Source organism: Uloborus diversus, chromosome 6 (genome assembly GCF_026930045.1).
Source record: "Uloborus diversus isolate 005 chromosome 6, Udiv.v.3.1, whole genome shotgun sequence".
NCBI classification, from domain to species: domain Eukaryota; kingdom Metazoa; phylum Arthropoda; class Arachnida; order Araneae; family Uloboridae; genus Uloborus; species Uloborus diversus.
In genome coordinates this window covers 121,991,654-122,063,742 of record NC_072736.1, presented here as the reverse complement: position 1 = coordinate 122,063,742, position 72,089 = coordinate 121,991,654, and the positions used below count along the sequence as shown (strand labels likewise).

The following is a 72,089-nucleotide window of genomic DNA, read 5'->3' as shown; positions in this document are numbered from 1 at the left end:
GTTTTTTTTTTCTTTCTTACCGACACCCATTTCTATTCCAGTAAAAATATGTTCCAGTAAGATATATAAATTACTGGCAAACACTTTTAACTTACTTAATTTCATTTAAAAAAATTAAAAAATACATTATAACGATTTAATATTTTGTATTATTATTTGATATTATGCATCTTATCAAACAAGATCATTTATTTCTATGATAAATTTTCAATTCCCATTAATGTGAGTCAGTGGGAATCAAATGGATGTAACTTTGTAAGTGGGTGTTTTAAAGTTTTGAGGAAAATACGTTTAAATTTCAGGTCCTAGGTAGGCTTGCCTTAAACTTAGTTCTAAGTCATGCTGTACGGTGTCACCAGTACCATCTCTTGCCCCACTACAAGGGAGAGATTATCCTACCATTTTTACTAATTATCTTCAAATTTTTATTTTCAGCACTTACATCCCTTTGCTTTTCACTGCCTCAATTGTAGGCAATGTATTCAAGGATATTTTAGATAAATTAGCTCATTAACATAAGGGGAATACAAAAAAAGTAAAAAAGTCTTAAAACAGAGTCTAATCATAGTAATTTATTTCCTTTTCTTTCCGCATATCTATCCTATTATAAGGAAAGAAGACATGTTTCTTTGTTGTAGAATGATTTGATAATGCTTTATGTTTGATTCAGGATGACAGAGATTAATTACTTTCGACAAACGCATCATTACAAAAAATAATTACGCTCCTAGAAAAACTGAACTTTTCAGTTTTTTAGTTTTAAAACTTTTAATCTGCATTTTCTACACTGAAAAAGGATTTGGGCGTGAGGAAGCTATAAGAGCTTGTATTGAGTTATATCATAGTATTATTACAACTCAACTGGAATGTTCGTATCATTAAAAAGGCGAGTCAAACCTGTAGCATATAGATAACGGCGACATCATAGATTAACGAAAACTAACGATTGAGCATGGCGAATAAAAATGAAATTGTATATTTCAATGATATAAGGGCATTACATTAGGAGGGATCATTCTTCCGACGCTTCAGTTTCAAAAAAAAAAAAAAAATGCACTATACCGCTATGTGGACGAAAGACGCGTAAAACTAAAACCTTCTAACTGTGCATTAGCTGTGTTTGATTGATGATTTGATCGGTTATTTTGATCGATGAAAGGATAAGATTTCATAAATCCAAATTTAAAACACGCAAGGTTTTAAAATGCGATTTTTGTACTGGAAACATCTTTTGATAAGCTATTATTGATTTTAATTAGTTGTATTACAAAGTTTGCTAAAAACATTTTACTGAACTTTTCATCAGTATTTTTGAACCCTAGCAACTAGGAAGTGTAATGCTGTAATTTAAAATACTTCTGAATCAATCAGAATTGAACAGAATTAGATGCACAAGATTACAAAGTCATCATCAGTAGTGAAAGAAATGAAAGTAGCTGCATTAGAGATAATATCCTGCACTTATCCCGCAAAATGGTCCTATTTATATACAGATAAATCACAAACGATTGATGTGGTTGCTGCTGGTATGCATTCAGAATTATTTTCATTCTATATCTCCCTCGGCAAATTCCAAATCAATTATGATGGAGAGACAGAGGGAAGTAGAATTGCACCTAAGCAAATGCTTAGTAGAGAAATTGAAGGCAAAGAAAGATATTGCTATATTTTCTATATGCCTTTTTGGGCAATTACAGCCAACAACGCAGCACATTCAAAAAGTATTGACTCGTGTTGACAAAATCTTCCACTCTTAGGTTTAAAGCGAATGAATGTCAACGATGGATAACATCTCTAGTTGGAATTACTAGAAATGGATGGATGCGTCTGTAAATTTGCAAAAAAGGAGGCAAAAATTTTGCAATCAAATTACCGCGAAATACCATTCAAACCAATGAAGAGAATAATTAAAAATACTACAAAGAAAGATTGCAAAACCAATTTCATTCGGAAATGAAAAACAAGAAATGGAGGGAGACTTTTCAAAATAACAGTTCTTCAAAATCCAGATCTATTGCAGATGCAACCTTTCGTTTGGAAACTGGACACGATTGCCTTGCTAAACATCTGCATCGCATTGGCAAATGTAATAGTCCCAACTGCACTTTATGCAATGGACAATTATCGAGATTTACAAAGAACATTTGCTCAAATGAGTAAAGCTATGCGACCGATATTGGTGTTCTAAAGTGCTGATGATGCTGCTATTTAGTGATTGAATTCTTTTGTATTTCATGTATTTATACGTAATTTTTCTCCTTTGAATTGTTTCAGTGCTGATAATTTTATGTTTTATTCATTTTAAAAATTGTTCTCGTTTCTTTAGTTCAATTTTTAGCTCCAATCTCACGGATATGCGATACAGGAAAGCCCAAAATGCGTTTTTGCAATTTATTGTATCAAGTGTTTTTGCAATTTAAAAAAACAAAAAACAAAATCAACTTTAAAATACTTCACAGAAAAAAAAGCTTGAATCCCTAGATCTCCTGAAATCAAAATGACCGATACCTCAGCCTGTCCTCTTAAGCAATACTAAAAGAACAATATTATAAAATTCTAATATTGCTTCACGCTTTGGTGGTCCTCCCGCCACGTATGATACACCTTTGCGAAGCTGATTGCAAGGCGTGTGTGGCGTGTCAGAGTGAATCTGCATGAAATTGGTCCTACATGAAGGATAAAATGAAGATATAGCAAAAAAAAAGAATTTGTTTTAAATAGGAAAATATTGTAAACTGTAAGCAACATGCCCGTTTTTCTATACCGGCAAGAATGAAGCCTCAAAATTTTTTGGACAAAAAGAAAGCAAATGTAAATCTTGTTATTTCCTATTCCATAAGTTTCAGCAACATGTGCACGAATGTAGCAGCAATTGATAAATAATAAGATGAAAATGTAATACGTTAAAATAAATTTTAACAAGAAACTCGCCTTGGAAAATGTCTCCTTCTTGATTGTTTTAGGCTCCAAATCATTTTAAATATAATGGTCTTTCAAAAAGTTAGCTGCACTCCTCCCCCCCCCCCAAAGAAAAAAGAATAGGATAGAAATTTTACAATAACTTGGTATATTAATATCCCATTCAAAAAATCTGTTTTTCGAGGCGTCGCAAACGATTTTTAAACGTTTTTGCATAGTCTCATGTTCGATGATCATTCTTGGGGTGTAACTTTCACCTAGTCATCCAAATGGAAACTTTACTTTGAAAATTTGTCTTTCATGAGACCAAAAACATTAAAATCGCAACATAAAGTGTCTTAATACAAGGAGGGTATTCCACATTTGACGCTTAAAAATTTTCAGAAGTTCGCATATTGGTTTTTCTTCATGCGGCCTTGTATTGTCATGCTGGAGAACAAAACCTTTCCACATCAGTTTTAATAAAATAATGTATAGTAATGCTTTTAATGATATACATAAGTTGAATGAAGTAAATCATGACTATAACTGTTACATGAATTTAATAATTTAATCCATTTTTGTATTTATTTTTCTTTTTCCATTTTTCAAAAATATTTTTTCTGAAAGAGCATGGTTGAAAAAGTGGGGCAAGTTACTTTTTTTCTTACCTTTGACTTATTTTCTCTCTTAAAAAAATAGTCTTAAACGACATTCAGCCGTTGGTTTCATTTTCGCTGCTGACGTCACAAGTGAGCAAGTTGCTAGGGTTACCAGAATAAAGTTTCAGGACACTGCAAAACTTCGCTAAATGATTATTTTATTTAACTAACAATTCTAATTCCGCCAATAAATTGCTAGCGGTGACAAAAATCATTAAAAGGCGATATCTTGCCAGAAAAGATAACTACGCTCTCCGATTCAAGATGATTTCATCACTCGTGACGTCACAAGTAGAAACATTTTGGTTTAAAAATCGGACATTTAAAAAAATGAATAAAAGTTGAAAGTTTGGAAAATAAAAATATTTTCTGAGTCCATGTTATTTTTTTTATTATTATTCTACCGATTTCAATGATTAAAAGCAGTTACTTTTGTCTGAAGGAATTATCCCCATTAAAATGCTCTCTGTTTTTCGCATAAACGTAAGTATTACATACAAATGGGGATATGTCGGTTAATTTCAAAGAACGCAATTGCAATTTACCTTATAATTGACAATATCTTGTGCAAATACGTTAGAATAGGTTTGCACCTGAAAATCAAATAGTGAACTGACGTAAATTAGTAGTTGGCTAGCAATTCATGAACAGATCGGTGAACGTTTCTTGAATAGCAGTTGATTATTTAGGGATAAACCTTCCAATTTAATGGCAAATACATCTCACACCCCTTCGGTTATCGCAAGCAAATTGATTTATACGAATTCATATTTACGGATCCATGAATTATTTGCACGATTGCGACCAAACATGATCGCACACAAACATTATTTGGCTTTAGCCCGTCTCGTTTGATAACAATACTAAGTTTTCCACGTTCCAGCGGCACTTGGCGACTTGTTTACATTCTAAATTGGTAAAAATATCAAATGTAGGTTTCGTCGACAAAATGTTTTGCTCTCATGCTTTAATTTAAATAGTTGATGAAACTTTTATCATTTTCAATTTCAAAATGAATTAATTAGACGGATTATTACGGTAAATGCATTTCACTTTTGGTGCTTTTTAATGGAGCTTTTCATACTTTTTAATGGATTGATTTGTATATTACTTTTAATGAATCAGGTTAATTATTTGAAGCATTACTTTGTGTAATAATGAAACTTTTGTTCATTTTAATGGTTTGACTTTTTTTTGCCATTTAATTCTTTAGTTTGTTTTAAGAAGACAAAAAAAAGAAAAAAAAAATCGGGCATCGCCAAACGACATTTTGCTATGTAGCATTGACCAGTCCGTAGCGACAAAAAATGTTGAAAAAATAATTTTAAAAACATAAATCACCAATGTAAAAATGCTGTAAGTGTAGTACTCATAACCGCGAAATTACACTGTACTCAATTCCTGCGTAGGCATAGAAAACCAAAGTTTAATGAGCAATATTTTACATGCATATTAGGGATGCGTCATTCATGAAGGAGCGGATATAAAAGAACGATTCCTTAAAACGAACGGACAAACCGATCTTCTAAAAAATGAACGACCGTTCTTTTGAACGGAGAACAGTTGAACCGTTTGGAACATTGTATTGATTCACTTCTAAAAATCCCTTTTCTAAACTCTTTTCTAAAAATGCCTTTTATCACTTTTCTTGCGATCCTTTTATCTTCCATATTGTAACATCCCTATCAACTACCAGCTATATTGATTTGGCTTTATTTTTACCGTGTTTGCCGACTTCCAAGTCGCTCATTTAACATTCAATATCCAGAGATTTTCAATAAGGATTATTACTGTCTAATTTTTTTCCCCATTAAAAAAAGTGTTGTATTTTTTTCGCATGAGTGAATTGCATTTTTTAAAATTACAATAATAATCATCATCAAACTTTTAACTCTCAATGAATTACAAATTTCCGTTTTCTCAATGCAGTATAATATATTAATTTCGAACCAATTTTACTTCCTGCTTTATTCATTATTTTTCTTTAACTATTGCTCTTCATTTGCATTTTTTCAATGTATTCAGAAGCAATATTTTGTGTAACTTGTTTAAGCTACTAACAAAATGTTTGGACTTTCCATTTCCTATCCCACGCACCTTTAAAACTCTTCTCAATCTTTCTGTTGCCAAAATTATTTATCAAAATTTCTTTTATCTCTTTCCTGGCTATCTTTTTGTCTTCCACCTATAACATCCCTATTAACTACCGTATTTTGCAATTTCTGAGTGGTGCTACTAGAACCACACTTAAGCGCGAAACTTGAATCGATGTCATCTTTCAGATGTATATACACACGTATTAAATTTCGTTCTTCAATCACATGTCTTTCTTGGCATTGAAATTTTTTTCCGCCAATGTGTACAGACCCGATTCCTAAGTACTTTATGGTTTACTAAACATATCTCTCATATTTGGATTTTGATAGCCCACATAGCATCTATAACTTCTTTAAATAAATCTCCTGCACCTTTATTGACTACCAGACCTGATTAGTTTCCATTCTTTAGTAAATCATACTTAAATCTAACCTTAGTCTTAAAAATTAAACCAGCAGGCGCGGCCTTTATAGCCACATAAACAGAATTTCTGTAGTAAAAAAATCATAGTATTGGAAATGAGGCAGGAAAAATAACACCACTTTGTACGTGTTTGCGGCATAATTTTGCACGAGGCTTAGATTGATTCAAAGCAGAGGCTATCTCAGCTTTATAATTAGCAATTTTTCTTCTGCTCATACGTTTTTGAGATAAAGACACTTACTTCAGTGTTTGTTACCAGGTGGAGCTGCATCAAATCTCACCGTGCGTTCAATTTCATCGTTTAACATGTAGTTTCTTCAGCTTTAATACCACGTTTATGGTATATTATTATTATTATTACGGACATCATACCATGCTCAACAGTGATACTATATGGCACAGATAGTCCAAAATTTACATCTTAAAGAGAAGGGAAGCCCGTGCAGATCGAGTCATCCTACACACAGACAGCAGTCACTTACAACCGATTTCCTAGCTTTGCGTTTTAAATAATTGAATTGAAAGTCATTTTAAAGAAAATAATTTTTCATCTGGGAGTATCCTTTATACTGTTTTTGAGGAAATTCTATGTATAGCAATTAGCAATAAAATCATTCACTTATGTTTTTTTCTTTTTTTTGGACATACATGTTCGGATAAATACTTTCCAACAGTAGATCAAGTCAAATAACACAATAGACATATGAGGAAGTGAGAAGCAAAGGGATGCAAGTGAACTATTTTAAGTTTCGAGTAAAACGCGTTTAAAGATCAGATCCTAGGTAGGTTTTCATTAAATTTTTTTTTCTAAATCATGCTATACAGCAGCACCTACCAGGGCTACTGTTTGACCGCGGATTGTATGTAATTTGGCAATCTGCCAAGTAAAGACTATTCCATCTGAATTAATCTAGCAGGGGGAAAAGGGATTTTGATGGCCGCGTTTTATAAGGTCACTAGTGCCTTATTCATTTATTGCATTCTCTAAAATAAAATAAGGGAAAACAAAAAGTTACCATGGAAAAACAACAAAAAGAAAAAAAAATATTTTCATTTCGTTCAGGAACGTAAAAGCAAAATGGTAAACTCAAAACTTTGTTGTGGATGAATAAATCACTTAATTTTTACCGCGATAATATAGATTGAATATACTTCAAATTTGAAAAAGGTTGCTGAGAGAGAGCAAATTTTCATTTTTCAAAAACTAAAACTAATTAATAGAGAGGTAAAAGTGCACATCTGTAACAAAACAACTAATACCCCTATAAACTAATAGATACATCCATTTCCGCCCTTAAACCGGATATTAGCCTTTCCATGTAATCGATGGTCAAACAGTACTAGTACAATCTCTTGCTCCAAGACAGAGGAGAGGTTCACCTACCATTTGTACTGGTTATCACCAAATTTTTAATTTTGCCACTTGCATCCCTTTGCTTCTCACTACCTCACATAGTACTCAATTTATGAATATCAGTAATGTAAAAAAATATAACTTTCATTTCATTTCTAACTTTCTTAACAACTATGTATCATTCGAACTCTTGAAACAAGTTTTTCTTTTCCTCTTTAAAGTACGATCGCTTAAATAGGTCTTCAAAAACTTTTCTTTATGTGTTTAGTATCTACTAAATTGAAAGCTTCCGAAAACATTCCTCATCTCATTGGCTTAAAGAAAGGAAGATGGGTTATTACAACATAATAACCTACAATAAGAAAGTACCGTTTAGCTAGTAATGCGATGACTTTTATTTTCTTCAGGTGCATTAAGGTTTTTAGTTTTTTGCCTGACGAAAAGATGCATTTCTGAAATAAAGCAAAATGATATGACATTAAGGGACTAATATTTTTATTGCATTGGAAGTTGTAGTGCATTTTCTGATGTTAAAATGTTTAACAATATTTTTTGCGTCTTTTCGCTTTTGAATTTTTATATTTGTGATGAGTTTTAATTCTTTATAAAATTCACGTTTTATTTAATTGTGTAGAAATGATTTCAACATCAGAAATGTTATTTGTTGTAAGCTTGGATGATAGTTTTTGTTAAAAAATGCAGAAGTGTGAACCTCAAAAGTTCATCTTACATATTTAACAAAGCATTAAAAATATCAATGCAAACATTTATCGTGGGACGCTTTTACAATAAACTTAATTGAAATAGTTTTCAAAATCCAGGAAAAACAACTTACAAGGAATCCAGTTATATAACTGTCATTAGAAAGATTATACTCCAAGTTGCATTTAATTTCCTAGATGTTTAAGTTGGGCAAATACGAGAGCGGAACACAATAGCTAGGGGTCTCCATTGCTGAGCGGCTGAAAGCGTTTGCTTTCATAGCTGCCTGATCGCAGCAAAACAGGTCGTCGGCTCTATTCCCACCGGTGCCCTGAATATTTTTACTTTCTTTTTAGGATGTACATTTTTCATGCGCATTTGTGCGAAGACGAAACTTTATTCTCGCAGTCCTCCGATGCATATGAAGCTCGCTAGCTTCCTGTATAATTATAGTATTAGTGATGACTGACAATTTACAAAAGTTGAGACCTCCTTGGCTCTGTGGTAGAAGCTTCCTCTTCTAAACCGAAGGTTGTGGTTCGATTCCTGCCGGTGCCTGGGTATTATTTTCCTCTTCTGTGTTGTAAATCTTTCTGGTGTCTGTTCGGAGGAAAGTCGCTTTGTACGCAGTCCTCTACGTATGTGAAGCATTGACTTCTGTATAGATAAATAAACAAAAGTCTACAAAAGGTGGCTCTTAAAGTCCTAATGGAAGAACATCAAATTTCATTTACGAGAAAAAAAACTCTGAAAATTATTTATCAGTCTGCCCAGATTATAGCCTCCATCAACAGTCACTACATCGTCACATTATTATTGGAACCATCACATCATTACTAAAACTAGTGTTCAATGGCTACAGAAAACAAGATTTTTTTTATTAGTGGCAACCACCATTTTGCCTAATCACTGTCGTTTAATCTATTAGCTGGAAAAATGATGACGATCGTAGTATAGCGGTTAGAAGTAATAGTTCCGACAGCTGCCCGTGCTTAGTAAATGGAGTGGCGGTTACCTCATCTCGGGGTGGAATTTTCTTCTATATGTGTTGTAATTATTTCTTGCGTTTGACTATACGGAATAAATGATTTGGATCAATAAATTGCTGCCATATGTAACAGAGACAAAATGTCATAGTTCGCACTATTTTTCAAAGGGTGTGAGCGCGGAAGTTCCTAATGTAAGCTTAAATGTAACTTCAAAATTAACTGTTATAACCGCTAATTCTGTTTACATTTCACGCAGCGAACTTGGTCGTGTCGCAGCGAATATTTTTCATCAGGATGCCGCAACCAAGGGTTTTTGAAATGCCACCTCGAGGTTTTGAAGAAATCGTTTTAAGCAGGTGAGTGAGCATACTGATCAATATATTTTAAGCGTCCGGCTGATAAAACTCATGTTTTGACAATCCTTTTTAAAGAGTCATTTAAATGTCAGTAACCTATGAGTAATTATTATGAGCTACACTTTTGCTTAGTGTAATAGCAGTTCCTTGCTGTAATAGTAGTTAAAATGGAGCACTTTTGTGAAAAAAAAACTTATTTTACAGAATCGTTTCATGCTTTAGGCCAAGGGTTCACAACCTTTTAGGCCCTAAGCCCCCCTTTTGAACACTGATATGCGGGCACGCCCCTTCACCATATGTGGTTAGTCCAATATGAATATGAAGCTAAATAGGATAGTTAAACCTAGTAAATAAGTAAAAATGAAGATAATTTCAGGCACAAAATTTAACATGACTGCTAAAAGCTTTATTTGAACATATTATTACAAGAGCATATGAAGTTCAAGGAATAATTCGAAAAAAAGCTGAGGTAATCTAGATTCTGGTGATGTGTGCGTTTCACAATATTAATGATAGGGATAACACTGCTTAATATTCACATGTAACCACAAATTTGAATAAATCACTGTTTGGTTTTTTTTGTTTTTTTCTTTTATATCATCATGCCTCCTTTGAAGTTCTTCTACGCTCCCTGGGCCGAGGGGAGGAGGGCGTGTCCCACAGGCTGAGAACCGCTGCCCTAGGCTATGAAAAGTTTCATTTTTAGATAGCTAATTAAATAACTTAAATCTCTGAGAAACATTTCCACGGATGAAAACTCTTATTTATCTTTAAAACTACGTTAACTTCTTTTCATTTGTTTATTAAGAGGAAGACATCGGAAAACTCGACAAGAAAACTCGATATGAAATCCGAAACATTTTCATTCTTGTTATTTAAAAAAAAAAAAAAACCTGTTATAATTCTGTTTTTGGAGTTAATTGATTAAAAGAATAAATGTATTCCAGGCACTGAAAATTTTTTTTTATTACAAGAATAAAAAGGACCATCAAAACTGAAATTTGAATCTAAATACATAAACAAAAAAGTAAAGAATTAATAAATGAAAAAAAGTAAGGAAAGTATTATTTAATTATAATATTGAGCTAACCCTTGCACTTTAAGACTGCAAATAAATCTTAAAATGTCAAAGTAAAAAAAAAAACAGTAGTCATGTAAATTACTTGTGAAATAAAGTTGTTTTTATAGGCACTGTTAAGTTAAGTAACTTACACATTAGTAAGAATGTTTCAAACACGGTTTGAAAAAAAAAAAAAAAGCTACATTAGAGCAATCGAAAATAAAACCATTTGCTATATTTCTTCATCTTGTTCTCAAAAACTAACAAAGTATAAGCTTTAAAAGAGCTGACTAACAATTTTTATTTACGATTTTAGACATTTTCTACCCAATTATGCATTTTTAAAGTAAGAACTTTTTGACACTTTTCCAACCTTTTCTTCTTCTTTCGAACTCATTCGCATCAATCCATTCTGGCACAAAAAGAGTATAGTACAAAGAACTTTCAGTTCATCTATTCTGTTCATAATAAAATATTCTATTGTGCGCAAAAGTTACTAACAAAAGCCATCGGAGTTCCTCTATTATTAGTGTTCGATACATGCATTGATTTCTTTTCATAACAATGTAAATGTTTTGCCTTTCAAAATGTAGCCATTCTTTTTGCCATTATTGAGAATGTTAATTAAATCTTTTCAATGTGCAGCATATTGAAGGGAATCCTTTTATTTTTGAACATTTTGTAACATTCTTAAGAGTTCTGTGAAAGTGTCATTTGCATTTTATTAAGCATCTATATGTTAAAAACCATTTTTGAATTTTTGTCTACTTGAATCTTTGCTTATGAAAGTTTAAACACGTTTTTATATTGAATTTTTCTTCAAACTCCATCCAAATAGTCTTGTTTTTAGCTTTTATGAAAAATAACTATACTGACATAATCATTGACAAAATATATTCGTGATAAAATATAAGGTGAACGTACAAATAATGGACCTTTTACTTTGATTGGTGAAAATCGATTTTTTAGGACACTAATTGAAACAAATGAAATGATAGCTGATAGGTTAAAACCCACTCACAAAAATATACAGAAGAAACTAAATTTATTATCTTTAGATTTTTTTTTAATTCCAAAAAACCTCCTATGTGGATTCCTGGGCATCAAAAGATCTCTGTGCATAATCGGCCTTCTATACCTAAATATCCTTCTTGAACTGAATCTGTTTCATTAGCATACACACACACAGCAACATTCACCCATTTTTATATACATGGAATCCATAGTCCTTCCCGAGATTGAGACTTATTAGCTCAGTCGACAAGAGCGTCATGCGTAACGCAAAGGTCATGGGATCAATCTTTCCATGGGATAGAAAGTGCAGTTTTTGAAATGATAGCTGATTGGTTAAAACCCGCTCCTAAAAATATACAGAGGAAATTTTATTTGCTATCTTTGGATTTTTTTAATTCCAAAAACCCTCCTATGTGGATTCCGGAGCATCAAACCTCTATGCATAATTGGTCTTCTGTATCTAAATATCCTTCTTAAACTGAATCTGTTTAGGGAACATACACACACACCCACATTCACCCATTTTTATATACATGGAATGCTTTAGTCCTTCCCGAGATTGAGACTTATTAGCTCAGTCGACAAGAGCGTCATGCGTACCGCAAAGGTCATGGGATCAATCTTTCCATGGGATAGAAAGTGCAGTTTTTGAAATGATAGCTGATTGGTTAAAACCCGCTCCTAAAAATATACAGAAGAAGGTACAAATGTGATATACCCCCCCCCCCATTTGGCGACATCCGATTTTTTGCACAAAATTGAAATATTTTTCTCGCCAATGAGGCGATAAATTTTTAAGCATGGCATCCCTGGTGAAACTAACCTGTGGTTGGCAACGCGAAGGCAAACTTGTTCGAACTTGTTTACTTGGGTTCTTTGGTTTTACGCAGGAGAGATACGTGTTGTTTTGTGCAATATACCTTACAGGAATGCTTATTTTGTGTTAGTTTAGATTCAGTAGTTGTGTTTTGAAGTAAAAACATTAGAAAATGCCAGTTTCTTCAAACTTGAAGGTTAATTAAAAGTTAACTCCAACGTGGTGTGTATCTGTAACGCGCCATTGTCAGATGATGTTTTGTTTTGGACTGAGTGTGAGGATTTATACCATAAAAAGGTAAGTTCTTTATTTTAGAATTCACATAAAAATTCTCACTTCGGAAATTCTTTGTTTTTTACAAATCCTTGAGGGGTTCTTGTAGCTTTTAACTTTATTTTTACTGTATGTTAATTAATTTTACAAAAATAGTTCGGTTATTTTGTTTTAAAAGTTAATTCTTATCGATGCCACGAATTATTTAGACATTAACGTGCTTCCTTTAGGTACTGAATTTTATGTTAACAATTGCAAGTTCTTTCGGTTGTACTCTTAAAAATGCTGAATTTTATTAATAAATCTGCACAATAATGGTGCATATTTCACACTTAAAACTGTGTCGTTATTGTACACTGAACGGAAGGAGCCACCCTTGGGTGTATATACACATGAATATGCATAATATACATAAATATACATAATTGTGACCATACTCCGACTGTAATGTATATTAACATTCGGAGGGATAACGGACCGAGCGGAGCGAGGTCCTGGCGAGCCAGAGGTCTCATAGTACTTTCGTAATGAGACCTCGGCTGAGACCGAGGGCTCGTATCCCGGAGAAATGATGAAAAAACAATTAATGCATTAATGTCGACTTGAAATGAATACAATAATTTATTTCATTGTATTTTAATATGTTTACGAAAAACCCCGGCCCTGTACATTTTTGAAGCATATATTCGTGATATTTTTTGTTGTGCTCTTATGTTGTTTATATATATATTGTGTTCTGAAGTGCTTTGATCATGTTTTTTATCTGATTTTTTCCTGTTGGCGCTAAAAAAGCATCGCTAAGAACGATGTATGACATATGTCGTCATACATCGTTTTCTTGGCGACGCTTTCTTGGCGCCAACAGGAAAAAGTCGCCAAGGGTGGGGTATATCACATCAGTTCCCAGAAGAAATTTTATTTGCTATCTTTAGATTTTTTTAAATTCCAAAAGCCCTCCTATGTGGATTCCGGAGCATCAAACCTCTATGCATAATTGGTCTTCTGTATCTAAATATCCTTCTTGAACTGAATCTGTTTAAGGAGCATACACACACACATCAACATTCACCCATTTTTATATACATGGAATGTATAGTCCTTACCGAGATTGAGACTTATTAGCTCAGTCTACAAGAGCGTCATGCGTAACGCAAAGGTCAAGGGATCAATCTTTCCATGGGATAGAAAGTGCAGTTTTTGAAATGATAGCTGATTGGTTAAAACCCGCTCCTAAAAATATACAGAGGAAATTTTATTTGCTATGTTTGGATTTTTTTAATTCCAAAAACCCTCCTATGTGGATTCCGGAGCATCAAACCTCTATGCATAATTGGTCTTCTCTATCTAAATATCCTTCTTGAACTTAATCTGTTTAGGGAACATACACACACACCCACATTCACCCATATTTATATACATGGAATGTATAGTCCTTCCCGAGATTGAGACTTATTAGCTCAGTCGACAAGAGCGTCATGCATAACGCAAAGGTCATGGGATCTATCTTTCCATGGGATAGAAAGAGCAGTTTTGGAAATGATAGCTGATTGGTTAAAACCCGCTCCTAAAAATATACAGAGGAAATTTTATTTGCTATCTTTGGATTTTTTTAATTCCAAAAACCCTCTTATAGGAATTCCGGAGCATCAAACCTCTATGCAATAATTGGTCTTCTGTATCTAAATACCCTTCTTGAACTGAATCTGTTTAGGAAACACACACACACACCCTCATTCTCCCATTTTTATATACATGGAATGCTTTAGTCCTTCCCGAGATTGAGACTTATTAGCTCAGTCGACAAGAGCGTCATGCGTAACGCAAAGGTCATGGGCTCGATCCTACAATGGGATAGAAAGTGCTATTTTTGAATGACTAATTTTCCTCAGCGGAATTGTGATTCGAATTTGAATGAAAAGAAAACATTAACTTAATTGAAACACGATGCTGATTCACGATTGTGTTGTTGCATTAAAAACAGATAAGAAAACGTTAATTTTAATATGATCGATCGTTGTACGATTTGTACAACTTCTTAAGTTTGTTTTTTGTGTGCACGCCACAACTTCCTTTATACTTTATCAAACTTCTATAAGTAATACATAATTTTAAGGCATTTTTCTCCCTACTCACTGAAAAATATGAAAACAAGTCAGTTTGGCTGTTACTTGAAAAATTACACTTAAAACCTGATTTTTGAGTTTTTGTTGTCGAGTGCGAATGTTTCGCATAGATAGTTGAATCAATTTTTTTTTTTAACAAAATTCAACATAATTGTTTCTTTGTATGTTATCACTTTCTGAAACTTTGGTAAGGTTTGACAGAAAATGTAGAGCGTTATTAGTCAAAAACGTGCGAACGAAATTGGTAGTTTTAAAAAAAGGCTATATCTTCGTGAATATAATTGACAATTTAACGAAAATCCTCGAAATGTTTTCATACAAGTAAAGTTATTTCTGAAATTTACAGCTTACACAGATATTTAAGATGAAGATTGATAAAAAAAACTTTTTTGTTTCTTTCAATTTGTTCCTCATATCATGTACGAAAGGGTAATTTAATTTTTATGAAAAATGTCAGCCGAAAGTTATACATTATGCAACAAAAGTTACAGAACTTTTACATCTTATTTCTCATTGAATTTGGAAACTGATAAACTTTTGAACTTTCTCGGCACCATGCTAAAGTATCGAATGTGAAAATTGGCACTTTTCAGGAGAGCCAAAACGCACTAAATATATTTTTTTTACACCTGACGCGTTAAGTTATTTAAAATGATTAAATTTTTACAGATAACTTTAAGAGTAAAAAAATATATCGTTTGAATTAGTTATAACCAGTAGCCTTCATTGGGCGCTAAGGCAGACATCGAGTTGCACAAACGCGATTTTTCACACTCGTTAGTTTTGCCTTGTGCCGACGATATAGTGCATGCTTTTTGAATTTGTGTTATCATTTGAAAAATGCAAATAAACTCAAAAAAAAAAAAAAAAAAACCTGATTTTTTTTATTCAGAGTTCCTGAAATTATACATATCTCGTATATTCACTGTGCAATACATTACACATGAACAACGTATTTTGTGTAAATACAACCATTTCAGAATGACTGAAAACCAACACTTATGTTCAGCAGTTTGGCAAAGTTTTTTTCAAAAAAATGTTTCACAAAAGAACCAAAAAAAAGTAAGAGCGCTCAATTTTTCAGTTTCTTGATGGTGGATTATGTTACTAAACAAACACAATGATAAATACTTTTTTAAAATTTTCATTTCATGACGAAACATAAGTACGCTCGCAGCAGGGGGCTACGCAGCCAAGGGGCTCGCAGCAGAAACAAGCATCAATGTTAAAAAAAAAAGTAATAACTGATCATTTTTTATTTGTTGATGTACAGTCTATTGCTAAACAATAACAATGGCGAAGACTCTTTAAAATTTCTTCTGATTCAAAAAGAAAAACTTTTACAAGTTTTCCCTAGTTCAGTTTTCATACGTTAAAATATTTTGTATTCTCAATTCTTTCAGTTTTCTGTACAGAACAATGTCTCATTGCACAAACGAGCGTCAAGGTAGGAAAAATAAGAAGTTACAATTTTTTCTTTTAAACTCTTGTTGAGTTCGAAACATACTCTTGAATCATTTGAAACATCCTTTTTTTGTTTCCATACTTTCAAATCCTTTGATTTTCTGTATTACTGACCAAGGACTCTTAGCACAAACTGGCGTCGCATACATTTTTTTCCTGTCTTAGCTCTTTTTTTCACCTTACATTTCAGTGTCAACTCTTGATCAGTTCCTCACTTTAAACAGTAAACATTTGCATGGTTTTATATATTTAAAGAAAAAAAAACATATCATCAAGTTAAAGTTTCATGTCGTCTCTCTGGTAATTTTGACATTTTGTAAATCATATTTCGATGTGCAGTTACTTTTCATGCTTCCTTTTCGTGTTAAACATTCCAGAAAAATTTTAATCTTTGTTTATACTCTTGGGAATATATCACAATTTTAAGTAAATACTTTTTCCCTTATGGATCTTGCTGTTTGTGCACAAGAAAGAGACTTGGCTTGTGTTCCATCTGATCTGAAAATAAACAATATTCAATGACTATTCAATACAGTTGTCTTGGTTAGTATAAGAATAGTGGAAATCAGTCTAACGTATACGATGTATCGCAATTCAATCCGGAGATTGGAAGACTCATTGAAACAAACATATTACCAATACAGCAACAGTGTTAACTATGCTGGGGAAAGAAACCTTACAAGATTTTTCAAACAAATGTTTATACCTTTCGTGTTGTGGTAGATATCAAATCTGAAGTCTAATTTTTCATTAATTCGCTATAACACATCAAAATCAATAGTAACAAATTCAATTATGATCCTTTCGCGCAAATCTAGTAAATCACGTGGCACACGGGGACACGATCTTTGATATACCCGCATAAAAATCGACTGTCAGATAAAGGCGGGGGAAGGGGGTGCCCCTTCTTGTTGGAAAATGAATGACCACTGATCATGACATGTTATATCCAGAAAAACCATAATTAGACTCTAGACTTGATAACTGCAGCATTACGAAAGGTACGTTTATCGAACGCTTGGAGAACAAAAATTGTACATTTTCCAGTAAAGTCAACGTTATTTCTTTTTGTTTCAATAAGTCTTTTCAGCACCAAAAGGACTGTGACATACCCTGTAGTTTAAAGTAAATAAAGATTTTGTAAAAGCATTTGTAAGAGAAATTAATAATGCGTACATTGTATCTTCAAGAGCAGGATTTTTATTTAAAGATAAGTTCTTTTCCTAGCATGAAATTTAATCAAAATTAACTAATAAGTTTGTTTAAAGTAACTTGAAAGGACTGACATCACTGTCAATCTACTTTTGCGATGAGTTTATGGACATGAAGTCAAATAAGTGGAAGGAGTATTATGAATTTAAAATTAACAAAAAATTCTGGCTACTGGTAAAACAAGGGATATGGAAACCGCTTTAAAACCCTACCGCTCTCACTCTCACGTAAACACGAGTTCAGGTTAGCAGATAAAATTTGCGTTACTAAATTAATTTTAGTTCTTTTTGCGCAAATGGTACGCTTAAAAGAAGAAGAGGAAACTAATCCATGATTAGCTCAAATTTATTTACACCAATATCATTCTAACCCGTCACATTGTTTTGGGTAATGCTGAACATTTAATGAACATTGGGTATTAATGTATTGCTTAACGTTTAAAAAGCCCATACTAAATTCCTTTTTCAGTATATACTGCGTTGCTCTGCGTTGCTTGGCCTATCTCGAAAACATAAGTCGTGTCAAATAACGCATGCGCATCAATTAGCCTTAAATAAAATGGAAAAAACAATGTAGAATTGTCTGTAAAATGAGCTATTTAACTGCTCGAAATTTGAATTTAGACATTGGCACTTGAGAGGTACAAATATTTCAATTGAAAAAGCAATCGCTGTATTATTAAAACATAAGGCCTAAATATTACAGGAGTTAAACATGAATAATATTACTTAACTAGTGGCACACGCACGGCTTTGCCCGTAATAGAAAATTAAAAGGTCTTTTGGTTCGCCTGTATATTTACAAATAATGTATGGTGAATTTTCTCGCCAATTGGTTTGTGCCCATGTTACGGTTCCACGTTATAATAATTTCGTAATTTACACGTCCACCTTATGATAATTTTGGTCTTAAAATTGGAATAGAAAAAGAACCACATCGAATTTTTGAAAATCGCTTCGAGGTGCACACCCCCATGCTACATGCCAAATTTCATGAAAATCGGCCGAACGGTCTAGGCGCTATGCGCGTCACAGAGATCCTGACAGACAGAGATCCGGACAGAGATCCTGACAGACAGAGGGACTTTTAGCTTTATTATTAGTAAAGAGTAAAGATAATAAAATATTTATTTTTTGATAAATTATTGCTCTTAAATATATTTAAAACGTAAGAGGTTGGTTAAAAAAATATTGAAACAATGTTATAGTATTACAAGAAGCTTCATTTAAAGAAAATATGTTTTGATTTTCTTACACTATTGTCTTCCTTATGATGTAACCATATGTACATGGGGAGCCGTGTCACTGTTGTACACTTGGATTCGGTTGAAAATATGAATCTCCTCATCTAGAATTTTCTAAAAGTGGAACAAATGAAACATTAAAAGTAGAATATTTTTTAAACATTCATTGCTACTCTACTCTTTAAAGTTAGTGTTTACTAAGTTAAAGTAAGCTTTGTTTAGTACCGATAGGAGAAAGAGGATTTAGGGGTTGAGGGTTTCGAAATCTTTTTTGAAACTGAAGAAGACAATTTTAGCCGAAATTTGGGAAAGAAAGGGGTTTGGGGCTTTTTTTAAACAAAATTTTAAACTTTTTGCTATGATATTTGAGTCTGTGCTCTCCCTTGGAATTTGTTTGAGATTAAAGGCTTTAAAATGCACTTTTAGGTTAAGTTTAGTGACTTTAGGGAAATACAACGGTTCGGAAACTATCCCTGGAAAACCTTTTCGCGTTTAGGCTCCAAAAATGAAATTTAAAGCGATCTTTGGTGAAGTTAAAACAAGGAGAAAACAGGTTTCCTACTTGAAATTGTTTGATATTGCAGTCCTAAAGACATAATTTCAGGCTGTATCTGCCCATTTTAGGAAGACAAGGTGGAAAAGCCACTGAACTTCATGAACAGAGAAGATATCGCTTATTCTTTTGAGTCTTTTGTAACCTCCAAACCAAGTATTGTTCTACAATTTAAATATTTGTCTTCTCACTATAGAATTGTGTACTTAGAAAATAAGAACTAAAGCTTAAAACGTCGTCTGTTTGAATTTGATTAGTGCTGGCGTATAACCGTGTGACTGTTATAATGAGTTTCCGAATACTAAAACACGTGCTTTCCTTTTTGAATAACCTGAGGGAGACACTAACAAAGTCATACGTTTCAGCCAATTATATTTAATTTAATATATACAATTTTAACACTTACTAATATTTTATCCTTCCAATAACTTTACTTACCTTTTTCATTAGTTTGCGTTAGGATAATGAAAAAAATAAAATAATTCTTATGTTAATTAATTTTCGAATTGCAGGTCCCCTTTAATATTTGGGAACGGAACCTTTATTTTAATCCCCTGCACGGCTTTGACTATAAATTCAATTACATACATATACTTTTGAATCTACCTTTGAGTTGGCTTTTTTCCTAACTGAAAGCAGGTTTGATTCAATAGCAATAAAGATTTATTAAATCTACATACAGCCTGAGTAAAAACTTTAAGGCCAGTATAATTTTCTTTGAAAAAAGGAAAATGAAATTAAAGGGATTTTAATATTATTGTATTATTAATTATTAATGTTCATGCGTAAGAAATAACGCAACAGACAGGATTTCTAAAGCATGCAATAACCAGAAAAGCAGTGATTTATTCAAAGTAAGCATTTCAGCTTGAGTAAAAACTTTAAGGCCACTAGGATTTTTAAAAAACTGCAAGTGCTTATACTGTAATAAATGTCACCTCAGTTAACAAGATTGTGGAAACCCTTCAACTTGCAATTTTGTGATTAATTTCTTAAAAGTTTTTGTCCTACTTGTAACGATATCGTAAGGTAAAAAGTTAACTGTTCAAGAAAGAGGGCATATTGAAGCTTTTTCTTCAACAAGGATAAGTAGGCATACTATTGCGAAAAAATAGGAAGATCGAAGACGGAAGTCAACATTTTTGTTCGATTTAAACACAATTAGGGTAAAAAGAAAGCCCGGGAAAACTTAAAGCTTTGTCCTCGCGTCATGGAAGAAGAAATTGGAAATAATTACATTGCCTGAAAAGTACTCAACCAGGAAATTTATTCAGACGATCGGTTTAAATGTTTGTCAAAAACGATATATAACACAATTCGAAGGTTTGGAAATTTTATTAATGCTGCAAAATTGGTTAAACCTCATTTATTGAAAATGCACAATATAGAGTGTTTCAACTTTAGCTAGGAAATCATGACCTGGGATAACCAATGAATACAAATATTTTTTTCTAACAAAAAGAAGTTGAATTTGGATGAACCAAATGGACGGAAGTACTATTGGCATGATTTACGGAAAGAAAAAAAAATGTTCTACAAGCGCCAATTACATGGAGGCTCTGTCAGAACTTGAGAGTGCTTTGCTTACAATGGTGTGTGCTCAGTTGCGTTTGTTTCAGGTAAAATGAACTCACAAGCATATCAAAATGTCCTCCCAAGTCATCTTTTACCAAATGCTGAATTAATTGCTGGAGAAAATTGAAAATATCAGCAAAACAATGCATTTATCCATCCGAGTAACGGTGCAAAAAATAGGCTCCAAGTAAACAATGTTGAAACTTTGAAATGATCAACTAAGTCTCCAGATCTTAACCCAAAAGAGAACTTATTGGGTGACTTAGCAAGAAGAGTTTATGCAAAGGAGAGACATTTTACTTCATCAACAGAGCTAAAATCTACCATCGAAGAAGAATGGTAAAAAATACATCCCGAATTTTGTCAAAAACTAATTTTATTCATGAAAACAAGAATATTTGAAGTAATTTGAAGAAATGGCTCAAACACAAGCTTATAAATATTTGAATTTTTGTCCTCATATCCTTTTTTCTATGTTGGCCTTAAAGATTTTACTCAGGTTCAAATATTGATCTGTAATATTTTCTGTTAGTGGAACACTTACAATTAAATTTTTTTATCTTTTTTACTTGTATTTAAGGTTAATAATTATCATTCATATGACTTTTTGATCCTAAGATTAAGGTGTGTCCAATTTCTTTAAAAAATGCACTGGACTTAAAGTTTTTACTCAGACTGTAGTTATTGTTGGATGTGTGAAAAAAAAAGGAACAGCTCTAGACAATAATTAAGCGTCTATATTTATTTAAACGTGTGATTCATGAATCGAAATAACACCCATTCTGAATCGAAGTCCCTAAACGAATTTAGCATCATTTAACAAACCATTCTTTTAGTTTTAATTGTCAGAGTCAGACTTTAAAGCAAATTTTTCGCTTTCTCCTGTTATGATTGTGGGATGAAGCTTTATTATACATCTTTTAAATAATACTTAATATTGAATGTATCAGCAACTGCAGCAGCCAACCATTGCTGTACTTTTAAACTAATTTAGGAGAAAAATTTTAGTTCCAAATTTCCATTAAAAATACCTTTAATTTCAACAAATAAAATATATACTTATGAGTCAGAAATTTTAAGTATAGATTCTGTACTTTTGTGGCGAACGTTAGAGCACTAAACCTAACTTTGCCCCCCAAGCCTTGTGGTCCTTTTGGCTTGGACTAAAGCACTGGGTTAGCATCACAAAGGTCCGTGATTCAAATCCCGAGAGTCACACTTTTAAAGGTTTGTTAACGAAGTAGAAATACTGAATTTCAGTACATTTAGATCGATTATGACAATTTATAAACAGGAAGTACTTAAAGTTAATAGCTATACTACATTTAGTATTTTAAACAAAAGCAAAATGCGGTTGATTAGAGCTAAGAGTAACATTTTTATTTTGAAAAAAATAAAGGCTCTTTAACTCGAGTTTGTTTGTTTCGACCGAGTTCTATCGACCAATAGTTAAACGAGAAACTTCCTTCTAGATGGGGCGAAGGATATTCCTAGCTGCGTGATTGGTAGATACAATCGATCATACTCTATTCGATCAAATTCTGGTACAGTTGGAAAAATCCCTCAATGTTGACTATTTAAAGAGTGTTGCAATATTATTTTGATCTACATGGAGAGGTTTTATCTAGGTTGAACTTTACTGATGTATTAACTGACTGAAGTCTATTAAGGAACTAAAGAATTAAGTGTACGCTTCGTTTCATAAAGAACTTACCCTTATATTGCTATGCTTCTTTTTAATTTGAACTTTTCTAATATAAAAGGCACAAACAACAGTCACAAACAAAATACAGACTGAGATGATTGAGCCAACTGCTAATGCAGAATATTGCCAACTATTTTCATCTCCATCTAAAAAAGAGAACATAATTAAATTCACGTTACTAATGCAAAAGCAAAGATACATGTATAAGGTAAGTTCGCAAAATAAGGCCACTGCAAGTTTCATAGCCTAATATCTCGCTATTATATTGTTACACCGGCCATTTTTTTCATATTTATCACCTTATTCTCAAAGTATCAGAAATAAATAATACTATGTGAAAATTTCAGTTTCAATTAGTTTCATCAGCCGTTTTGAAAAGAAAATTGATTCGGCCGTATTTGGGACATGGATCACCAATAATGCCACTTTTTTTTGTCAGCGTAAAAACATATTATCTTACATTTGATAATCTCAGAAACATTATGAAAATTTTCACATTTATTTCAGTGGATAATAGAAAAGTCAATCATCACATTTACGACATTAATACTCTTTTAGTTTGCAGTTATTGTACAATATTTTAAGTAGAACAGAATCTTATCCTCTATGCAATAAGCCTTAATTAGGTCAACCATCTCTAATAAATCCTACAAGGGACATATTGGACAACTATCTTCGTTTTTAGGCTATTAAATCACAGGAACAAATGACGGCAACACCTTTTTTTTTAATTTATCAAGTACATAAATTAGGCTTTACGATACATCAACGTTTTTCGAATACGAGGGGGTATCAAAAAGTAAGGTAACAAGCCCAATCAGAGTAAACGTTTATTCAGAAATTTAAAAAAATATATACAATGTAGGAAGGCACAGCTACATATTACTTCTCTACATAGTTACTATTCTTATCAAAGTATTTGTTCCATTGGTACACCAAACCATCGAAACCGGCACGGAAGAAATCAGCTAAGACGAATTGCTGAACCTCAGCATCAGTTCTGAAATGCAGACCTCCCAAGTGTTTCTTTAACGGTCCGAAGAGATTGAAATCACTTGGTTCGAGGTCGGGACAGTAAGGAGGCCTGATCTTTCCTCATCTCGCACATCTGTTCTGCCTTTGGCAAATTCTGTGCAGCAAAATCAAACCTGTTTTCGTGACATAACACTGGTACCGTACACTTCAACCAATTGGCGATAATTTTTAGCTAGAGATTTTTTCTTTAAACGCAAAAACCGTATCACACTTCTTAGTTCAATTGCGGATAATGCTTCCGTCAAGGCGGCCATTTTCTAACTCAAATGTCGTCATGTTACCGACCTACAAGCTCCATCTACCGACATCGTTTGAATGCTGTGATTATTTCCGTTAACTTCAGACGGATTTTTATTCATACGGATAATTTGCACACCCGTCAGAGCTCTTGTTACATTTATTTTTTGATACCCCTACGTATTATTAATTTACAAGGAACCAGGAAGAAGAAAATTTTAATGCAAAATAGTATCAGGTAGTTCACGTAGCACCTTCTTTAAAAAAAAAAAAAACATCTTGCACTCTGTTGCCTGCACTGTCAAAAATGAAACGCTCAATTTTGACGATTCGGCAATCCTCGAGCACTATTTCGTTATTTTCGACGATCCTTTCGTCACTGTATCACGTGATATTTGACAAAACCAGAAATCTCAACTTTTTCATGAAATTATTTCGTCCCGATTTCGTCACATTGCAGTGCATTCTGGGAGTTTTCGTTTCAATCTTGTACTTGCTCGTTAAATTATCTTACCTCAATTATTCTAAAGGATTCATAGAAAAGGTTAGTATTTATTGAAATTTGTATGTGCAATGTGCCTTCTTTTATGTATTGTTACATTTTTGTTTAGTGTTGTGTTTATAGTTGTATTTAAAACACATTAAAATTGAAAACAAACGGTTCGATTAGGTTTAGAATTCTGTGTGTGCTAACTTAGAGTCACCTCCACGTTAGGCTTAGCTAGCGTTGTTTTTTTTATTTGTAAAAGAAAATGTTGGTTCGTTGACATTTGTTTCCAAAAGCGTACTTCCTTTATTTCGTTAAAAAAATTACAAACATTAGTAAAGAGTTTGTACAAATTTAAACTTACAAAAAAAAAAAAAAAAAAAACCCTCCACCGTAGCTTAACTAACACAGATCATAAATACAGCGCTTTTATAAAAGGCATAGAACTTTGAAGCTTTTAATTTCAACATGGAATATATTACATGGTTATGTGTTTTCATTCTTCTCCATGAATTTTACAAAAATAATTCTGTTAAACGAAGTGTATTTTTTAGTTTAATAGTTCAAATTTGTTTCATTCTGCATTTTTATTTTCTTAAACAAATACTATATACCAATCCTCCAATATGCTTACCAGCTTTACCCCACGTTGTTTATATAATCTCTTTCCCTGCGGCAGATGTTTCTAGCAATAAGTGCTTATGTTCATTATTTGTGCAGCCTTTTTTTTTACTTGCATAAAACATAAAGTAAAGTAAATATCAATTTGATAAAATAATTTTAAGATAGAGAAAATATTAATTTTCATAAAGAACTCTTATCTTTGTGCTTGATATTTCAGCAGAATATTTTCAATATTTTTTCAATTTTTCCGCATAAATTATTGAAGTGAAGTTTTAATGTTTACCCTCGATTTAAAAAGAAAAGATAATATAGCATGTTTGAAAATTATAATAACAATAATGGGCATTTTTTGTTGTTTATTTTCCCACTTCATGCACTAAATTTATAAGTTTTTCTATGTCAATTTGTGTTACATGATTTGTCATAATTATGAATTTTTCCATTATACATAGTTTCTACAGTTAAAGTAAATGCAGCATTAATTTTATTGCCATATTTGCCGCCTCAAGATATTGTCAACAAAAAGTGAGAAATCCCGGTCTGCATTAAATCAGACTAAGAAGCATTTTATAGATGAACTTCCAATAAATCCAAATCTTTTAGTTGGAGTTGTGATTTTGCTGGATATAAAGTAAAATGTCTGAAAATTTAACCGAACTTCAATTGAAAAATTGAAAGGATAATGAAAATATATGAAAAATTAAAAGGATAATGAAAATATATGATAAGCTTTATATATGTAACAAGCTTTGCTTACCACACTAGTCCCTATTTTCATTATATACCTTTGAAAAAAAATCCATTGATATCAGTCAATTAGTTCTCAAGGCACAAACAAACAAGAAAATGCACTTTGTTATTGGGTTTCTCTTATCTTTGGCAACTCTTCTCCCTTGGCGTTTTTTTTATTTACTGCGTGAAAATTGCATATTTTAAAAATCAAATATGCTTAGTTAAAAGGTGATACTCCCTTCGTCTCCGTTCCAAACTAGTAAGTAGAGCTACGTTTGAATATTTTTGTACTAGTGATTGATTCTGATGATTTTATGATTTTGTTCAAATCTTTTTTAAAGATTTCAAGGTACTATACTATCAATTAACAATTTGACTTGGCAAGCATTCCCTCTTAAAATCATTACAAGCTGAGTATAAAAAATCCGAAGTACACACGCACTTAAGCTAGGCCCCATTTTGTAAGTACTCTACCCCCAGTATAGCAGAAAAATCAGTTTTTTTTCCTACTAAATCCCTATCCATCAGCTAGAAGATAGCTTTATGTAATTACTAGTTAACTTATGAAATTGAGCGTGGCTTCGAGTGTTGGAGACCTGGGTTTTTGACTCTAATTTGATAGTGGTTTAAGAAGGTAAAGCTCGGTAAGTAAATGTTATTTATTGATAACATAGCACAATAAAATCTCTGAAAAAAGTGCAAATAAAATCATAATCACCAGTTTCAGTACTACTTAATTCATAAGAACTTTATTGGAACTAATTTGGGTAGGGGGGCGGAGTACTTCAGAAAGCATTCGTGAAGAAAACGGATCACGAAAATGGGGGGAAAAAACCGGTGTATTTTGGCTATCGGTTAAAATAAAAAATAAATTTGAAAAAAATCACAGGTCAACAATTTTCGCACCCTTGATTTTTCTATAGCTCAAAAAAAAAAAAAAAAAAAAAAAAAAAAAATCACGACTTGATATGTGCAAAAGAATTTACTCGTTTAATGGCTAAATAATGCTGATTCTCGATAAATTGAAGAAACTCTAATTCTAGAATATTAGTCAGAAATTAATTTCAGAAACTAGCTGAGAGTCTAGCTGCTTAAATAAAAATTTTGTTCATCCGCTGTAAAAATAACTCATTCTTGCAATCTGCTTGAAAAAAAAGCTGTCAGCATCGAAATAATCATATATTTTGAAAAATATGGAAATTAAATCAGATGCTTTTCAAAGTCACGAGCGAATCGTAACTTTTTAAATTAAGAAAAAAAAAACTCAAGATTTTGAAAGAAATCGTGAAAACATGTTTTATTTCAGAAATAAACTGCTGAATTTAATCGTAAAACTTTCCCTGAAATAGAAAAAAGATCCATGTGCATGAGGGCATACAACCCATGGACTTAAACCTTTACTTATTATGTATATATTCTCTTTTTAAAACTTTTTTAGGATGGATCCAACATCACGGAGATAATCAGAACAAGGACAGACGAAGACTTTTTCATAATTATAACAATATTCTAAATGTTCGTATGTTATACATTGATTTCATGTTACACATGTTTGGAAATAAAAATAAAAACTTCGGGGTAAAAAGCAAAGGTATATTTTTATAATTATTAAAAAACATTACACTAAATTAATTTTACCAAAATATTTATTTCACATCTGCATTTTTTTAAGATTTATATTTTGAAATACCTTTTGCAATTTTGGCAGAGAATTGTTTACAAAGTATGAAGTATGAAATGCATGCAATAATAAACTTCCTATATTAAACATAAATTTGGCCAAATAAACATTCTACATACAAGCAAAATTAATAAAACAAATAATTAATTGGAAAAAGAAAAAGGTAAGCTTTTACTTAAAATTATCTAATTTTATTTTCTGTATCTAATTTTAGAACAAATATGTACTAACTTAAAGTTGTCCATTTTATTGTACTTTTTCTTTGAAATTTGTGGTATAAGTTGGATAAAAATCTCTTTTTTTTTTGGAATTTTTTCATGCGATGCAATGAAGAAGAAACTTCTCAGCAATTTGCTCCCGAGCATATATCGATCTAACTGTGCATAAAAGTAGCACATGATTTATTTTTCCAGAACCCAATGTCTGCTGAGGAAGTAACACTTTTATATTCCCAGTAGGGACAGGGCGATGTTGGAATTTTTACATCGTGATGCATCGCCATCCTTACATCGCGATGTAGCGATGTAGTTCAAACAGTTTCAAATATTCTTTCCGCTTTAGGGGCACCACCCCTCCCCAATTATGGGAGTTTTCCTTACAAAAATCCAGGCTTTTGTCAGATCTTTTTCTAATTTGGCACATAGGTTCTTTAATCACATGAGGTAGTACGCCATATGAATACTACCCCATGGGAAACTATCCTATGTGGATTTCCAGCATCAAAGGACATCTGGGCCGAATCTGGAAAAGATCCGACGAAAACTGGATTTTTATAAGGAAAACTCCTATGGGGTGTGCCACACATAGCGGGACGAAAACTACACTATAAGAATTCCCAAACATCAAAAGACAAATGTACCAAATTTGGAACAGATCAGACAAAAACTGAGTTCTTATAAGACCCCCCCCCCCCACACACGTGGTTTCCCACTCCATAGCGGGACGAAAACGGAAATTCCCGAGCGTCAAAGGACATCTGTGACAATTTTGGAAAAGACATGATAAAACTTTTTTTGTAAGAAAACCCCTCATTTGGTGTTTGTCCCCCATAGCGGGGCGAAAACTACCCTATGAGAATTCCTGAGCATCAATGAACGAACTTCTGTGCCAAATTTTGGAAAGATCCGAAAAAAAAATGAATTTTTTTCAAGGAAAACTCTCATCGGGGTTGTCCCCTCCCCCACCCATACATTGACGAAAGCTAACCTCCGTGAATTCCTGAGCATCAAAGAACCTCTATCGCAAATTTAGAAAAGATCGGACAAAAACTTTTTTTATATAAGGAGAAATCCCAATGCAGGGTTGCTCCCCCCCCCCCGCATGGAGGGTTGAAAACTACCATGTGTGAATTCCCGAGCATCAGAGGACCTCTGTTCTAAATTTGGAAAAGATATGATAAAAACTTTTTTGATAAGAACCCCCCCCCTCCCGTATGGGGGTTGCTCCCCATAGCGGAAAGAAAACCACCCTATGAGAATTCCTGAGCATCAAATGACGAAACTCTGCCGAATTCGGAAAGATCAAACAAAAACTGGATTTTTTGTAGGAAAACTATCATAGGGGTTGTCCCCCCCCCCATAGAAGACCGAAAACTACCCTGCGTGAATCCCCGTGCATCAAAGAGCCTATGTGTCAAATTTTGGAAAGATCCGACAAAAATTGGATTTTTTTAAAGGAACCTCCCCCCCCCTCCCCTTATAAAGTGATGAAAACTACCCTGAGTGATTCTTGAGCATCTAAGAACCTCTGTGGCAAATTTAAAAAAGATCGGATAAATACTTTTTTTTTAATACGGAGAACCCCCAATGCGGGGTTGTCTGTCACCCCCCCCCCGACACCCACATAGAGGGTACACCCACATAAACGACCTTGTGTGAATTCCCGAGCCTCCAATAACGAACCTCTGTGCCAAATTTGGAAAATATCCGACAAAAATTAGATTTTTTGAAGGAAAACCCCCATTATGGAGAGTTTAATTAGATACCATGGGGAGTTAAATCTGCAATGATTTGTTTTACCTTTTTTAAGAAGTTGTTTGTTTGCATTTTTACGTAAATAAAAATTTGCTTGACATATTTTATGAACCTCTTTTTTTAACAATTACTTGTCTTTTTTTTTGATGGGGCGGGGGGGGGGGGCTGCAGGCCCGTTGTTTCAATTTTTTCCCAAATATGACAAAGAGTCTGTACTCAATAAAAGTTTTATAGAAAAACAACTAAAACAACGGCCAGTCATGTGTAAAAACAATAATGTTCAAAAATCAAGACGGGAGGGAGGGGGAGTCAATTGACCCCCTGACCCCGTAAACGACGGGCCTGTGAAAATGACTATACGCAATAAAGTGGGAAACTACGGTGGTAAAATTCTGAAGTTAGGATTTGATCACACACACACAAATCTTATAAAATACAGTCGAACCTCGTTATAACGAACTTAAAGGGACCATTAAAATCGATTATTATAAAACGTGGTTCGTTTTATCCAAAAAACAATAAGACAAGGATTGCAAAAGAATTCATTTCAGCAGTTATTTGTTTTAAGCGTGTTCGAATTAACGAGGTTCGACTGTATTCTCAAAAAAAAAAAAAAAAAAAAAACTCTAATGTGCTCAAAAAAAAAAAAAAAAAAGGAAATAAATTTTCTCAAAAATTTACGAAATTAACGTCTTCATATATGACGAAATTAATTTGACGAAACTAATGCTCTCAAAACTACGAAAATGATTGTTAATTTGACGAAACTAGAATGGAGAAATATTTCGTTACATTTGACGAAATTCGCATCCTCAAACCACTAACAAAAGCAGTTTCTTCAATTTGACGAAATGTTCGCTCGGAGCATATCCCTGGAAGTGGTTTCGTCAAAAACGAAGAAAATTTCGTCAAATTTGAAAGTCCATTTCTGAGAGTGTGGTAATAATGTTGAGAATGCTTCATCATCAGTTAGGCTTTCTTATGACGATGGAGTTAAGATCTAGCAAATTTTTGTTATATTACATTAAAAAAAAGGGCAAACCGCCGAAATGGTTTACATAGTCTTATTTGGCGTACCCACTTTATTAATGCACATTTAATGTAACAGGCACCTAATAAAATATAGTAAATATTATATTTCAAAAAAAAATATGTATAATAAATATATTTTTAATAAAGTATTAAGCAATAGAGTTCTTTGTTATGTAAAAGCTTCAAATAAACAGAAAATGTGTTTAAGCACAAAAACACTGTTGTCCGCTTTTATATATGATTTAAAATTAATCATGCGCTAAAACAATTTAAACCCCCTAAGAAAATGAACTCATTTCATGCACATCTTTTAAGTTTAATGGCCCACAAGGATGCATTTTATGTCTGTAAGTCATGCAAGGTTCTGCATTTAGGCGAACGTTTCGTACAGGTAAGTTTAAATTGCTATTTCTGTTATATTAGCAAGAGCACTACAATTAGTAGATCGACACATTCATTCGAATTTCAGCATATTTAATTTCAAGTCATAAATGTGTACCTGTTTTTTCATATATTTTTAGAGTGAAGGGTTACGCATCAAATAAAATATTATAATATTTTGTGTTTCAAAACAATGGGTAAAGATGCTAGGGTTCTAGTAGAATGTCAATTTTCTTAAAAGCATTTTACAGTTCCTGCTAAATATCGCTATCGGAGGATTTTGAAAGAGATGTATTCTCAGATTTATTTGCTGACTTAAAAAAAGTATTTTTTACTCATCTGACTAAGTGAAAATGGCAAATGTTTATTTGAACTTCCATACTTTAATACAACTTACCTTTAGACGTAGACGCATTTGATTGTATGCTTTCCGGAGAACATGCTGTTAAAAAAAGAAAAACATATAATAGAGCCGAAAATTTCAAATTATAGAAAGTAATATATACATATATGTGTGTGTAACATGATATGAAAAGTTTTCTATTTCCTCATTACTTCTAAATTAATTTTTCAACTACAGTTTTAAAGACAATCAACGGTGAAACACACACAAAAAAATTATTAAATAAAAACAAAAAACCCGACTGCGTAAAAATAAAAAAAACTAAAAAGGAAAATATATAAGCCCAGTAGTTTAGACTGTATTAAGTATTACTGAATAACTACACCGTTGAAATAGTTTTATAACCTTATACAGATAAGACAATTCATAAATTCAAAAGCAGAATAGAAGGATCAACAGGCGGGGCCCATTCCTTTCTGATTCAAGGAACCCCGTAAAATTTGAATGGGCCCCGACTGTTGATCCTTCTGTTCTGCTTTTGAATTTATGAATTGTCTTATCTGTGTAAGGTTATAAAACTATTTCAACGGTGTAGGTATTCAGTAGTACTTAATACATTCTAAAGTACTGGGCTTATACATTTTCCTTTTTAGTTTTTTTGATTTTTACGCAGTCGGGGTTTTTTGTTTTTATTTAATAATTTTTTATTTTACACTTTTTAGTTGACTTTCATTGACTTAGTTATTATGGTTATAACACGGTACATTTAACAGTTTTTTTTAAATAACTTACGGTGGTCTAAACTACTGATAATTAGTCCCTCTAGGGACCTAACTGGGCTTAAAGCTACATGTGCTTGACCTTCGGCAAAAATGCGCGAACTTCAGTCAACCACAGCACAGCTATGTAAACAGCCTGTATAACACATGATAACGCGAAATCGGAAACGTCCCTCCCCCTCCCGTCAATCAAATCTTTCTCGCAAAACTAAAAAAGCCTCTCAAGAAGGTACACGTCGTGAAACTCATTCCCTTGAATCAAAGCAAAATCAGTCGCAATATGTTAGAGATGAAAATCGAATTAGTAGACTTTCTTTTGGTGCTTGTTGCACGGGTTTATTTTGATGAGGACTACAATTTGAGTGTCTTGCTTTCGTTACGCATGATATATTTTTTATTACAGTACAGAATACATATAAAGAACACATGAAAGAATTTACATCAGAAAGAGGGGAAAGTACATCCGGAGCGAGGGTGTCCTGACCCACCGCCTCAAGTGGGAGAAGCAATCGCTTAGACCACTCGGCCATTGAGACCCCAATTAGTAGCCTTAGTAAACAAAAAAATTCAGACAGCGAAAACTACCTGCATTTGTCACACGCAGGTAGCGTGCGACACAGTGTGCAAGACCCAACGTGCACCGATCCCGAACTGACAAAATGGCAACCGGTTTTTGAAATGGTACTTTTGATTACTGTCATTTGTTTAGTGACACTTCCAAGGTTAAGACAAATCGATTGACGTAAGAATTACCGAAATTGACCAAGGCCTTTAACCTGTAGAACGCCACATAGAAATGGACATACATACATAGACTGATAAACACATTACCCTCTTTTGCGTCGTGCACGCGCAGTCGGGTAAAAAAAAAGAAATGTAGAAAAAAAGAATTGTTACATTTCAATTATACGCCATTTTAGTACTTTATATCCACATTCCAACACTGAAAGCTCTTAAAATAGGAATCGAAGAAACAACAAGAAATTTAAAAAAAAATTATACAATACCATTTAAGTAATTTATTTTACAAATGATTTTTAAATTTTTATTTTTTCGAGAAAACTTTTGCATTTAGGAATGAAAAAAAAAGAATAATTATAATCTGAGTACTAAGTAGGATAAATATATTTTTTAATGAGCTGAAAAACATTATTTCATTAATATTTTAGAATCCAGCCTGGTTTTAAATTCGTTTCTAATTAAAATATTGCTTCAATTTCATTGTATTATATATGTGTGTGTATATTTACAATTTATTTAACACATTTCTAACATACCTGGCGCAATAACTGTAAAAAAGCAAGATGACAACTGATGACCAATGCTATTGCTTGCCCAGCAAAACAATGTTCCGTAATCAGCGTGGGTCAGAGGTCTGTACGTTGCAGTGCTAACGAGTCCATCGCTCGTGTGTTTTAAGTCATAATGCTTTTGCACAGAATTTGTAAACTCCCACTTGAAGACAACTTCTGAAGGTTCAGCTTCCACTTCACAACGGATGGACACGCTTTTGTGTAAAGGCGCCACGTATGTTATCTGTTGATGTTCTTTGCAAACCGGAGAATCTAAAAATAGTAGAATATAAATTGATAATTATTTTATTTATTTTTTTCAAATTTTTGGTGAACAGCAAAATTTACTATACCATAAGAAATAATTCTTAAAAAATAATTATATCAACTAGTTGGTAGATGGTAGGGCGTTGGTTTTCTGTGCCATGGGATCCTGGGTTCTGACCAGACCAGCGGTAGCCAGTCGGTGGATTTTTGAGACGTAGAAAAATGTCAGAGTCGAAGTAGTATGACTTTATGGCAGCTAAAAGAGCCCTTGAGTATTCTTTTGACTTTGAAAGTCTACAGGAAAATTAAATCCTTAGTACACTTTCAAATCCAAGAGTGCCTCCATCTGGCGGAACCTGGGCGTCAAAATTTTCTGTGTCGTTGACATTTTCCCCTTAATTGTGGCAAATGAAAGACTGAATGCCATATCAGGGGATTGAACTAGGTCTGTAAAAAGCGAAATAGCCTAAGGCAACCCCATTGAAAAAATATATATATATTTGTGTAAACTAGAGAGAATTTTTCAGCAGAGCGTAACTAAACACTTATATTTAGAATTTATTTTTTAATATTATAAAGAATCTTAAACTTATTTTCCTTTTTTTCCAGTGTTCAAGGCCAGGCAATCACTGGATACTGCCGCCCTTACCCATCTTGTTACAATTTCCTATACTAAAGTTTATTTTAGAAAAAAGAAAGATTGAATTTATGAAATGTATTTGCTTTGAAGAAAAGATAGATCCAAAAATTAAAAGTCATAAAAGGTTTTATGCTGTCTTTTAATAAGACAAAGGACAGAAATAAGGGGATCGAGTCACATTCCCCTGACATTTTTCCAAATTGAAGTCTTTAAAACGCAGTTTTAGTCAATTTCAATTTTTGGTGGTGTTCGAGGTGAGTCGGAGGACAAATTTCAGCGTCCACCTCTGGAGAAACTTTCAAAATTCACATCATAATTCGCATTTCAATGCAATTGTAGTTAAATTAAGGGAAAGAAGGGTTGCAAATTATCTCTTTCAAATTATTTTTCAAAACTGAAGTCAATTTGGGTTATTTTTGGTAAAGTCAAAGGTTTTTCCTTCTTAAGAAATTAGTTTTGAAAGCGCAATTTTAGATTATCTTTGGAGACTTGAGATTTAAAGGATATGAGGAAGGTTCAGATCCTCTCTTCAAAAACCTTTTGGAACTGAAGTCCCAGAAACACATTTCAGGACATCTTTGATGATGTTAAAAAAAAAGCCAGAATTCCAGACCTGTTCCAGAAATATTTTGATATGAAAGATTAAAAAACGCGATTTCAAGATATATATGTTGAGACGTTTGGAAAGGGCCCCTCAGAATCTCTCCCCGGGAATCGTTTCAAATTAAAATCCCTAAAACATCATTAAGGATATTTTTGATCACATGAAAAAGAAGTCGACTATCCCCCAGAAATGTTTTGAAATCGATGTCTGAAAAATGCAATTTTAAATTATCTTTGGTTACTTTAGGGAGGAAAATGAATGTCAAGACTATCTTCTAGGTAGAGGCAGTTGCCCCTTCCTCCACCCCTCTCTGGCTACGATCATGCTTAGCAGTGATTTTTGAGATTTTCTTGGCTTAGTTAACTTTTTAAATGCTTAAAAAGAAATATATTATCAAATTTTAAAAAAAATTCAGTTTTCAAGCTTCCCGCGGACCGGGAAAACTATTGTTGTGGGCCGTATGCTGGAAAGCCCTGTTATAGAGTATGCGGCTACCATCCACTGACGAAGAAGCAGCGTCATTGTGCCTATTTGAGCATTTTACATCTGACCCCAAATAAAATATTTTTTGATTCATTTTTCATAGGCGTATTTTCTTGCTTTTAGATAATTTTATTTTTCCTTTAAAGAATATTACTGATCTAATGAAGCATTTCGAATGTACGTGAGTATGTCGTGAATAGAGATGATCTAGAACTTTTAATGAACGAAGTCATTCAAATGAACGAGGTGAATGAACGGATTAAAAGAACGAACGATACTCTCATGAACGGATCCTTAAAAAGAACGATATTGCCCACCTCTAGTATGAGCACGGAGCAGATAACGTTTGCTAAGTTTTTGCTGTAATAATTATGTAAACCAAGTAACATGTATTTTGGTTGTAAACTTTCATTATTATATATGAAACATATCTTGATAAAGAGATCGAAATTTAAATATGAATCCGGAGGCAACAAGAAGTGTGTGAATATAATAAATTTCATGCAGGTTAGTTTAAGACCATTTGGCACTTCTTATTTCTGTGCCTCCTGAAATTTCGGAAAAAAAATAAAATAAATGACCCACTCTCATGACATTCATTGATTTCAATACAACAGTTTTATTTTGATCATCAACATTTTCCCCACTCGGGCCTTGCCTTTTGTCATTTAATTTCATTTCTACAGATTATTTCTTTTCTTTTGGCTGCCAGAAGGTACAGTATTTATTTCCACGAAATAGTTTGCCATTTGTGATCCGATTTTTTCTTCTTTGGGAAGAGATAAATGTCATTTTTTATATATTTTTCTCAAAATTTAAAAAATGTAAAACCAAGTGTTTAAATGCATTATTATGCATGTATTTTAAAAGTTACGGTTTTTATTTGCACTAACGCCAAAAGAAGCAAAAATATGCAATTACATATATATAATATGCATTTGCGGATAACCCAGACTCTAATAAAAAAAGTTCATTTCCATTACATATCCAAAACAATTGAAAATTCTTGAGCTTTTTAAAAATATTATTCTCTTTCAATTTATGAAATTAGCCACAGTTGATTTTGTTTATGTAAAACAGCATTTTATTTAACATTTTCTCTCTCTAACTAATTAAATTCTTACTAAGGTTTCAAATATCTAAAACTAGTTCAAAATGTAAACTGAATATAGCCTTAAAAATTTCAAGCAAAATATTTAAAATGTACTAAACTGCGAGTATGAAAATTGCATGATGCACAATTATCTACTTTAGGTACAAACATTCATGTTTTGTTCGGTCTTTTTATGTGCATTTTTTTCTTTCTTTCTGTTTCTTTTTTTGAGCAATCACGATTGCTTATTGTTCTCATTTGATGTTCCGTGCCTTTTTCAGCTTGGATCAGCAGCTCTGCAGCACCACGTCCCACCGTCCTCTGCAGGCGGCGCGGCGCGGCTGCTCCGGTCCTGAGCTATCCGCTTCTCCTGGTCGGAGGCGTCCATGTCCTACACACACACACTCATACACACACACACACGCCTACGTGCATACACGCAGGTCTACGCACACACACAAGCCTACACACTTACACACACAACTATGCACACGTAACCGCCCAGGAGGAGAGGCAGGCTTGGGGGGGGGGGGGGGCAGGAGCTGTTTCTAGAAACAATAATTCCAATGAGTAGGGTCCTGTCTCAGTTCGTGATTGCGAAAAACAAAATTTGAATTCAAAATTTCAGGATTCAAATTAATTTTTTTTTTCTTTTTCTTTTTTCTTTTCTTTTTTTTTTTTTTGTACTATTTCGCAGTAATTTTTGTTGCGAAAACTATTTTTACAGCTACTTGTGAAGGTCTGAACGATTTTTAATGTGAATGTTTTGTATGCAGTCAATATCTATTGCACAAAAACAGGTTTGAGTGTCTTTTATGTATCTATTGTACAGAAACAATATTTTAGCAATGCAGCGGTTTTTCATTTCTCTCCAAACGTTTACCTTAAAACGTACAGTGACCCCACCCTATTTGCATTTTTAACAATTGGATGGTTTTTCGAATTACGTGTGTTACAGCAATACAATACAGTTGTTTATGTTAAGTTATATAATATGAAGTTTTTTAGCTACATCAGAAGCATAAAGCTGGAACTAATTTGTTTCTTGTTATAAAATCCAGTGATTATTCTGATTTAATATTCCAGGCTTGTATCATAACACATCAATTACCATTAAATTTATATCAATGCAATGAAGGGATAAATGAAGGTGAAAAGTAATAAAATTCGGATAAGCTTAGTGAAACGGTAAAATGAATTGACTTATTTATTCATGAGCTGAAATGACTAAAGGAAAATCTAGCTATTCATAACAATATCTTAGGTGTATTTATTTGAAGTCACTGAAAAGAAAATGTTCTTAAACATAATTGTATTCATAATAAAGTACGTAAAATCAATTGACGCAGCGAAATAATCAAGTCAATTCTAATTAGTTAAGATAATTATATCTTTTGAATCCGAGTCAAGTATTGTTATTACATGACGCGTTGCATAAAACTTATTGTATGTATTTGTTTCTGGAATCAAAGAACACAAGAAAAGGGTGCTATATCAATAGATTCAACAACAAATTATTTTTTAAATAAACTATATTATTGTTATTTTAAATTTTTATATACATTTACATTGTACAGTAAGTCGACTTTGGTTATTTCAAACATATGTACTTTGGGGTGTATAAAAAAATTATTTTTTTTTGAAACTCAAAATGTCAATTATAATAAGTATATGTAATAAAAAGTTGCTTCTGCTGACCAACATATCACAAAATGTTTTGTTTAAATCATAAAATATTTAGGCATGCCACACTAAGCCTAAACTGAATAATTATTAAAAAAACAACTTTATATATATATATATATATATATATATATGTATGTTTAAAATTAACGTTTTTTTTTTTTAAATTTCATATTGACTGATGTAATGGAATTTTAACATTATTGCTAACTAAAACTTTTCTATGCAATATTTAGGTGTCCCACACAGTACTAAAAAATCAAAGTTTCATTATGAACAAATTATAAAAATTGCTTCCGACACTTTTCATGCTGGTCCTTAAGTAAAATGACCACCTGATTCCAAAATAAATCTCTGTTTACCACCATCACCCACCATTCCTTGAAAATGAAGCGGCCGTATTTTTTCCCCGCTTTTGACATTTTTTTTTTGCCAATATTTTGATTTGGAGTGGAACAGTGCATTAAACTAACCGTTAAAATTTCTCTGAAGGGCTAGAGAGATGAAAAGTTCAAAAACAAACATTTAAACTGGGGGGTTCCACCTGAAATATTGAAAAAAATATTAAGAACAAATTTTTTTTTTTTTTTTGGGTTTCTTCACATTTTTTAAAAAATTTCTTTTTCGATGTTTAGCCATCGCATCGACCTCATATGTAATCCTTACCCGAAAATATGTTCACGTTGTAAAAAAAAAAAAAATCTTGGAAGCGTCACCTATTGTATACAAATAGCATCACAGATCTTCAGTAAATAAACTCAATTCGCGTATCTAATTAAGATTGAATATGAAATTCAACAAGTTTATAATACAGCATTAATGTATATTTATATTTCTGGATCTTTTGTTGAGTTCTCATATTCAGTTTTTGTAATTATATGTAGCTAGGAATTAAAGATATTTTCTTACAATATAAGCAAAAAGGAAAGCTAATTATTTTTTATTCATAAAGGAACGAAAAACTTGAATAAAAATTAGTTAAATCAACATTCGCAAAAATAAATAAATAAATAAATAAATAATAAAAAATAAATAAATAAATAAATAAATAAAATAAAAAATTAATAAATAAAAAATTAATAAATAAATAAATGAAAGAAAGAAATCAATTTGAATTTTGACATCTTGAATTCAAATTATGTTTTTTGCAATCACGTGTGTGTGTGTATGTAGACGTGTGTGTTTGTGCTCAGGCATGTGTGTGGGGGTATGTATGCGTGTGTGTTTATGTCTGTGTGCACGCATGAGTAAGTTGGTATGTGCATCTATGTGCATTCATGAGTGTGTGTGTATGTGTGTCTGTGTACAGGTATGAGTAAGTAGGTATGTATGTGTTTGCGCCTGTGGGCATGCATGAGTTTGTGTGTATGTATGCTCGAGTTTTTATGTCTGGCATGCATGGTCTGTACAGTCACGTGTATGTGTGTGTATGCGTGTGTGTGTAGGATATGGACGCAACCTGGAGATGGTTTTCGCCATAGGAAAAGCATTGCGACCGGCCGGTCGAAGTTGGTGCTGCAGAGAATGGCGGGGGGGGGGGGATAAAATCAGCGTAACGTCAAGGACAGTCAAATGAGAACAATAAGCAATGTGATTGCTCAAAAAAAAATAAAATAAAAATAAGCAAAAAGGAGAAATACAGAAAAAAAAAAAAAACAGAAAATGCCTTAAAATTTAAAATAAAAAGATCGAAACAAGTCACTTATCACGACACACTATGACACAAACAAATCAAAATAACATGTATTTGAAAGTAATTTTACGAAATTAGTACACGAAGTTCAAAACAAGGTAATTTTTTTTTTATTTAAATTTCTTTAATTCTCTTGCTATTTGAACGCAATATCATGATAAAGAACTCTTTTTTGCTAAGCATCATCCATGTTTTTTAAAAATGTAAATAACTGTACTGTAAATATTTTCAAAGACGCCATACCATACATAAACTTAAAGTAGCTTATTTTATTTAAAGAATAAAGATCTTAAGAAAAGTTATTCACGTCATGACTTTAAACTTATACCAGCAATGGCAGACAAATGTTTCAGGAAAACATGTTTAGATAAAGGAAACGCTAAAGAATAAGATTGAATTTCTAAACTTTAAGTGGTTTCGATTTTATAATCAATCAAGAAAATTCACGCTTTACAGATCACAAACCATAATAAAATAGAAACACGAGATATCCAGAAGGTGAAAGTTAAGAGTTAACAATTGCGTTCTGTAAGAATTGGGGTAAATTTGAGACGTTCACGCAAATTTGCAGAGGAAGAAAAGGTATAGTTCTTAAAGTTCTACGTCTTTTTTTTTTCGTTTTCTTTTCCTTTTACTTCTTCTACTTTTAGAAAAATACTTAAATCAGTAAAAATATTCTTCTTCAGTTTGATAGACCGAAAAACTTTAATTAACTAAATAATATTATACGTTAGCATAGCATTTCAAGTACATGAAACTTAGAGTCAGGATGATTTTTTCTCTCGTTGAGTGTAAGTCAAACGTTTTAGCAATGAACGTATTTGTCGCTGAGTTACATAAATTTGTTTATGCTTAAACTCCATTACTATAAATCTATAGATACGTATTTTAAGATGGTCACGAAGGGGGAATCACCCTTTCCGTTTTTTTTTCTTTTGGACGAGGTTCTTCCTGGTTTGCAATATAATGTACATTTAGTAGAAATTTTTTGCTCCCCCGAAAATATTTAAAATAACGGGATTGACTTACGCTAAACAGCGCTACTTCAATCCCGCGCCGAATTCAGTCCCGCGGGATTTCGGAACTGTAACGAGCCAATCCCGTGGGATTGACTTGATTCTTCTAAAAATTAAATTTTTATGTCGACTAGAAAAGGTTATGCTCTAAAAATAATGCGCTAGATGAAAACACGTGCTGTGGCTCCACTGCAATTGGTTTTATTAAAACTAAATAATTGTGGACATTTAGAAAAAGATCCGCATAAACTTCATCACCTTCTGAAATAGATTTTTCTTTTCTCATGCTGGCTCAAGAACTGCGAATTCCGGACAAAAACGATGCCTCTTGGATGTGTGTAATTTAATTTGCATCGATAATGTCCCTTGTTGTTTCATTAACAATGGTCGTTTTATCAGTGATTTTGATTCATTACAGCAAGGGGTGGATACTGTTTGATTTCACCATTTCGCTAAGTCGTAGTCACAGTAAAAGTGTTTGGATAATTTCGCTAATTTTATCTCTCACTTTAAAGACATGAAAAAACTTAAAATACATGAAAGCTGCTCATGTTCAGAAACATGTGCAGCTTAACTTACTGCACTGCCATGCGAGTCAAACTGTGTTTCATATTAACTTCTGTCGCCCCTTTTAAAGTCATGTCGATTATATAAATATCAGATTTTTCATTGCTTTCTTCTCTGGAGTGCACTTTTTGTAGTTTAAAAGTTTTGAGTGTTCTACTAAAGCTAACGGGAGTACTCCAACATTGCATTCAGGCTACTCCAGCGGATTTTGGAATAGATAACACACTTTTTCTATTTTTTCTAAAGTTTTTTAAAGTTAGAAGTGTGTTTCAAAGTTTAATCACTTAATTTTTCTTCAGAAATGGTAGTTAATTTTATATTACTTGTTATACGCTTAAATTCATGAATTTTTAACAGTTGTGAAGCAACATATCGAATAACACAGTAAAATTACAAAAAAAAAAAAAAAAAAAAGAGATCATGTTTGACCCCAGTGTGACTTAAGATTAAAAAAAACAAACAAAAACTACTATTCGGAAGCATTAAAGCAAGTCTTAGCGGCCAGTTACTATAGCACTTCAGTTAATTCTTAAAAATCCAAAGAAAGTTCGAAAACTAGTGGTTCGTTTACAATAAAGTCTCTATTCCATCTTTTCGACAAAAAATATAGAAACGGTTTACAGAATATAAAAGTTGTTTTCTTCGTTTAAAAATGTATTGATGACTTTGTACAATCCCTATACTTCTTAAATTGCTCTTTTTAAAGAATAAAATACGATATTTTTTTAGACTTTTTGCCGAAGAAAAAAAACTAGAAAATTAGGGCAGTGAAAACCTAATCATCCTCAAAATACTCTCCTTGAGACTCCACACACTTCTCTTGGCAATGCTATCATTGCTGGAACCCTTCCGAAAAGGCTTATTTCGGAACATAGTTAGGACCGGATGTCGTTGCAACCTTAAATGAGGCAGTGAGAAGCAAAGGGGTGTAAGTGGACTTTTTAAAGTTTCCAGTAAAACGCGTTTAAAGTTCAGATCCTTGGTAGGCTTCAATTGATTTTTATTTCGAAATTAAGCTGTATAGAAATACTTGTCGAGGCTACTAACACTACTTCCTACCCCATAACAGATGAGATGTTCGCCTACCGTTTGTACAGGACATCTCCAAATTTTTAATTTTGCCACTTACATCACTTTGCTTCTAACTGCCTCAAATGTCCTCTTTTCAATGAAACCAGAATCCTTTCAAAAGCCTTTTGAGTTTATGGAAAAGACAGAAGTCATGTAGAGAGCAAAGCAGGAAATTAATAAAACTGTTGACCAACTGGTGTCTTGTTTTTTGCCAAAAACATCTGAATCAAGTACGAGAAATGTGCTGGAGCGTTGTCACTAAAAGCCGCCTGAATTTTCCAAATGGATCTCTTTTGGTTCTCCCCAGTTTTTGACAAAATTTGATTCAGGAACAGTCCTAAAGTCATTCCTTCATTTTTCTTGCGATAAAAAATGATGATGAAAGCACTAAAAGTTACCTCTCTCAAATGCTGCTTTTTAGAGACGGTATAGACCGACGGGAAAAAATTCACTATTGCGCGCAAATGATTAGAGTCAGTTTATGTAAGTGTTCTTGGTTCATACTCTTGAGGTTTTCACTCATGCCAGCTCAAACAAGTGCTGTTAGTTCGTACTCATGCGGTTTTAACAAAAAAAAAAAAAAAAAAAAAAACCACATGATTGGTTGCTTTTCTAGCAGATAACGTTTTCAATTTTTTTAACAAGATTAAAACCAGGCCAGAACGTGATTTATTTTTCAAAAAATAATTTTATCTATGTTCATTACATATGAATGTGCACATATGGTCGCCTCAGGGCAGTAGCAAGACAGCTAAGTCCAGGAATAACACTAAGATATCCTACTTTTGCTCTGAGGCGACGATTTTGTAGTAAACTGTATTGAAACGTACAGTTTAAAGTTCTTTAAAGGATACAGATAGCTTCTTGTTAACTCATGCGCCTATTAAGCATATAGAACTTAGAAAAGAACGAAGTTTTGTGATTTCCTCAAATAGTTTATGAATAATCCAGTCTGGTAATTTTCTATCTGGCAAATATGCTTATTTTTACGTATGGCAGTTTTACATGGTATTTTTTACAGCAGAGCTATAAATTTCGAGGGCGAATGAATTAAACGCGGGTGAGCTTGTTAAAATTAGTTTCACTTTTTAAAATTTGCACTTAAATGCCATTATGGTTTATGTAGGTGCGGAGATCATGCTAGCACACCACACATAATGTGTCTTTAGTTCTGTGCATTTTGGATGCAATTTACAAAAAATTTAAAATTTTACACATAAATGTTGTCCCAAGTTTATTTTGCAACTGAGGTATTAGGGAAAATCATTATCAGCATTATCCATTACTTACAAGAAGTAATATAGAATTACAAAAAATAAGTTTCATAGCAAAATCTAATACTTACGACTGACATTTAGCAACAGTTCTTGACTCATACCTCTGCCTTCATCATTTATGGCGTAGCATTTATATCGTCCTCTGTTGGATCGAGACAATCTTTTGAACACGAGGGTGTTTCGATTCACCACGTCCATACTTGACTCGGTGTTTGACAGTGGAGAACCGTTGAAGAACCAACCAACGTCCGATACGCCAGGGTTGGCGTTTATTTCACAAACTATTCGGATGTAATCGTCTTCCTTTGGCCTGCGATCGGGTTCTTCTGTGAGGAGTCGAAGAGATAGTTGTGGTAAATCTAGGACACAAAAGATGTAGCATTTGATGGATGAAGGTTGAATGCTATACCGTAAGTATATTTAACTGTTCTCTGTTTCTACCTAAATGATATGCATGTATATTATATTATCGATAAATTAGAAAAATGACAAAACTGCTCAAAGTTTACTACTACTCAAAAATATGCATTTTATTTTTGCTACTGATAATAGTGATTACCAAAAAAACAGCGATACCTCAATAAAAGCATTAGCTAAAATTTATAATTTTAATTTTTGTTATCAGCATTGAAAATTCTAGCGAGTTTCAAGAAAAAGTTTATTTTAAAATACATATGAAGCTCAAGAGGAACTTAGAAGCTCAAAAAAATGAAATATACTGGCAAAAAAAAAAAAAAAAAAATGAAGATCAATAACTAGTTTTGCATGATGGTGAATTTTCTTTGAGTATTTTCTTAAGTTGATTCGATGAGTAATTAACTGTTATTGGTTAAAAAGGCCTAAATGACGAATTGACATATAACTGAAGTATAGTATCTAAAATAAAATTGCTCTAATCAAATAAACAAAAAGTGATTTTAAACAAATAACTAAAGATTCGCTTTTGTACTTTTCAGATGAAAATGTTTGCTTCTCAGTATTGATTTTATTGTTGTTATATAATCTTTTTTCTGTTGTAGTGGAGGCATAACTCTCCTTGTTTATCAATTAGCATAAACCAGCAAAAAAATATTCATTTCCCTCCAGTGGAAATGCTACCTATCAAACTACATAAAATATGTCTAACTGTACCACTTAAACCCCCCCCCCCACCTGTTCACCAGTTTTTTTCAGTGAGAACGCCCCGCTGGTGCAGTGTCTATTTAATGTAGTAGGCATGAACGAACACTCATTACCAGACTGATCGGGTGACCTTAGGTCTTTCATTTGTTCAAATTTCAACAAGACCTTCCCAACCTGCACCAAGTGTAGCACTAGCTTAGCTTCTTCTGACCATATTCTTGATCAATTGTGGTTCCCAACACAAGATTTTGACTGTAGCAAAATCTGGTTAAATTTAATCTAGCAATAACGATCCAAGAGATTTGCAACAACAACAACATCAACCAACACATTTAGAAAGTAATGAGTTTTTTTTTAAATTTACTCACATGTAACATTGAGCACTTTGACGCTTTCTACTGAACTGTGTCTAATCTTTGGATTTTCTGCTCTACAAGAAAGGGCCTGTTTGTGAAACTCGGCCTTTGGTTGTAGACGAAGCACAGACTTTGTCGTATTCCCAGTTATTGTTTCAGTGTGATCTGACAGGCGAGAGTTGTTGAGCCACCAGCTTATCACTGCAGGAGGTCTGGATCCAAAGGTCTCGCAGGATATTTCGGTAAGCTTCGAAGTGGATAATGGTGATGAATGGCTTGCAATACTAATTGAGACTGGATACACTGTTAAAAAGTAAAAAATTTAGAATCATTTCTTGAGGATTGCAGTAGTTTCAGATCGAGTGTCTTAAAACGAAGATAAGAATTTTAAAATACTGTATTGTTAGATTTATACTTTGCTCATATTTGTATGTTGTACTATACAAAATCGTACCATTCAAATCCAATTGTTACGCATGTTAGGGAGAGAATACGATTTGCGTTATAGCATGTGTGGTTTCATTTTTCTGTACAAAAGTTATCAAATTTTGTAGCATTAGTGTTTTCTTTCTTATAAACTTTCTCTTTTTACCAATTATTCTACTCTCTAAAGTTTCCTTACGAATGAAATAATGAAAAAATTAAAAAACCACTTGCGCAAGAACATTACTTTTATACCTTCAATAGCAATATTTATTTACTTATTTATTTGTGCTACGGGCCCCGCAAAAAAAATTCAGAAACGCATTAAGTGTTTTTAACAACTTTTCACAAGTTATATATATATATATATATATATATATATATATATATATATATATATATATATATATATATATATATATATATATTAGGTTGGTTTAAGAAAGTTTTTTCTCAGCTAGAGTCCAGGACACCCCCTATTTATTTTTGACTTAATTATATAATAGTATTATGCTGTGGAAAAGTTTTAGCTTCTTACTCAAATTTTAAGATGGTGCTCATTGACCCCTGAATTTAATATCCCTAGCTGTTTTTTTTTTTTTTTTGCAAATAATAATTTTTTGCAATGTACTCGTATATGCATATTACACGTGTATATTATAATATGTAGCATTTTTTTTCTTCAGTTCAATGTATTTTTTAAACCCCCCCCCATAATTATGATTTTAGGGGGAGGGGGTTGAGCACCCTCTTTCAGTTGAAATAGGAAGCTTAAATTCTTCCAGTGTACTACTATCCACAAGTCTAAAAATATTGAGGGGTGTCTTCTTACCTAGGAGAAACTTTTTTTTACATGTAATTTTGAACCACCCTAATGTATATTATATATATATATATATATATATATATATATATATATATATATATATATATATATATATATATATATATATATATCGATTCATTTATAATTCAAGATCATGCTCGTATGAATAATCTGCTGTCTTTACTACAGCTCTTCTTTTCAAAATTGAGCTTTGAAAGTGCAAGTTTTAAAAAAAATTTATGATCTAGAAAATCCTCAAATCGCATCTTTAGATATTTTTGCAATTTTTAAGACATAAAAATTTCATTTAACAGTAGCTTTTATATCGTCACCTCAGAGCAACAATAAAATATCTAATCCCAGAAGCAACACTATCTTACTGTTGCTCTGAGGTGACGATATATATTGTCAAAATGTCAACATTCGATTTACGCAGTGACACTTCAAGTTATCGAATCCATTTCATGATCAAAAAAGAAAAATTTAAACATATTCTAAATTTTTTTTTCATAGTGTACCTACCTAAGACATAATTTTTTTTAAAAGCTATCTATTGCCCTTTTTTCTTTTTTTACAGACGTGTAAAATTGCTGAAACTTTGAAAAATATGAAAAACTTAAAATTGAATTCTGCTTAAAAATTCGGTTACTAGTGAGACTATTCTAGTTAAAACCAACTCATGGCCAGATATAAATAGAGTTTAGGTTCAACTTTACAAGCTGCTATACCTTAAAAGATGGCATTAGATTTAACCTTTTTTACAAACTCATATTCACACCGATCTTTCTTAAAACTTTGATCTCTCTGCCGTGAATGCAAAATTTAAAAATATCATCTACTCCTAAAAAATAAAAAGCATTTTCTTTTTAGTTCAAACTCTAAAAATAATCGAATTTTAAAAGACGTTTTTGAAAAAGACAGATAATTAACAAACTTATCACGAATCAAAGGAGTTTCATTCTTTATTTTTAGAAGTGAACGTAATGGATTAAAAAATGCTTTCCCTTGATTGAGTAAGTTTAAGCTTTTTACTTTATTTTCTGCTGCCCTGTAGCCTTTGAAAAGATATCACTTGAACCGTTTGTGTTTGCGAAACGAAAAATCCTTTTAAGCTCTTTTTAATCTGTCGGGATAAAGCTGAGAAATCGATAAAATCTTTTCCTTAAATGAAAATTTAAAAGCTATCTTACTTCAGAAATCAAGAATGTTTACCTATTTTAAAGAAAAACTGAGGGAAAAAACTACGAGACTATTTTTACTTTTAACTTCTTAAAAGGATCTCATACTCACTAAACATCGTTCAGTGCAGTGTAGTCAATTTTTTAACTTAAATGGGGGGGGGGGGAATTATGGATGCTAAGAAATTTATGTTTTTAACTTTACATGTTTATAAATCATTGTTGCACTTCACAAACTCGTTGGTATTATTAAAAAAAATTCACTTCTAAACTCAATAGGAAAAACTAAATTCAAATATTTTTAACAAAAAAAAAAACTATATGCACGTTAGTATAAAAATTAAACACAGTTTGATGTGATTTGAAGTGTCTAATATTAATGGCCAATTGCTGTTCTTGTTTTGATAACCAATCAAATCTTAGTAACCGCCATCAGAAGCTGACATCTTGCTTAAATTTGCAAAATCTGATAATTGCGATTTGTTCTATGGAACGAAGACCGTTTCTTATGTAAATATATCACAATTATTTTCTGTTAATTTTTTTGCATTGCAAATACTTGACTTCGTTTTTCTTTTTAATTCAGTATTAGGATCTATTTAAAATAATAAATAAGAGACTGAATTTTGTGAAAAGTAATTCTTGTGCAAAGTTTTTAAATTTTCCGAAACAGTCTACATCTTTGGACATTATTTATGTAATATGTGTAGTCTTAGTTTAAAACTTTGATTAAACACTAATTTGCAGGAAAATACATAATTTCAGAAGTAAAACTAACTTTTATCTCAATTACTATTTCAAATTAATGCTTTATGAAATACATTATTGTCACAAATCACCGTACAAAGAGTTTTGAAAATGTATCATAAAAAAGGAAAAGCAAAAAATATTTATGTTTTTAAATTTTTTATATGAATCGTATATTTGTTAGAAGTAACCAAATTTACCTATGTGCTTACGCATTAAAATTAAAAATAACAATAAAAATTGTGTACACCTGCCTGATGGATACATGAACCTTTTTATTTCTAACGAAAAACTATGTGAACTTTTAGATAAAAGAAATATAGTTTGCACCCTTTCACGGTGAAAAAGAAGTTCCTTACAACTCCCTAAATGCTTGCATGCACTTTTTATTGCATTTAATCCCGTTTTACATTTTTAACATTCAAGTTTAAGTCCATATTTACGAAAACGGCAATAAGAAAATTACATTTTGTTTTAAAATGCAAAAAAAAAAAAAAAAAAAAACAAAATCTTGTGGTGAAATGGTTGTCGACGAAACATTTCGTTTATTTTACATTGCACAAAAAGTTAGCGCATTATAAGTACATAATAAAAAAAAATCATATAATTAACTATTTTTATGTTAATCCACCAAAATTAATGCACGGGTATTATCTTTGCTAATGGTACTTCTAATAATAATAACTGGTAGATAAATAGCCTGCTTGAGGTTGGGAAGATTTTTGTTTTAGAATATATATATATAAATAGAAGTGAGTCTGTTAAAGATAAATGAATAAATCAACAATCATATAGATCTAGACTTATAATAATCTCTAGGAAGGCAATCAAAATAAAATAAATATTTAAAAGTTATAGGACGTACAAAAATCAAGTAATCAAAAACTTAATCAATTAAGATTCACACTGATGTCAAGTAAGTCAACCAAACTAAAATTAATGTGGAAATCATTTGGAAAGTAATTCATATTTTTTGTGTTAATGTTACGTTTCATTTGAACAATCACCAAAATATATTACTTTTAAGTTGCAGGAAATTGATAAAAGAAAAGCTTTTAAAACAGTATGTCTTAAAATATATAAAGAAGAAAACATAAGTTTTATAAACCACTAAAATATGCTGTTAAAATTGATACTTACAATACAGATCCAGAACAACAGATCGTATAGTGGGATTAATGAGTTTTGTGTTTTGTGCCTTGCAATGAAAGTTTGCAAATATATCCGTTCTGTTAAGTTTGTACAATTTAAGAAGATTTACGACGGTGTCACCTTTTTGTTGGTAAACACTATCGAGTAATTTTCCGTTCTTCCACCACGTGACATTAGGAGAAGGTGAACCTGTAAGAAGGAAATAAATCAATATCGAAACTTTGGCTTTTATTTTCACACTATGCTAAGAATATATGGTATTTCTGTCTAACAACAAAGAATTTTTCCTCCGCATACTGACATGGTTTTTTTAACAACATTTACATCTCTCTCATAATCGACTAATGTAGGTTTGCCTTTCTTGAGTCAATTGACATTAAATTTTCTTGTTTGAAGAGTTCTTAGAGCAACATCAATAGAATAAAAAAAACACTTTAAAAAAAGTGATACGGCTCATTGGACATGCAGTTGATTAGCTTTCTTATAATACGCAGGCAATTGAAGCTTTATTATCACTGCTGTCTGCTCACCTTTACTATGTTATTGACAAACGGTCGATTAAGACGATACTATCTGATTGAGAGGAAAAAGAAAACAAATGATGATCGTGTTTCGTTCATTTTAATGTCATTCTGCTTAAATTAGAGGCAACATTTGTGACTGAAAACTGACATCCTTGAAAGCTAATAGATGCTTCCATTTCCGTCAGTAAACCGGATGTTCACATTTCCATCTCATCCGTGGTAACACAAGAGGATAAAAATGTATTTTAGTCTGGCTTAATTGTACTTTGTCTCATTAAATATATAAAACTAAGAAAGTCTTTTTTTTTGAACAATAATTTTATTGTAAACTTTGAATTTTTCAAATATATCTGCTTTGTTAAGTTTGTCCACACACATATGTAACTGAAAACTGACATCTCACCAAGCTAATATATGCGTCCATTTCCGCCAGTGAACCGGATGTTCACCACTCTATCTCATCCGGGGTCAGGATCAATTGCACTTTCTGTCACGAAATCTCCCAAACTAAGAAAGAGCCATTCCTTTTCTGATCAGGCAGGGTCTGTCCCATGACCGTCACCGATTTTTTTGAAAAAATTGCAGTAGTTACGACCATTGAGAAGAAATAAAAAGGAGGGAGTAAAGACTATCATTCGTAAAAGAAAGACGGAAAAACTGCAAGTTATGTGATAGTTTGCAAAGAAAGCATTTCGAGAAATCAGGTTTATTTCGTTAGTTTCATGCAAAACGTATCAACCAATCGTCGATGCTAAGTCACGTGACTTGAGCACTTAGCCCAAGCTTTTGCTTAACTAATGATTATACTTACTCCCTCCATTTCAATTCTTGCTCTAAGGTTACAACTAAGGGACATAGGAAATATCCTAAAAGGATTTTGCAACATTTTTTTCTTCAGTTACAGCTTACTAAAATACTGCACAATATTGAGCATTTTGAAAAAAAAAAAAAAAAAAAAAACCCAGCAGAACACTCGATTTGAAATGCACACTATTTCAAAAGCATTTAACCTGTTTGAATATTTTTTTTCTAAAACTAAATAAGGACCCATATTTCATCTAGACATCGTTTTTGAAAATTTAAGTGGGTTTTTTGATAAAGAAAAAAAAATTTTTTGAGGCGAAAAAACTGCATTTTTACCGAATTTATGATTTTTTTCTACATGAAAAAAAGTTTTTTTTTTACTAAACGGAGATGGCAATCTAAAGCCTTTATATAATAGTTTTATAGCATATTTTGTTATAATCCTTAGATGCATACAGCCTTGCAAATAAAATTTGAAATTTTGAAAATTTTCAAAAATCAACGATTTTTGAAGTGAGATTACTTAAAAAACCCATTTTTTTAAATAAAAATTGGCTCATTTGAACCCCCTTTAATGCTTAACAAGTGGATGTACACCGCATCCCGTTTTTTCCTCAGAAAATATTTTATGATTCTTTTGAAAGTAACCTTATCGACGATGGCATGCATGTAAAATGAAAATGTCTAATAATTTCATTCACTGAAATTCTGATTCTATTTATGCTAATAGCAACAATAATAGATTACTTTATTAGCAACAACTAAAATCTTACTGACTTTTAATAATATACGTGTAACAAACCGCTTTTGATGACCTAGTGTATTCGTCTTTTTGTTTGATCTTGTGCGCAATTATAGAAAAGCCTTTGGTGACCATGAGACTTTATTAATAAAAATATTATTCCGCTGATCAGGGCTTAACTATTATTATTTGAGCTGAGTTCCCATACTTTCTTGCTTATTTCTCTTAAATTGTTTGTATTTTCGTCCGAATTCACGCCACGTAAGCATTGAAAAATGTTCTGAAGACTAGAGAGCTCCTACACTTCTTTTGTTAGAAATTGGGTCCCTGGCTATAATAGCTACATTTGGTAATGTGTTTGGTTAGCTATTACAACCATCTTCAATTAATTACTTCTCTCATAAAACAGGTGTTTTGTTAATTTTCAAACTATAGGAGAGTCTTGCGTTTTCAATTTTGTGTACCTATACTTATGTATAAAAGTAATCATGCGAGGTAGGATCCAAAAAATCAGGAGCATCAGTCACCAATGACAACCAAAAAGAGAAAAAAAATTTGATTCGTTGCGGCATATGTAGGTAACGGTGAATGCATAGCGTTGGAGCCAAAACAAACTAATATTGAAACAAGAAAAAGGAAAGATTTCAGCTGTTACTGATGAAGTACACCATTATCGTAGCTATTACGCATTAATATGATCTGAATTTCAGTGAATTAAATTATTAGACATTTTCATTTTACGTGCATGCCATGGTCGATAAAGACTTTCAAAAAATCATAAAACATTTTCTGAGGAAGAAACGGGATGCGGTGTATATCCACTTGCTAAGCATTAAAGGGGGTTCAAATGAGCCAATTTTTATTTTAAAAAAAGTGGGTTTTTTAAGTAATCTCACTTCAAAAATCGTTGATTTTTGAAAATTTTCAAAATTTCAAATTTTATTTGCAAGGCTGTATGCATTTAAGGGTTATAACAAAATATGCTATAAAACTATCATATAAAGGCATTAGATTGCCATCTCCGTTTAGTAAAAAAAAAAAAAAAAAATTCATGTAGAAAAAAATCATAAATTCGGTAAAAATGCAGTTTTTTCGCCTCAAAAATATATTTTTTTCTTTATCAAAAAAACTTACTTAAATTTTCAAAAACGATGTCTAGATGAGATATGGGTCCTTATTTAGTTTTAGAAAAAAAAAATTTTAAACAGGTTAAATGCTTTTGATGCGGTGTATATCCACTTGTTAAACATTAAGAGCGGTTCAAATGAGCCAATTTTTAGATTTTTTAAAAATGGGTTTTTTGAGTAATCTCTCACTTCAAAAATCGTTAATTTTTGAAAATTTTCAAAATTTCAAATTTTATTTCCAAGCCTGTATGCATCTAAGTATTATAACAATATATGCTATGAAATTATCGTATAATGGCTTTAGGCTGCCGTCTCCATTTAGTATATATATATATATATATTTTTTTTTTTTTTTCATGGAGAAAAAAATCATTAAATCGGTAAAAACGCAGTTTCTTCGCCACCAAAAAATTTTTCTTTAACAAAAAAAATGACTAAATTTTCGAAAACGATTTCTAGATGATATATGGGTCCTTATTTGTTTTTAGAAAAAATAATTATTCAAATAGGTTAAATACTTTTGAAATAGTGTACATTTCAAATCGAGTAATTTGCTGTTTTTTTCCAAAATGGCCGATTTTGTGCAGAATTTTAGCAGGCTGTAACTGAAGAAAAAAAAATTCTTGATGGTCATATGACACTTTTCCTTCCTGCCTGCCTGTTTGAAATGGAATGACTCGTAGAACTTATTGTTTGAAACGGTAAAAGAACTCTACAAGTACACATATTTCTGTTTAAATAAAGGTGGATAATTTCTGGACTTACCTTTATGCGCTTCACATATTAAAGACACATCAGTTAACTCTTCGTAAGGTCCTGCAACGTCTCGAATAAGGCTACCTTCACCATCACGTATAGTAAGGCTCTGTGATGGAACTGTAAACAAAATCATTGTTATCTTGGGAAAAATCTACATATCTCGAAGCATATTTTTATAATAATACATTAAGGTGGAACATTTGTGCAGAAATCAAAAATTATATGAAAAGAAACTAATGAAGGTAATCTTTACAAATTATAAAGTTGGAAGTTTGTCTGGATGTCTCGGCCGATTTCATGAAATTGGTTACAAAATTCGTTTATAGCATAGGGGTGTGGATCTTGAAGAGGTTTTTTTAAAAATCGATTCAATTCTTTTTTAATTCCAATTTTAAGCTCATTTTTCACATAAATTTGATAATATGGGGGGAAAAACATTTCATGAACATTTTTTTTTAAAGTTTACAATCATTCGAAAGGTCGGAAATTTTTGCGTTAGATGAAGTTTATTCGAATTCCTACGAAAATTAGGAAAAAAAAATACTATAGTTTAAAAAAATTCATATACTAAGCCACAGTTTAAGAAAGTCAAACGATTCTAAATGATTAAGCTCGAGAATAAATCAAAAAATAAAGTTGAATAAAATTATTTTCGTAACAAAATTTAACTTTTGTATATTACAATGGTTGCGTCTTTTAGTCACTTAGATTGCTTCATTATTATTATTATTTTTTTTTTGTTTTAAACAATTTTAAAAACATAGTATAACATTTTTGCGATCCAATCCCGTTTCTTTTATTAATAAGGATTTAAATTCAAATTATTTTAACTGTTAAGAAAAAGTCGTCTGCGTTTATTTCCTTAGTTTTCATGAAATTATTATCAGTAAATTATTAAATCATTGCGATTACAACATTCTTTCCATAGTGATTAGTTTCGGAAAAATGTATTATTTAGCATTTTAAAGCTGAAAATGATGTGCCAAATTTAGTGACTTGCGTACAACGTACATCAGCACATGCAAACGTTTTTCCGATTTCTTTGACATTTTGTTTCTAAAAAAATACAATTTTTATCGCAGTACTGATTAATTAACTGGTAATCGTATTGCTAAGTTTTCAAATACTTCAAAAATATAAAGATCTTTGAAAAAAAAAAAAAAAAAACTTAACGCATAGTCGACGTTAATTGTTAATGTGCAGGCGAACCAAATTAAGTTTTAATTTTCTACTACGAGCAAAGCCATGCAGGTACCGCTATTGAAAAAAATAAAACTTATGACTATGCAGTTAGTATAGCAAGGTTTGGAGACGCTTCATCTTAAATTTAAGAACCTCAAAAAGATCCATAGCAGTAGTGACACTTATTCGTGCTATAAATCAGGGCTTCCTAAATTTGGTGCCGCAGGATGAGGTGCGGGAAGCCTCTAAGTGACCACGGTGTCAATAAGTCCGTATGCATAATGGAGATAAGAGTGGGGTGCCGTGATGAAATTCTAATTCTACAAAGGGTGCCGTGACTCAGAAAAGTTTGGGAATCCCTGTTCTACATACAAAATACATTAAAAAAAATTGTTAGATAAAAGTATTCTAAGAATAAGCATTTAACTTTAACAATTTCAATAAGTGCATATATAAATGTGATTTTATTATGCTTATGTGTAATGTGAGTTATGAACCAGCGATTTGTTAATGTACTTCAAATAATCATAAATTATCAAACTTTAAACAATACTTGCCTACAGCAGTTAATGTAACTTTAGACACCTGCGTAGCTGTCCACTGATAATCAACTCGGCAAAAATATATTCCACTGTCTTCCAGTCTTACTTTGTCCATTAATAGATAAGGATCTTCTGTTGTCACGTAAAAATGCACGCGACCGTCATACGTTTCGTTCCGAATATGAACGGATTCTGCTAGCGTGCGATCTCTGGCGTCTAATGTGTAGAGGGGCGTTCGGCCATGACCCTTGTACCAAAAGACGAATTCAATGTGCAATTCGGCTTTTTTAAGGACGTCGCATGGCATTTTGACGCTGTTGCCTTCTAGTGCTTCGACAAAAGTTTCGGGGAAAACTGAAAAAGAAAGATGGTTTAGAATATAATGTAGTTGATGTGTTAATTGTAGTGCCAATCTTGAATTAGCACTTATGTAAGTGGAAGAAAAAACATGAATCTAAAAAAATGAGATAATTCGATACTTAAAAAGACCATAGCAATTACATTTATGAAGTGTTTAAACGATATAGGTACATACGCACTTGAGGAATATTTTGCGCCATGACTTTAATTACATAAAATAACCTGTAATAAAAATCAATGAAAATATTGATACATAATTAGAAAATGACAGTTATTTTGTTCAACTCCTAAAAAAATGTTGCACACTAATGACATTGAAAATTCTTTTAATTCGTTATTTTCAACATTCAAAATATAATAATTGAAATCAGCCTAACGGTAAAATACTTTTGGTTTGCGTTTGTGAAAAAGTTCTGAGTTAATTGCACCCATAGTAAGGCAAAAATAATCGGCCGTAATACATCGACAACGGATTTGCCAATACAGCGTAAAAGTAGTTCATGTCTGCAGAACAATTTAATTACAAAATATCATTTAACAAAATCCAGCTTTCTGCCACATATTCGAGGACTAATATCAAGGTGTAAAAGGATAGAGTTAGTTTACTCTCGAAATTCCCAATTTTCCTGTTTTATTTCCCAAAATTCTCGGGTGTATTTCTGCTGTTCGAAATATATGGGCTCTTTGAATCTCGAACTGATATCATTTTCTCTTGGTATAGTGCTGAGGATACGGAATGGGATATTTCTTCACAGGGTTATCACTAATAACTTTAAATAATGCTTAGCCAAATTCATTTACAGGTTTTACAATCCATTTTAACACGAATGAAAATGATATTCTACGTTTTAGTTGCAGCAATCTATGTTACATTCAATGCACAAAAGTTGAAACGGATTGGTTAATGCACGTTTTATTTGTGTAGAAGACAAATGTACTTTTTAGGGTCAACTTTTTAGGGTCATGACCCCAATGTACATGCTCTAATTTTGTACGAGTTCCTGTTATCATTAGAGGGAGCTAGATTTCAAATAGGTTTGTGTCTATCAGTCTGCCATGTCGCTCTGCAGACTAAGCTATAACTTTCAAAGTCGTAGCACGGAAATCCTCATGCGAGTATTTTTAAACCCGAAACGATGCCGTTTAATCAAAATCTGTCAGTCTACGAACTTTTGTTTAATTATTTGATGTACTTCTTCAGATGCAAGGAATATGATCGATGATAAAATTTCTCTTTTCACCTTTGTGCAAGAGTGACCAAAAAGCTATTTCATGAACATCCTATAATAATCCATTAGTGCACCAATTTTTTCATTATTCAATACATGACTTTTTAAGAAATAGTACGAACTCGTAGTCTGCAATAAACATCAAAACGCAATAAAACCCCATTTTTTTAGGTATTTCTTCTTACCAACTGCTGTTTGAATCTTTCCATTTTTTTCAAAGTTATAACAGATACATTACTAATATCAACATTGGATCCCCTAGAGCAGTTTGCATCGAAACCGAATCAGTACTGGTTTCTATTCAGATGCAACCCGTACTTGAATGTGTGCATTACTTTTCAAAATGCATATTAGTTACGCTTGACATAGTGTGTTCGACGTCAAATCAAGAGAAATTTACCCGTGGAACCATTTCTTTTCAGTGTTTTCAACAGTTTTTTTTCTATACCTTGCAATATTTTCAGTTTAGAACTCCTACATAATGTTGTATACCTTTCGCCTACAAGAAAATTCGCCCCCACATAAACTCCCACATAAGATTCGCCACGTCTGTCTGTTTACAGTTATTATGATGTGCTTATAAAGTTAAAGTTGAAACAAGTTGGCCAAAATATAGTCCTTGAGAAGTTTCTGGATTTTTTTTAAAGTCCAAACTTTAAAGTATGAAAATTTATTACTTATGATCATAATTTGCGCAGTTAGAATTGTCTTTTTGAATGCTTCATGAAATACAGAATTACAGCAAAAATCATAAAAATTCACACTACATGTTTTTATTTTAGTTAATATTTTAACAGTTTGAAGTGAGAAGATGAAAACTCATTTAAAATGTTGTAAACTTTTTGTTCGAGTAACGTAGGCTTATGCTTAGGCAACTTTTAAATGATACTTAAATTCAAACGTTTTTTGGCTAAAAGAAACAAACATACCAGTGCAACAAAGCTGAAGATAAAGAAAAAGGAAATAGTTTGGAAACTATGAGCATTTGAATTGCCATAAAAGGATAATTGTTTACAGAACTAGGTTTCGCAAACCAAATGCAAAAACATTTGACCATTAGAGTCTTAGTTACTTTTGAGCATAAAAATTTAATCTTTGAATTTAAACCTTGTAGTTTATGTAATTGCACAAAATTTTAAGGAAAGCAATTATTGCATTCCATGTTGTAGCGTAACGCAGATGGCATTTTATTCCAGAAGGAAGTTTTGAATGTTAAAACTTTTTTTCAATTGGAAAAACTTTACCTGACCTTCAGCTTGCTCAGGGGACATCACACAGCACATTAGAGCAAGATAGGCTTCTATACCCAGTTTATTCAAGATTTTCAACTCTAAACTCCATTATGCATTAATAAAGAAGATTTTCACTATTATATTTTTATAATTTCCTAATTCCTTACTGAAACTATAAGAAGTGATTAGAAGTAAAATTAAAAATAACTTATATTAAGATTATTTGTAAACGTTTGAAAATTATTTCATTTAGCATAACGCAGATGGCATTTTATTGAAGAAAGAAGTTCTGAAAGTTAAAACTTCTTTTCAATTGGAAAAACACTTTACCTGACCTTCAGCTTGCTCAGGGGACATCACACAGCACATTAGAGCAAGATAGGCTTCTATACCCAGTTTATTCAAGATTTTCAACTCTAAACTCCATTATGCATTAATAAAGAAGATTTTCACTATTATATTTTTATAGTTTCCTAATTCCTTACTGAAACTATAAGAAGCGATTAGAAGTAAAACTAAAAATAAATTATATTAAGATTATTTGTAAAAGTTTGAAAGTTATTTCATTTAGCGAGAAAAGATAGGCGTTTAGTATTAAGGAGACGTGGGTTTTAAAGAAAATAAATTCTTAATACTATAAACAAAAACATGCACCAATTGGAAATGTAATCATAAAGAAATCATGAAAATTATATTTTACTGTTGTGAATTTAAATACCAACCTGAAATTATTAATGCGAAAAGTACTTAACTCTTCCGTTGAAATTTAATATTGAATTTCTTTCACAAAAAAAAGTAGTGAATCAGATTGATGAATTTCTATCTGAAAATCAATGAAACATGGTCACGAAAATTCCTTTGAGAAACATAAATTCCAGCTGTGCGCTTGAAAAACATTAAAGATTTAAAAATGGGATTGGCAACACTTTTAAACTATTAGTGAGCAATAAATTGAAAAGTACAAACATGTTTTACAAATGATTCCTCCGATGGATAGAAATGTCTCATCATTTATGATTTTATCAATGAATTATGAGAAATGATTTGAAAAGAAAGGTCAGAAAATCGGCAGAAAAATTATTTATTTAAAGCAAGAAGTAAAGTGACAGGAAATAATTTTTACATTGTCGTGTTTTTAAGTTACAGTTTGTGTGTTAGAAAAGTCAAAATAAATATATGCTAATGACCATAAAGGAAAAAAAAATGTTTCGGGTTTTAAAAGAAAACCTTACATTTTACTTTTTTTTTAAAGAATGAGAACGTTTTTCATAAAATATCTTACTATTTATATTTTACGCTTTTAATATTATCAAATGCTCTTCAATTCTAAATTTATACATTATCCTTAATTAAAATCCGTGACATTTAATATTAAGTACAATCAAATAATAACATTGAAGTTTAATAAACTTAATATTTCGAGTACATTAATTAAAACAATTTTTAAGATTAAAAAAATTAAAACTTTAAAAGCTGGCACTGGAATTCGAATACTCTTTTTAGTGCGTAGTTTGATGAGATGTTTCTAAATAATCACTAAATTCGATCCAAAGACAAGAAATTTCTGGACGATTCTTAACTATTCCCAATAATGCATGTTCGCAGATTTTTTTTCAAAGGCTCACAAAGCTAGGTGAGACTTTAAGGGTGATTTTGAGACCCAGTCCCTAGATTCAGTTTTGCAATTGTTTGTTCTTTTTGCACTTATTTGGTATAGTGGACGATATATTTCTTTAAGACATTTTACAACCATTCGGAGCATTAAATCCAACAACACTCAAATTGTCTTCATTATTAAACGGCATGAAGTACATTTAATTGTGTGATCTAAAAACATTTACCATATTTTTATTTTTTTTTACAATTTTGGGCTGTAGTAAACGTTTAAGATACATTTAAAATATTAAAAATTGGTTGATATTTTTACTCTTTTGGTAGCTATTGCATTTTGAAAAATCAAATGTATATATATTTTTTCCTTTCACACAACTCTATATTTACGTATTAAGTCTCGATATTGGGAAGTAACGTTACTATTGACTTATTTATTCACTTCATTAAATTTGCCATAATCGTAGTTTTTAAACAAAACCGAGTAAAATGAACAACAGTTTTTTTTTGGTTAGAAACACAGAAACAAAATGCTGCAAAATAGCAATATAATTTACTTATAAAACAAAAATTGGACTTTAGCATCTTTTCCGGCGTTAAACAGCTCGAAATTTTATTCTATTTTAGCGATTTTAACCGTTTTTCTAAATATATTTATCACCAAAACGCATTTTCATCACCTCATTTTTCTTAACTTTGTTCTTTAATTTCAATTTGCTTCTTGATCTTTTTAAAATCTTACGAAACCATTAAGGTTCATTTATGTCTAATTATGAGTCTATTTCATAACTGAAATTGTCCATGTAATGATCCCCAAAAGTCATATTAAATTTTGCAGTAATGAGGTCTGAGAATTTCTACTCCTTCCGTAATGATCGCTGTTTCATGCTCTTTAGAAGATGCATAATTTTTAGAGGCCGTTTCCTGCGTTTTTTTTTTTTTTTAAGAAGAAACGAGGGGGTTAAGAAACGCTTTGTATGTCAGAAGGTTGGACGTTAAAATATGTAAAGTTCAGATTTTAAGAATGGCGAAGAAAATATTTTTTAATCAGTTGCATAAATGTGGGGAGTTGAAAAACCGAGCAATACATCTTAGTAACTGTCATTAGGGTTTTATTTCAATACTAGTGGTACCCGTACGGCGTTGCCCGTAGTAGAAAATTAAAAGTTCATTTATTTCACCTGTATATTTACAAATAATGAATCATGAATTTCTCGGCTATTGACTATGTTCATTCGCTCTCCCGTGTTACGATTCCACGTCATGATAGTTTCGTAATTTACTCGTCCCTCTTATGATAATTTTGATCCGGAAAATGTTCTTAAAATTGAAATAGAAAAGGAATAAATGCAAATTTTCGAAAAATTGCTTCGAGGTGCACATTTTCATGCTACAAACTAACTTTGTGCCAAGTTAATGAAAATCGGTCGAACGGTCTAGGCGCTATGCACGTCATAGACATCCAGACAGAGATACTTTCAGCTTTATTATTAGTAAAGACTAATTCTTTTAATGAAACAACTACATTACAAGAAACAGCAGTAGAACATTTAATACTAAAATTATTTTCTGCTTGAAAATTAAAAACAACTAAAAATTGTGTTTTTCTAAAGTTCTCATTTCTGTTACAACTCCGAAAGCAAAGCTAATCTCAGTGCCCTATTTTGTAAAACTCCATTCCTGTAAAAGAAAATATTTCTAATTATTCAATGAAAAATCTGTACGTATGTATAAAAATGGATGTTGGTAAATTTGATGATTAGTTTGTTCCCTAAGATTTCAGAAACTATCCGGTAGATTTGGCTAAAACTTTCACCGTTTGTTCTTTTTGGTACTGGGAAGCTTTATAGACCAGTTCGAAAAAAAACCAATTCATAGTTCCTTTTTTATTCCAATGTAAGTCCCAATTTTTGCATAAATGCCCCAATATAGAGGTGAAAAAATATGTGCACATATTAAAATTATGTATCCATCGAAAGCGCTAATTTTTCTGCAGATGATGGCATCTGTTAGAAAGTTCTAAGTTGTGTAAAAAACGAGTTATGAGCTTTTTTGTTCCATGTTCGAAGGCTTTCATCAACCCAATTCATTATTTATTGTATAATCTCAACACCCAGTTGATAGCTAGAATTGCTGTATTTTTAAATATTTTTGCTTTTTGTCTGGTTTTTCGAGGCTTTTCTCAAATCAAATCTTAAAGTAACGTTTTCCTACAAGATTGGCTAATAATAATGATTTGGCTTTCCATTTAAACGGAACTTTAATGTAATTAATGGTTTTTTAATATTATTTATGCTGATTGGACACTTACTCATTATCCAATCAACCAGCAGAAATAGCGCCAAAATTTTTGCAGGAAGATTTCAGTAGCTGATGCATTTGGTGGTTTTTTTCAACTGTCGCTGTTTTTGAAGTCTAAGACTGCATAATAATGTTTCTCAGCTTTCACCATGCAAACAATCTATCGTCAATCAAAGAATCTTAAAAAAACTTTTTTTTACTGTGTAAAATAATCCAACAACTAAATTAGGCAAATCCATAAGCAGCACAAAACTTCCATTATTTTTTTTTCTTTTGCACAATTTCAAACAATAGCCAAATTTTACTACTTATTTTGGATATATTTCGAATGAAAATGTTTAGCGCCATTTTATGGTGACTAAAAGTATCTATGCATCTGGCGACCATATTCCTGTAACGAAAATTAGTATTATAACGCGTTTTCCAATTAAGGAAAGGAGGGGGAGCATTATCGAAGGTATCCCAAAACGATTCCCGCAAATTTGGTAAAGCCGCACCAAGAGACCACAATTATTGAAATTTCCCAAAATAACTAAAGCAAGTATAAGGGGATTACGGGCGCGGCTACATTTTTTTAAACACTTCAAACTTCAATAGCCATAAATCTTTTTAAACATGTGAAGATTAATTTCATATTTTGGAAATTCTTCAAATTTGTATTTGCCTAATGTCGTGCTTTCGTTTCTAAATCAATACTATTTTGTTCTTTATACTTATTGCTATTTTAGTTTTATGAGTAAGGAGAAAACTCGATTTTTAATCACGTAAAAAAGGTGTGTTTTGAATTCTTTCACTTAAAACAGATAACAAATGCAAGTAACGATTGTTTCTCATAATTATTACTGACCCAGACAACGCCGGGTATTTTTGCTAGTATTCAATAAAATTCCTTTCGACAAACACGTGATACATAATAAAAATGATTAATATAAGTGTTTAGACAGTCTTCCTACTAATCTATATGTAGAGGTAAACTATATGTTTATATACCTTGGGATGACAGAAGTTATGCGATATCAATATGAAAATATGCAATGGGTAATAACGTCACGTGTAAAATGTATGTATGGGGAGTTTATTGGTAGGATTTTCATTTGTACTCAAGTGTTTCATGTAAAAACGTTTCTAACTTGATTAAAGATTTACGGCAGGAATTAATAGATTTTTGTCCCAGATTTATTGTTGGATTTAGCAGTCTGATATATTCCTTTTCGGAATTCGTAGAGGAATAAAACATTTTAACACTGCCAGTGTCAAAAGAAGAAAAAAAAAATACACAATGGCCAACCATTTGAACTTTATGACCAAGATTTGTGACGTGTGCGTGGAATTGAAAAGAAAAAAAAAAGTCGGATATGAAATCTATAATGGAACGAATCAAAAAGAAAAAAAAAATTTGAATTTTGACCTCTTGAATTCAAATTATGCTTTTCGCAATCACGAGTGTGTGTGTATATGTAGGCGTGTGTGTTTATGTGTGTAGGGGGTATGTGTATGTGTGTTTAGGTATGTGTGTTTGTATCTGTATGCAGGTATGAGTGTGCGGGTAGTTGTCTGTATGTGTGTGTGTGGGGGGGATGTGTATGTGTGGCATATGTGTTTGCGTCTGTGTGCAGGCATGAGTGTGTAAATAGTTGTGTGTGTATGTGTAGGTGTCTGTATGTATGCGTGTGTGTATGTGTTTGAGTATGTTTTTTTTTGGTGTGTGTTTGTATGTATGTGCGTGTATGTGGTGGTGTGTGTGTGTACGTGCGAGTATTTATGTGTGTAAATGTAGTACATTGACGCAACCTGGAGACGGTTTTCGCTAGAGGAGCAGCATCGTGAGGCGGCCGGTCGACGGTGATGCTGCATAGGGTGCAGGGAGGAAAATAAAATCATAAGACATCAAAACTGTCAAATGAAAGCAATAAGCAATCGTGATTGCTGAAAAAAAAATCTACTGGTTGTAGCTTATTTCTTAAAATCCTAACATCTGTCTGGTAGTATTTGTATATGTTACGGTAAATGTGATAAATTGGTAATTGTGTATATAATTGCCGGTGATTATACACAATCACCAATAGACTTTGTAACTGATCAATTATTCAATATATTTCACATTTACGGGTTTATTCATACAATCCCCGACTCGTGATGGGGAATGTAATAAAGCTGAAAAGTTCTGTGGAGTAATGAGTTACAGTGTGGAGTAATGGATTTAATTCCAAAAAAATAATATCTTCAATACTAAAAATTACTTTTACAACTAAAACAAAGGTTGATATCTATGAAAGCTTACAAAAATATTTCAAACAAAAAAAGTAATAAAATTGGTTTTGATTTGCTTTACTTTAATTAAATATCTTAGAACGAACAAACTAGATCATAATGTAATAAATAATATAATCAAACGCGTCACTACGGGAAAGAAAGGAAGGAGCGGTCCACTCCAGATTACACTTTTATGGGGTTGGGGGATGAAACTGAAAATAGTCAGAGTTGATAAAAAAAAGTACAAATATTGCAATTCTGATAAATTTCTCCAAATAAATATTAAATTGCTTCATTTATCGAATTTTAACGAAAATTAATTACAGTATTGCGCGGGCAATTTTATAAAATGCGTTCAGAATTTTACTTGTCTTTTAGTGTACATTTTCGATTTAACACATAAATTGAATTATTTTATTTCTGGCAATTGTAGAAACTTCCTGTTTGCATAAACATTTTAAGTTTAATTTTTGAGCTTCCAAGCGGGGTGGGGGTGTACTACAAACTTCCACCTCAAATGACATAATCACCATTAAAACAAGTAAAAGTATTCAAATTTATTTTTTTACTCTACATTCGCCGACTCTAATGGAGAATAATGAATTCGGATAATTTCTGTGAATAAGGTCTTAATTTCAAAGAAGGGAATTTATTTTCAACTTGTCTGAAAATGCGTAGTTAAGAATTAGAAAAACGTCGTGATGGCTATTAAAACATACAGTAATATTTCAAACTAAATAAATGACTAAAAGTAACACTCTTTTACTCTATTTTCATTAGATATTTTATAAAACACACTTAAAAGCATAGAATATATATTGCAAATTATATTGAAAAATATGAACTTATTTGGTAATATTACTTATGTACCTTTTCTTAACGGCTCTTTTAATATTCTGTTTCTGCCACCATGTCCTACTGATATATGTGCCTCATGAATTACGGTAAACATTTCCTCAAAACGCATGTAATATCAAACATTTTAGGTGTCTTATTTACGGGATACGTTGAAAAAACTGTCATTACGTCATATTTTTTTAGTCTACGATACCCTTCTTTCCACTATATTTTTTTCTCACTAATTTTGTTTTTACAATAATTCTCCTTCATCAACGAATCTACATACTTTTCTTTCGTCAACAAAGACCTGTGACATTTTTTTGAATTCATTAACAGTTACTAAAACTTGAAATTGAATTTCGGCCATTTGTAGAAACTCTTTAGAAGCGAGGAAACAAACATCCCGAAAAAAGGTCTTGCCACACGACATCAGAAATACAATTGAACCTCGTTGATCTGAACAAATATGGGATCCAGGTAGTACGAAATTATGAAAGTATGGTTTAAACAAAATAACCAAAGAATTGAGCCAAGGTACATAAACTACTGTGCGGAGTAAAAATTCTGTTTTGAATTCATAAAACATAAAATTGAAGATAAAATGTTAAAAATGCGTAACAAAAATACAAAGTATGGCCTAAAACGATCCATTATTACGCTAAATCGCCTTTTATTTATACAGTGTACATTTAAATGGCTATTTGGATTAATCAAAATCCAGTTTAAAAGGGTTTGGATTAGTGAGGGGTTAATGTATTGAATTGAAATACAAATCCCACTAACGTGCTCAATAAGACAAGTGCATCCGACATCGAACCTTCGTCACTTAGAGATACTCTACGTCATTCAAAAAGCCAAGTATATAAGCAAAGTGGACAAATTTTGGCTAAGTATCACATTTTATTACATTTCCCATTACGAGTTGGGGATTGTATAAATTAACCAGTAAATGTGATAAATTTGGCTAAATATGTAATAATTTATCACGTTTACCAAATGTAGTGGGGATTGTGAACAATCAAAGGGGATTGTACAAAGTCACCGGATTTATCACATTTAACCGTAACATATGTATGACACAAGACATTAATAATTTTTTTTTCGCGGTAGACGATTTTACATACAGTGTTTAAGAAGTAGTTCAAAAGAAATATTGTGTATCAAGATATCAATTTTAGTATTTATCATCATAGTTTTGACTTCATTAATTTAAAAAATAATAGACTAACTACAACGGAAGAAACTCGAAAAAAATGGTAAATAAAAAATAAAATAAAATAATTGCATGATCTTGGTTTTTTTTCTTCGTAGATCTTGGAAATTTTATGAGCCCAATGTTGGTTTTTCCATTAGTCGCCCTGAATAAATTAGTTTTAACTTACTAGAAGCAGATATATTGCAAAAGAAATTTCATTTCAGATATATTTGTTTTAACATTAGACAAACCATATTTTTAATGTAGGAAATGTGTTTCAAAAATGTTTGCACGTGCATTGTAATACTCTTTATGTTGTTCCAAAATGTTCATATTTCTACCTCTACCATTTTTAAGATAAAAAGTTTCCAGCTGAAGTATTCGAAGTGAGAAATATTTTCCTTTTGTTTCTCTATATCTTCAAAGGGAACAAAGTGAGAGATAAAACACATAACTTCTTGCAACAAATCGTTAAATTAGTCGCTACGCTCGCATTGCATTATTTCAGACTAGTTTTTATCGAAAGTTATATCCAGAAAATTTTACCGCTGTTTCTTTAATTGCAGTAGCAGTGTTAAAAGTTTCGCTCTGAACAGCCAGAGTAATCGTAATCAAAAATTACTTTTATTTTCGAAAGAAATAACGCTTTATTATCAAACGTACTTAATGCTACATTAAAAGCATTTTTATTTTTAATCCGATACATTCATTGCTAAGGAGTTGAATAAACAAGTGTACAAATTATCGTTGAGGTGATGCAAAGTGCATGCTTCCAAACTCATAAGGTTAATAGCGTAATTAGCAAAGTGTCAGATAATTTTCAAGGATCAGGTAATTATACTCATAAGGGTGATTAACTTTAAGCACATAAGAAGAGCTCCTAGCGATGTATTTTCCAAGGTGATATTTACTGGGTGTAATGTTCGTACATATTAACACTACTTTATCATTTAATACTTCCAGATAATTTAGATATGACCTTTGCATTAAAATTCATTTCTTTAATGTCTGCTGCATTCTTTGGAAAAGGGAAGCTAGCATTGGAGAAAGACAATGGACTTCAGATGCATAAGTCGTTGCAATGATTTTAAATGAGCCTTGATTTTAGTGTATGAAAATATGCTGCGATGTTTCTAAAATCATTAAGGTACCAAATGAAAATTGCGATAAGTACTGAAAAAGTGCGGTGGGTATAATTTAGGTATTGACTCATGGTATTGAGTGAGAATCCAAGTAGTCATTCATGGCACGTTCTTATTTCAAAATTTCTCTACTTTAAACTTTTGTTAGAGTTTTTGGAACTATTGATCTGACATTAAAAACTGAAAATGCTAAATATGGTATAGGTATCAAAAGCTAAAAAATAAATCTTGTAAAAATTTTCAGTGAATAATTAGCGAATTAAAAAGCCAATTTTATTTATTTTATTAAATAAAGTTAAATTGTTTAATTTTGTACCACATGTGTACTTACAGACGTCACGAGAAAACTCGTGTAATTAACTTGGGGTTGGTGAAATGGATTGGTTGGCCAAACGTTCGTAGCAGGGGTAATTTGATGCTTTCAAGTTTCTGTAATGGGGGGGGGAGAGGTTATCATCTTTTGCATAAAATCTAGCATTCAGTTTTTACTTCCTTTTACAAAAAATGAAGCATTGAATTCGCAAAAAAAGGTTTACTCAAAAATCGACCTTAATTTCCGTTTTGTTTACCTCCGAATGAATGTAAGTTTTTTTTTTTTTTTTTTTTTTTCAACTCGACCACACGTGGAAAAGTGCCTAAGAATGTATATACACCCGAAATATCCATTTTGACCATCCCCGAGGTAATTACAACGAGTTTTCTCGTGACGTACGTATGTATGTGCGTAAGTGCGTATGTATGTCGCATAAATCAAGAACGGTATATCCTAGAAAGTTGAAATCTGGTATGTATACTCCTAGTGGGTCTAGTTGTGCATCTAACTTTTTGGTTGCATTCGAATGCTCCAAAGGGGGTCTTTTACACCTTTTTTTTTGTGGGGGGGGGGAATCATTGTTAATTTCAATAAAAACTCAAGTGTGTCATAATTTGGCAAACACTTGGCGATATATCGCCAAGCTTTTGGTCGCCAAGTTTTGCCGCCAACTTGACGACAAATTTGACGTGATATTTTTTTTTTTTCAAATCTGGTTTTATTTTGGCCACTACTGGCAATATTTAAAGTTTACCATTGAATCACATTAGAATGTCCAATATTGGGAAAACTAATCTGTATAAACGATTTTTTGCTCCGGTTCGCAACAAACTTGGGGTAAAAAAAGCCCACATTAGCTCGTTTCTCGTTGACTTTTTAGTGGGAAATTTACGAATTCATCCTTGGCTCGTAAACACACATGAGGTTGTGAAAACCAAAGGGATGTAAGTAGACATTTTAAAGTTCAGATCCTAGGTAAGCTTTCATTGAAGTTATTTTCTAAATAATGCTGTATAGTGGTACCTACCAAGACTACTTGTACTATAGCTTGTTCTAAAAGGGAAGGTAGTAAGTTCTCCTATCATTTGCACTGGTTATCTCCCCATTTTTAATTTTGACACTTACATCCATTTGCTTTTCACTGCCTCATATATACGTGAAGGTGACCTGAAAAATCTACTGAACATTATTCGGGCATGAATAAAATGTAAATTTAGATCGCAATTTCAGTAAAACAAATTTCGTGATTTCAATACATTTGAAATCGGTTAGAGCGAGCCTTGATTTAACAAGAACGAGGATTTAGTGAGGAAATCGGAAATACTTGGTTGGTACAATGTTAAGTCTATGGAAGCAAATTTCTTTTACCGCGCAAACTCCGCTTAAAGCGAGCATCACCTCGTGATTTATAAAAATTCTATTGATTTCCAACTCGGCTTATACTTGTATGGTAAATTTTCTTTAGCATTCCAAGGTCAACAGGAGGCCAGTAATGAATCATAAATCCAAAGAACAATCAAAGGTAGGATAGTTTTCATTTTGTGGAGTAAAGAAGCATTTAAAAATTATGTATGGTGTTGTTTTGTGTATTTCTCAAAAACAATGACATGAGAAAGAGATAATCAAACAGTTCAAAGCAAATTAACCTACTTCTTTGGAACTGTACAGTGACTAAAATGAAGAAGAAAAAAGGCAACGATGAAGAAGTTCTTTAATTTTTTTCATGCACTCGTTTTTACGAGCATTTCGTTATAACGAACAAACATCGCGGTCCCTTTGCGCTTTTTATAAGCGAGTTCGACTGTACTTCCTTTATTTAAAGAGAAATAAAGGAAAATGGGTTTGAATGTTATTTCTTAATTTTGTATTTTTTTTTATCAATAAGAAAACCCTGTCATTTACTGTCGAGATGTGGAGACAGTTATGCATTTCCTAGTAATGAATACGCACTTCCTTTTCGCAGCATTGGGATTTCAATGTATATCGAAGCAGCATTCTAACCAAATTAGTGTATTATTTACAAATAAACATTTAGGTTTTGCAACGCAAGAGTGTGCTTGTAGGTGATAATTTGCAAATGACCTCAGTAATAGGACCCAGAAGTGAAATTAATTTCAGACGCATGCACGGCATATATATTCTAGTATCTTTATGAACGTGCCAGGTGGGAATTTCTTTGTGAAACCGTAAGCATTTTCGGAAATTTAGTAGAGCAATTTCATTACGAATTCAGAATAATTATTTGAGCTTGATGTTCCTTTCCGATAATTGTTGTTATTGAAATAAATTTGATTAAAAACATTATTTTCAAAGGTGTTATTCTTATTGCAAATGATATATAAATATGTTGTTTTATATGTTTAGGACGAATAAAAAATATAGAAAAACTTGTGTCTTTACTGAAACATTCATTTTGAGAAGGAAGTTGCATGTGAAATAATTCCTCGACATTAAAATAAAAAAAAAACCGCAATTTTTTTTTTTTTTTTTTTTTTTTTTTTGTCGTTGTCATCCAGGAGCAATAATGCTTATAACATTGAAAAGAAAACAAAGTACATTTTTATTAAGTTTCGTTCTAATATTTTATTCATGGGTCAGTAGCCCCAGTGGTACTAATAAACTGAAAAAAAAACAAAATATTTTTAACTTGGTATTTTTGAGAAAAATAAAAAAAAAAAAAGAATAAACCTTTTTTTCAAAAGCCTGTAGAAAAAGAACTAAAGCACATGTTTCAAAATGTTGCATATGCTTTTAAACATGCAAAAATATAATTTTAAAAGAAACAAATCGCAACAATATATGTTCTACCATTCCTGAGATAATGGACTTAAAATATTTTGACGAAAATCCCAAGTCAGAAATCATGACAGAACCGCCATCTTTGGCGGTTCTTCGGCCCAGGAATTTTTTTGGGCAAAAAAAAAAAAAAAAAGTATTTTTTAATTTTTTATGAATTTTAATATATGTTAAATTCAAAAAAATCCGAGACCATCATGTTACACCCCTTGTCGAATTGACATGGATTCTGCGATATATATATATATATATATATATATATATATATATATATATATATATATATATATATATATATATATATATATATATATACATATATATATATATACATGCATTCATACATACTAGTAAGTCGCCCGTCATGGTATGACGGGTAAAAATTGTTTCTGAATTTGAATGAAGCAATTGCCTGTTTGATAATCTTTTGATAGTTGAAATTTTAACCCTAACACCAGTGGATTAACCTTACTGTGATTTACAATACTACCGAAAAAGGTAAAACATTCATTCCACGTGTTTTCTTTGGGGAGAATTACAGGCTTCAGACAGTTTATAGTGTAATGTAATTTTAGAACAATAGGAAGAGAAAGTTTCCTACAAACACTATGATAAATTTCTCTTATTCACTAATCTTTAAAGCAAGTTATAAGTTACAGCATTTGTTTACCTTTTTCATCATTAGACAGTAGGTGCAGCGCCCCCTGTAATTTATTAGAGTTGCGAATTGTTTTGGTTCCTTAGTTTTCCTAAAATGAGTCTTACCAGTAAAACTAAACTCTACAGTCGACTAAACTCGACGGATCGAGTTCAGTCTTATCACAACAAAGCTTTTCCATGCATATGGAACATTACCAAAACATATTATCAAATCATCATACCGTCGCACGTGTTTCATTGTTGAAACACGCGGGTTACTTTCTCATCGGCTATTATTTATATGAGGATATATATATATATATATATATATATATATATATATATATATATATATATATAAACGGGTATACGGCAGAGGTTATCGACTACTTTCTGGAGACTTTCTATTATTCTTTTGAATTTTTATGCGTTTTGCACTTTATTAAGTCTATTTGATTGAACTCATCTCTCAAAAAGAATGAAATAGCTTCTATTTAAGAAGCGAAAGTACATTAAGTTGGCTTAAAGAAGTGCATTTATTAGAATAAGGCATTGAAAGAAAACTTTTAAAAACTTCAGATATGAATCAAGCTTTATTTAAATTTTTAGACCACAGAAATACGCATAAAAAGTCAATATAGATGGAGTCGTTCGTTTTTCCTTAAAACTAAAAATTTGGTTCATATCTTTATTTTAGTGAAAATTTGTGATCCCTGCAATTTAAGCAATAATTATGCGTTAAAAATGTTAATATATAGAATTTTCAACTAATGTGTGTGCCCTAAGATTTTTTTTTATTAAAAATGAAACAGTTTGAAATTTTAATTCTTTTATTAGTTATCTTTACTCAAATCTCGACTTTCTTTTTATATTTTGTTAAAAAATTCTTAAGTTTCTATAAAATCTATTGGTTTAAATCAACTACTTTCTATAGTAAATTCCAAATGTTCTTATCTTTTTATATAAAAAAAATATTTTCATGTATGTAAACTATAATGGCCATTTTCATTTGCTTTGTATTATAGTTAGAAAACTGTTAATAATGCCCGGGAAAAAAGTAAAGGATTGCAATGTTTTAACGCGAAAGTATAAAGCTTATTTAAACCAAAAAAAAAAACTCTTACTTTTCCTTAGAACTGAATAGAAGAAAAAATCAAATGTAAAATATAGTCAAAGCGTCAAAT

The 72,089-nt window shown here is 31.9% G+C and overlaps 1 protein-coding gene across 1 annotated transcript; it reads right to left on the bottom strand.

Moving 5' to 3' along the window:
• Positions 1-15,730: 15,730 nt before the first annotated feature.
• Positions 15,731-55,554, bottom strand: LOC129224955 (B-cell receptor CD22-like). The gene is made up of 11 exons (XM_054859503.1): positions 55,530-55,554; positions 55,010-55,348; positions 53,277-53,387; positions 49,303-49,503; positions 45,001-45,291; positions 43,579-43,869; positions 33,102-33,389; positions 31,100-31,144; positions 22,530-22,666; positions 18,699-18,801; positions 15,731-16,730 (listed from the first exon to the last, which is right to left on the bottom strand). Exons 1-10 carry the CDS (start codon positions 55,552-55,554, stop codon positions 18,712-18,714), a joined length of 1,818 nt encoding a protein of 605 aa, XP_054715478.1. The 3' UTR covers positions 15,731-16,730; positions 18,699-18,711.
• Positions 55,555-72,089: the final 16,535 nt, after the last annotated feature.

Coding starts and splice junctions, on each gene's coding strand:
- LOC129224955 (XM_054859503.1), bottom strand. CDS start 55,554: ATGGCGCAAAATATTCCTCAAGTGC. Junction 53,388..55,009: donor AGTTACATTAACTGCTGTAG/GCAAGTATTGTT, acceptor TTTTGTTTACAG/TTCCATCACAGAGCCTTACT. Junction 43,870..45,000: donor CAAAGTGCTCAATGTTACAT/GTGAGTAAATTT, acceptor TTTGTGTCCTAG/ATTTACCACAACTATCTCTT.